A 55,000-nucleotide genomic window follows, 5' to 3' on the forward strand; every position below is an offset into this window, starting at 1 on the left:
CCGGCAGGTTTGAGCTGAGCCCATGGATGAGAGAGGCCTGCCTGGTGGTGCGGAGTCACCTGGGCCAGGGCAGAGGGGCCCCGAAGAGCAAAGAGCTGGTGAGTAGCCGCAGGAGGGGCCTCGGGGTTGGGGGGAGAAAGGGGGGGCGGAAGTGCTGGCAGGCAAAAGCTCTCGACTCTCTGCCTGGCGGAAGCTGCACTGCGCCCGGCGGGACATCACATCCTTCAGTGGTGAAATTCATTTTTTTTACTACCGGTTCGGTGGGCGGGGCTTGGTGGGCGTTGCATGGCATGGTGGGGAGAGCTTGGTGGGCATGGCAGGGGAAGGATACTGCAAAATCCCCTTTCCCTCCCGATCAGCTGGGACTCGGGAGGCAGAGAATAGATGGGGGCGAGGCCAGCCAGAAGTGGCATTTGCCGGTTCTCCGAACTATTCAAAATTTCCACTACCGGTTCTCCAGAACCTGTTGGATTTCACCCGATATCCTTCCACAATTGACCCGGATTCATTAATTTTCCTGCTTTTGGGGGGGGGGGCAATTTGGCCATCCCAGGACAGCTTTGGCCCCCAAACTGGCCGACACGGGCTTAGCAGGAGTCACGAGGTTTCCTCCCAGTCTCTGGGTGCAAAGGGAGCCCCAGGAAAGCTCCTGCGAGTTGGGGCAGCCGAGGGCCATGCTTTGACCTCTGCTCCACTTGGTCCCCAGATGTCCAGCAGCAGCCTGGTCCTGCAGGAATGGTTCCGGGTGTCCAGCCAGAAGAGCTCCCGGGCCAGCAAGGTGGGCAAGTACCTGGAGGCCTTGGGCGAGCTCTCCCCGGCACTCCTGGAGCACGTCATCAACCTCTCTGATGGCAACGGGAACATGGCGCTCCATTACAGCGTCTCCCACTCCAACTTCGACATCGTCCGGCTCCTCCTGGACACAGGTGACCACCCCCTCTCCCGGCAGGTTCCCCCCCTTTCTCAAATCTGCCCTATAAGTGAGGGCAGTGTAGAGGATCAGCCCCACACTTCCGACTGGCCCCTGGAATAGAAGAGGTGGAAGGGACCGCCGGAGGTCTTCTAGTCCAGCCCCTTGCTCAGGCAGATCTTATTTCAGACAAATGATTGTCCAGTCTCATCTTCTTAAAAGCCTCCAGGGATGGAACATCCGCACCTTCTGGTGGCAGGCTGTTCCGCCGGTTAATTATCCCCGCTGTTAGGAAGTTTCTCCTCAATTCCAGGTTGCTTCTGTCCATGGTTAGTTTCCCTCTGTTACTTCTTGTCCTGCCTTCAGGAGCTCTGGATAATAATTTCACCCCCCTCTTCTTTGGGGGAGCCCCTCAAATACTGGAAGGCTGCTATCCTGTCCCCCCTGGTCCTTCTTTTCTCTAGATTGGCAAACGCAAATCCTGCAGCTGTTCTTCATATGATTTAGTCTCCAGGCCTTTGATCCTCTTCGTTGCTCTTCTCTGGACTTTTCTCAAAGTCTCAACCTCTTTTTTTTGTAGTAGGGTGACCAAAACTGGATTCTGTACTCCAGGTGTGGCCTTACTAAGGCTTTACAAAACAGTCCTAAGGCTTCTTGCGGTTTTGAGTCTCTGCCTGTGTTTATACAACCCAGGATCGTATTGGCCTTTTTTGGCTGCTGCTGCAATTTAAGGGATCGTCCGCTCGGGCTCCCAGGTCCCTCTCACAGCGACTGTTTTTGAGCCGGTCCCTAAACAGACTGGACCTGGTGAAGCCTCTCTCTCCCCCCCTCCCCTCCCCTCAGAAGAAGCCCCTTCCCACCAGTCTCACCTGAAGGATTCCCAGTTTCTTTGGGAGCATCTCTCGCCTTCCCCGAATGTGGTGTCCGTGGGCCACCGGAGGCCAGGAAGGACACTCGAGGTTGATGGGGGCTCCTCTCCCCTCATGTCCTCACCCCCAATTTCTCTCCCCCCCCAATAAGGTGTTTGCAATATCAACCACCAGAATAAAGCAGGTTACACAGCCCTCATGTTGGCTGCGCTGGCAACCATGGAGCGGCAGGACGATATGGCCACAGTCCGGCGCCTCTTTGACCTGGGCAACGTCAACGCCAAGGCCAGTCAAGTAGGTATTTCAGCGGGGGACAAGGCAACCCCCCTCCTCTCCCTCTCCGGGACGGGACAGAGTTCAATGGGAAGCAGGGCGGTCTGGCTATGCGCAGAAGCACTCTCCCCCAAAACTAAGCCCTCGTACCCGTTTCCGTTGCGGTTGCAGGCAGGCCAGACGGCGCTGATGTTGGCGGTCAGCCACGGGAGGCAAGAGATGGTGGAGGCCCTCCTGGCGTGCGGGGCAGACGTCAACCTGCGGGACGAGGAGGGCTCCACTGCGCTCATGTGCGCCTGCGAGCACGGCCGGGCGGAAACCGTGCAGCTGCTTCTGGCTCAGCCGGCCTGTGACGCCTCCATCGCCGACAATGTAAGTCGCTGCCCCCGGCTGGGCCCTTGTCCCAAGCGGCTAGTCCTCAGCACGGCAACGTTCCCAAAGGCGGCTCTCGCCCAAAACCTAAGAAACTCTTCATTCTTTGTTGAGACCAATTTGGAACGTAACTTGCCCTCCAGCCGCCACTTTTCTTAACTCTCTCTTCTTACAGGACGGCAACGATGCTGCAGCCATCGCCCGGGAGGCCGGACACGACAACCTCGCAGCTCTGATATCTGCGCACCTCACACCGTCCGCAGACAGGTGAGGGGATCCCCTTCGCAGAGCTCCAGGGCCCCCCACCGGCCAGCCGTCCTCCCTCCCTTTCTCTGAAGACTTGCCAGCTGTTAGATCCCAAAGGGGCTTTTTCAGGAGGAAACTGGACTTTCCATTTTTCTTTGAAGACGTTTCACTTCTCATCCAAGGAGCCTCTTCAGCTCTGACTGGAGGGTGGGGAGTGGAAGGACTGGTGGCCATTTGCATCCTTTGAGAGTCACCCGAGTGGTGCTCCCTGGACTGAGAATCTCCTGGCCTTTCGGCTCAGATGGATGCAAACTCTTCCAAGGTGGGATTGTGTCTGTTTCTGGCCCAGCTCTCAAAATTGTGGCACGACAAAACTGCGCTCGACTAAAGCGTGCCCGATTAAACCGCGTCGCTGACGTCCTCAGCAGGGCAACAACAGCGAGCGCGGAGAAAGAAAAGCGCTTTAAATAGCGCTTTGAAAGCAAGCCGATTCAAGTTAAGGTAAGGGTTAGGTTTAGGGTTAGGTTTAGGATTAGGTTTAGCGTTAGGTTAAGCGTTAGGATTAGATTAAGGGTTAGGATTAGGTTTAGCGTTAAGGGTTAGGTTTAGGGTTAGGATTAGGGGGGTTAGGTTTAGGGGGTTAAGGGGTTTAGGGGGTTTAGGGGTTAATTTTAGGTTTAGCGTTTACAGTGTGCTTTTTTCTCCACGCTGTTGTCGCGCTGTGATGACGTCAGCTATGCGGTTTCGTCAAGCGCCCTTTAGTCGAACGTGGTTTTGTGGTGGAACCCTCAAAATGACGGATTGGAGGGTTTCTCTTTTGAGGACCAAGCTCATCCCTGCAACACACACACACACACACACACACACACATCTTCCCAAAGGTGCTTTTTCAAAAGGCAACTGGACATTGTTTTTCCTTGAAGACATTTCGCTTCTCATCCAAGGAGCTTCTTCAGCTCTGACCAAACGGTGGAGGATTTGTTTTTTGCAATTTTTTTAGTCTGCAGGGTCTTTCAAAGGAAAAAAAAAATGAGAAAGTTCCAGTTGCCTCCTGAAAAAAAGCACCTTTGGGACAACCATGACCTGGATGACGGAGAATGACACACACACACACACACACACACACACACACACACACACACACCATTTTAGGCCTGGAAAGCCTCCTACACCAACCTGGAAGCCAAAACGGGTGTCTGCGTTCCAAGTACCATGTAGAATTAAATCAGCGTCCAAGGCAAGACGATCCTTAAAGTTCCAATTTAATAAATCAGACATCTTAGCACATCTGTGTTAATCCCAATTCTGGAAATTACATCAGAATCCCACCCAGTTAAAAGTTCACGATCTTGTCCCCACACCCACAAATCCATCACATAGTCCTATCTTCTTCTTCCACGCTGGCGTCTCCACCCAGCTGCTTCCGGTCAGGTGTAAAAGTGCGGAGAGAAAAGATGACCTTGAGCTTCTAGTAAAGAATGAAAACAACACATTCCACAATCCTACTCCTGTCTATTCCCCCTCCCATCAACTATACTAATGAAACAGCATAATGAAATTAAGAGAAAGTGTGGCAGGCCAAAGATCCTAACAGGAATATAATTGCAGGGCTGACAACGGGGTGTTGTCAGCCCTGCAATTAGTAGAGCCAAGGTGGCGCAGTGGTTAAATGCAGCACTGCAGGCTACTGCTAGATCAGCAGGTCAGCGGTTCAAATCTCACCGGCTCAGGGTTGACTCAGCCTTCCATCCTTCCGAGGTGGGTAAAATGAGGACCCGGATTGTTGGGGGCAATATGCTGACTCTCTGTAAACCGCTTAGAGAGGCCTGAAAGCCCTATGAAGCGGTATATAAGTCTACTGCTATTGTTGGGGGTGGGGGGGCTCGCATCGTCCCGTATTGGCTTCCATGTTCATGCAGGCTTTCCAGGCCCTAAACGCCCCACACCCCACGCCTGCATGGCAAAGTCTTCCGAGAGTGGGCGGCATACAAAACTAATAAATAATAATAGAGAACCGAAGACCAGATGACTGGCGGGTGGCACGTGGCTTGGGGCAACGGCTGCTGTGCCCACAGAGAAGGCTCTGCGTGCCACAGGTTTCGCCATCACAGTATTAGGTGTTAGTGTGTTGATTGCAACCTACACAGGGAAGCCAAGCCCAATCGCAGAGGCCGGGCCCAAAGTTTTAGAGAACGCCAAGTGTTTGGTTCACCTGACTGAAGAGAGAACCTGCATCAAGAGTCTGCAGACAAAATCAGGGTTCGGGGGACGCCAGGAAAATAAGATGTAGGAGAGGGAGGGGCTTCTTCAGACGTCTCTTTGGTCTCTGTTCACAGGACGGGACCGTGACAGAATCCGGCTTCGACCCTGGGCAGCCTCAGTCCTTGAACCATCCTGCCTGCAGCTGTACAGTGTCCTTAATCCCACCAACAGGGAAATGTCATCAGCACAAAAACTGTTTTATCGCACAAAGATTTGCCGCGTGCAACTTTCTTATTCCGCGCACATGGAAAGAAGTTGGAGAGCAGAGACTGGGGACCAAGGCCTCTTCCCAAGGGGGGGGGAGATATCCGCCAAGCAAATCTCTCAAAGCGTAATGAAAACGGGGGCGGAGTGCCCCACAAGGACTAGAAACCACCCATCCCGATTTTTTTATCTCGCTAGAATAAAATCCCGTTAACACTTTTATTCCCGTCTCGCGCGCGATTCCGGCAGATGGTCGAGTCGAACTTGGGAGAGAGATTGAGGGGATTGCTAGACAGCTGAGGTGGCGCAGTGGTTAAATGCAGCACTGCAGGCTACTTCAGCTGACTGTTATCTGCAGTTCGGCTGTTCAAATCTCACCGGCTCAGGGTTGACTCAGCCTTCCATCCTTCCGAGGTGGGTGAAATGAGGACCCGGATTGTTGTTGGGGGCAATATGCTGACTCTGTAAACCACTTAGAGAGGGCTGAAAGCCCTATGAAGCGGTATATAAGTCTAACTGCTATTGCTTTTGCTATTTTGGGCAATTCGTTCACAGGCCGTTTGGGGTAAAATAGCCGTCTTCTTTTTAAAGATGGTTCCGGCCTCGTTGAGCCCAGCAAAGACACAGGAAGGAGACGGGTGGACACTGGAACGATTTCCAAATGAACTTAGTTGGAGGGCCTGAAAGGTTAACTTTTAACAAGCAGACTTGCAATCTGTCAAAAGTTACGACACACACACACACTTATGAGACACCGTTCCAAAGATCTGACGGCCATGGTGCCACCGACATTTTGCAGCCACATGACCACATTTTGGGGGGCTCAGCAACCACATGACGTCAAATTATGACATTTTTTTTGCTGAAAACAGGCATCTTCTGAAATACAGCAGAGGAAACAACGGCTTAATTAACAACTCATACCTCTGCGTCACTGCAGTCTCCTTTTAATCGCAATTCGCTTAAGGACCACCACGTAAAATTGGGTCGCATGCAAGGCTCATGAACATCATGACTTATCCTAAGGCAGTGTTTCTCAACCTTGGCCACTTGAAGATGTCCGGACTTCAACTCCCAGAATTCCCCAGCCAGCGAATGCTGGCTGGGGGATTCTGGGAGTTGAAGTCCGGACATCTTCAAGTGGCCAAGGTTGAGAAACACTGTCCTAACCACTGCTGGGGAATTCTGGGAGTTGAAGTCCGGACATCTTCAAGTTGCCAAGGTTGAGAAACACTGTCCTAACCACTGCTGGGGAATTCTGGGAGTTGAAGTCCGGACATCTTCAAGTTGCCAAGGTTGAGAAACACTGTTCTAGTGCTTTCCCTGTCAGTGTTGGTGGGGAAACAACCCCACTCAGAGATCACCAAGGACCTCTCAGGTCTTCCCTTCCCCTTTATCCTCCTCCTCCTCCTCTCTGCAAATCCCCCCCCCCTTTCAGCACTGATGACAATCCAGCCTCCGTGCCATTTCGAATGGGGGCCCTTGCTGGAGGTCAGATTCGCCCTATAGCTCCCCCCACAAGGTGATCAGCAAGGAGTGTGCCCCCCACCACCACCACGGCTTTTCCGAGAGAGATCTGCTGAGCAGGAAATTTTGGCGTCAACACAAGTATGTGACGCGGCTACAAAGAATGGCCCCTTCCCTCCCCCAATGGTGTCCTTTCACAGGTGCCAAAAGCCCAGAATTTCTGGGGAATGTTGAAGTCGGCACCAAGTGAATCTGCTGAAAATTTTGGTTCAAACGAGCAACTTCCTTTGTGCCCAACAAATTAGTCATTAAAAGGCAGAAACATGTTTGTGAGTTAATAAAATGTTAGAAAAGGCACCACGCAAAATGTGCTCTCTTAAGCTTGGTTTCTAGTAGTTCCTGGCCCAAAACTAGGTAACATCATCCAGTTTATCCCCAAGGCCCTGGGCCACTTCAGCCATCCTTGGGAGGTGGAGATGAAGAACCCACAAACCCCTCAAGGGAGGCAGTTTTTTAAAAAAAATTGGTTTTTCTCCGTGGTCTTCCTTCCCAAAGCAGCCCAGAACCTTTCCGTAAAGCTGCAAACTCAGAGGGAGACCCAGGCCCGCAGATGGGCCCAAGCGGCAGCAAGCAGCCCCCACACCTGGGGAGACCCCTGAAGCGACAGATCCATCCTCTCCAGCCGAGGGGCTGCCGGCACCCTCCAATCCCTGCTCCAATCAGGAGCCCCAGGGTGGCCTTCCGACCTGCCAGCAATTTCAATTCAATTTCAATGGATTTGTATGCTGCCCAATCCCGAAGGACTCCGGGCGGCTTACATAAAAACAATTTAAAACATATTAAAAGTTTAAAATACTACAATCTCCTTACCTTTATATTCTAATTTTCTATCTCTCAATTTCTGTAAGATTTGTGATTTAATTGTTTTCTTAGTAAATCTTACATGCACTTCCCTTGGAAGAGCATTTCTCATTGCATATCATGTGTATACTCTAAAAGTCTCATCAATTGTTTCTTTAATTTGGTCCTGGGACATCCCCAGAACATCTATCAAAATATTTGAAATTATCTGAACTAAGTCCTCTCCTTTTTCTTCTTCTATGTTTTGAAATCTTAAGAAAAATTCAGACCTGTCCATCTCCCATCTTAATATTCCACTGCTCTCTCTTTCTACATCACTTAGTCTGACCAAAACAAGGCGAGTTAAAAAGGACACAACATGCACTCAATTTTAATGGGGCTGGAACTCAATCAAGGATCAACAGCCGCAGGCCTGGCGGAACAGCCAGGTCTTAACAGACTTTCGGAAGGCCGAGAGAGTGGGGAGGGTCCGGATCGCAGGGGGTAGATCGCTCCAGAGGGCCGGAGCAGCTACAGAGAAGGCCCTCCCCCAAGGAGCCGCCAGACGACATTGTGTAGTCGACGGCACCCGGAAAAGGCCCGCCCTGTGCGATCTTATCGGGCGCTGGGAGGTATGTGGCAGGAGGTGGTCACAGAGATATCCGGGTCCTAGGCCATGTAGGGCTTTAAAGGTGATGACTAGCACCTTGAAGCGCGTTCGGAGACCGATAGAGAACCAGTGCAGCTCGCGGAGGATAGGTATAACATGGGTGTATCTAGGTACACCCAAAATCGCTCGCGCGGCTGCATTCTGGACCAATTGTAGTCTCCAAACACTTTTCAGGGGCAGCCCCAGCAGACTCTCTCTTTGCCAAATCTGGCGAAGGGGCACCCTTCCTCCCCCCCTTGCATGCCCACGACCCATTCCCACTCTTGGAAGCCTTTCTCTGCCCCCTTCCAAGCCTCCCCACCTCACTCCACACCCTGGCTCTGTGGAGGATGGGATGGGGTGTCCCCTGAATATTCCCCACCCACCTCCCCCTCTTCCTCCAAAGCCTCTCCTGCAGAAGCCAGGTGGACTCCCGGAATCCTTCAGCCAGCCACCACGACTGAGGTCCCCTGGGAGACCCCCACCCATTCAAGCATGGAGACAAAAAACCCACCTGAGGCCAAGTGAGAAACCTCCAGTCCCTGCTCCAGTCAGGAGCCCAGAAAGGCCTTCTCTCCTGCCAAGCTGTCCTTGCCACATCCAGGGATGGGGTGGACTAGAAGACCTCCAAGGTCCCTTTCGACAATGTTATTCTATGTTCCAAATGGGGCTGAATTAAAGGACTGAATATGAATCAGAATGAAAGCCGTAGAGGACCAGTTCGAAAGTTGCAATTAAAGGCCCTGGATTAGGAATTGGGAGGAGGAGGAGGAGAGTTCCAGTCCTGTCCTGGGCACAAAGTTGGGTGACTCCAAATTGCAAACCGTTTCCAAAAAGATTGAGGCTAAAACCTTGAAGGAATTTACCAGAACTATGCAATTGGATCTTCCGATTGGCAGGAAAAGGGGGGAAGTGGGGCCCTGAAATAGTGACAGCCCTGAATCTCCTTTTCCTGGGGGCTCCATTCATGGAGGCTTTTAAGGTGAAGCTGGACAGGCTCTGGGGGTGGTTCAGGGTCTCCTGCTTGAGCGGGGGGCTGGACTAGTAGACCTCCAGGGTCCCTTCCTTTATTCTGCTATTCCCTTTCCCCACCTCTTCCCCACTGAAAGACAAAGGGAGGCGGATTCCAAGCCCCAGAATTCCCCCACCCACCACTGAGGCCCCCAGGAACAGAAGCGAAGGGAGGCTGAGACCCCCCCCCCCCTTCAAGCCGGGAGAAAAAACTCCGTCAGAGGCCGAGTCAAAACCCAGATTCTCTTTTATTTCCACACATTTGGCAGCTTGTTGCTGGTCGGCCTGGCAGGGGGAAAGAAGCAGCAGACATCAGCCCATCCACCTGCAGGGAAAGAGGAGGGGGCAGTCAGACTTGGCCCGGCTGACCCCCCTTGGGGGCCATACAGCCGAAGACCCCCCTCCCCTCCTGAGCCCCCCTTTCCCCCTCCCTGGAATCCCTCTCTGGAGCCCATCCTGTTACTCCTCCCCCTCCGACCCTTCCCCTCTTACCCCCAACTCTTTCCCTTACCCCTCCCCCCTTGAGCCCCCTCCCCTCTGGAGCCCTTCATGGTACACCCCCCCTTTTACTCCCCCTCGCCCCCTCCCAACACCCTCCCCTTAGCCCGCTCCAGCCCCCCCTTGAGCCTCCTCCCTCTTACCCCTCCCCATATAGCCCCCTCCCCTCTTACCCCCTCTCCGCCTTACCCCTCAACTCCTACACCTCCCCACTTAGCCCCCTCCCCTATGGAGCCCCGTTACCCCCTTTACTCCCCCTCGCCCCCTCCCAACCACCCTCCCCCTTAGCCCGCTCCAGCCCCCCCTTGAGCCTCCTCCCCTCTTACCCCTCCCATATAGCCCCCTCCCCTCTTACCCCCCCTCCGCCTTACCCCTCAACTCCTACACCTCCCCACTTAGCCCCCTCCCCTATGGAGCCCCTGTTACCCCCTTTACTCCCCCTCGCCCCCTCCCAACCACCCTCCCCCTTAGCCCGCTCCAGCCCCCCCTTGAGCCTCCTCCCCTTACCCCTCCCCATATAGCCCCCTCCCCTTTACCCCCTCTCCCGCCTTACCCCTCAACTCCTACACCTCCCCACTTAGCGCCCTCCCCTCTGGAGCCTCTCATGTTACCCCCCACCTTTTACTCCCCCTTGCCCCCCTCCCCCTCTCAACCACCCTTACCCCACTCCAGCCCCTCCTTGGGCCCCCTCCCCGCTTACCCCCTCCCATTGAGCCCCTCATGTTGCCTCCTCCCCCTCTTACCCCTTAACACTTTCCCCTCCCCATATAGCCCCCTCTTCCTCTTACCCCCCTCCGCCTTACCCCTCAATTCTTACACCTCCCCACTTAGCCCCCTCCCCTCTGGAGCCCCTCATGTTACCCCTCCCCTCTTACTCCCCCTCCCAACCACCACCCTCCTCCTTACCCCACTCCAGCACCCCCCTTGAGCCCCCTCCCCTCTTACCCCCTCCCCTCTGGAGACCCTCATGTTGCCCCCTCCCCTCTTACTCCCCATCGCCCCCTCCCCCTCCCCACCACCCTCCTCCTTACCCAGCTCCAGCCCCCCCTTGAGCCCTCTCCCCTCTGGAGACCCTCATGTTGCCCCCTCCCCCTCCCTCCTTACCCTCCTCCCCCCGCGGGCCTCAGCGCAGCCTCCGGGCCTCTCTTTCGGACTCGAGGAGCGTCAGGACGTCCCCCTCGCGACGGGGCCCTTGACGTTGCGGATGATGGAGCGGCTGGTGTCGTCCATGAACTCCACGCGCACCTGAGGGAGGCAGAGAGGGAGGGTCAGGTAGACTGCCGCAGCCGCTGGAGGCTCCGCCGCCCCTCGGGGGCCTCCCCCCCGCGCACCCACCTGCGTGCACTGCCCCTGGGAGCCGGTGCGGCCGAGCACTTTGGTGACGCGGGCCAGCTTGATGGGCTGCACGCGGCTGGTGTCCATGACGGCGGCGGAAGCGGAAGGTCCCGGCGTTCGGGCCGCGCCCTTATATACCCTCGGCGGGAAGTCTCGCGAGAGGTCCGCTCTCCGCGCGAGAGACTCTTTCCCGGCAGGCCCCGCGCGGGGGGGAGCTTCTCTTTAATTTTTTGGCTTTCTTCGCAGGGGCGGAGCTGCTCGCTTGGCCCCGCCCCGCTCCTCCCCCCCCCCACCGCTCAGGGATACGGACTGCCCTTCCGCACACGGCCGCAGGGGGCAGCAGAGAGAGAAAGAGGAGGCCCTGCTGGGAATTCCCACGCCTGGAATTTCTAAAATACTATTGTTGTTTTTTTATTTCATTTTTACAGCCACTCGGAGGCTTTTATTCAGTTATTCACAGTTTAAAAATTCACAGGTGGTCCTCGACCTAAGACCACAACTGAGCCCGGGGGTTCATGGTGCAAAGTGAGGCAATTGTCATTTGCTCCGTTTTACGACTTTCCCCACCGCATTTGTTAAAGTGAATCACTGCAGTTAACTTGGTAACAACGCGCCTGTGAAATAAATCCGGCTTCCCCAGTGGTTTTTGCTTGTCATAAGGTTGCAAAAGGGGGTCACGTGACCCCTGGGGACATTAGCCACCCATCATAAGTTAGTTGCCAAGCGTCCAACTTTTTATCCTGCAACGGCCATAAGTGTGAAAAATAGTCATAAGCCGCTTTCTTTGTGTGCTGTTGAAACTTCAAACTGTCATTAAGTGGAGGACTATTTCTTTATTCATTTATTCATTCATTTGTCCAGTTGTTAGTGGCGCTGAGCCAGCTTCCTTGAAACGAACGCAAATGAAGGAATGCAAAATGAAAAACCGATAGGAAGGCAATGTAGAATAGAGAACTTCAAAGTAAAACATGTATGCTGCTGCCGAAGACTGTAAAACTATATATATATATTGTTACGTTTGTCTTGTTTTTTCTGTATGTTGTTTTTTTTCTGTTTTTAAAGGTTAAAATGTTTAATAAAAACTATTTTTTTAAAAGAAAGAAAATGCAAAATGAGCACCGGCATTGCCTCTATTTATTTGCATCGATCGCAGTGAACTCTGGGCGGCTTCCTTGCCAACAATTTGCATCAGAGCAAATGGGGAATTCTGGGAAGGGGAGTCCCACCTATCTCAACATTGTGCAGCCTGGGATGAGTTTGGGAATTTTTTTTAAAAAAAAAATTTTTAAGAGAAAGAAAAACACCGGTATAAATAAAAAGCAGTTTTTGTGCATTTTGCTTTATTCTCTTTTAATTGTTCCCTTTCCACTCCTCCCAGCATGCACCGCGCGAGGCTCTTCCGCCCTTCTCCCCGGCGTGCCACCTAGCCCCGCCCATCGGGGGGCGGGGCCCGGCGTCTCCTGCGTGCTCCGCGCAGCGCGCAACCTTGAAGCCAAGATGGCGTCGGCCACCCGCATCATCCGCCTTATCCGCAACTTTCTGGCCGGGGTAAGGGCGAGCGGGCGCGCCGGCCGGATCTCCCAATTGCGCCTCCTCGGAAGGTCCGACGAGCGCTCGCCTGGCCTTGCCGGGCGTATTCCCCAACGACCCTGACCGCGGGGCGGGGCCTCGCGCCTTAGCCACGCCCCTTCCCCGCGCGAGGGCTTCTGGGGTCTGTAGTTTCCGGGCGTCAAAGGCATTCTGGCTGGTCCAATATAAGCCTTTTAGACTTCAACTCCCAGAATTCCTCAAGACAGCTTTGGCCATTCTCGGAGAGTGGCTTAGATGAGGGGTTCTGGGAGTTGAAGTCCACCGACCTTAAAAATGGCTGCCTTTGAAGAAACACTTATGGGGGTTGGGCTAGATGACCCCAGGGTCCCTTCCAACTCTGTTGTTCTGTTATAATCAAAAATGTTCGAAATTTGGGGTTTGGGATATTTATTTGCAAGATTTGCATCCTGACCGCTTCCACAAACTCCCGGGGCTTGCTGGCTGGGGGGATTCTGGGAGTTGAAGTCCACAGTCTTAAAAGTTGGAGGAACTCAGGTGTCGAAGGCCAGGTGTGACTCTTAATTCCATTTAAATGTTTCTAAATGGTCCCAAAGGGCCTTTTTTTCTTTTTTCTTCTTTTTTTCAAGAAAAGGCAACTGGACTTTCTGTTTTTTTCTTTCGAAGACGTTTCCCTTCTCCTCCAAGAAGCTTCTTCAGTTCCGGCAGACATTTCTAAATGCTGGGATGCGTGATGAGAAGTAGGCCTTTGGAAGAAAGGTGCCAGGAGCCGCTTTATATGCCTTTCAAGGCCTATTCCAGAAGGAAGGATTAGCTCCCTCCTCTGCCTCCTCTTTGTGAGCTTTCTACCCCCAATTTCAGTGGTTTTACTGATTTTCCTGGACCGGGAGCAGGATTATTAACTCTCAGATTTATATGCCTCTTCCATCTCTCTGTCCAGAGCGACTCTGAACGACAGGGGATTAATCACGCTGTGCACCAAACTTCAGGAGGTCCTCGATAGACGACCGCAATTGAGGCCCATTTTACGTCCTTTCTTGCCTCCGTCGTTAAGTGGATAAATTAGCCACACGGCTCTTAAATGCACCTGGCTTCCCAATTGGCTTTGCCCATCAGAAGGTCGCAAAAGTGGGTCACGTCACTCTGGGACCCTGTGGCCATCGTAAATGTGAAGCAGCTGCCAAGCCGGCTGAATTGTGACCATAACTGTGGATCATAACTGTGAAAAACGGTCATAAGTCACTTCCCCCCCCCCCCCAATGCCGTTGTAATTTTGAATGATCACTCAGCTCTTCTTTCTCTATTTTTTTTTTTTTTTTTTTATCCTTTAGAAATGTGTTTCTATAAGCCGCCCAGAGTCCTTCGGGATTGGGCAGCATATAAATTCATTAAATTTGAATTTTTGAACTGTTGTAATTCAAGGATTCAACCGCTCTCAGTTGAGAAGGGTGCGTGTGTTTATTCTGGCACTTGAATAGACTTTGTGCCTCTTAATTGTTACCAGGAGTCCAGTGGCTCAGATGTAGAATAGAACAGGACATTCTTCAATGGCCAAGTGGGACTGGACGCATGAGGAATTTCTCTCGGGTGCAGAACAGAGGTCGGGTAAACCAGTAGTAGCGGCCGCAGGAGGCTCCTCCCACCCGCCCGGATGTTTTTGCACATGCGCGCAAAAACCGGTAGTAGAGAAATTGGCAGCCCACCTCTGGTGCAGAAGCTCACTGCACATAGAAGCAACGAAGTGGTAGAGCCTAGAACAGTGTTTCTCAACCTTGGCCACTTGAAGAGGTCCGGACTTCAACTCCCAGAATTCCCCAGCCAGCAAATTCCCCGGCCCTTTGGAACGAGAGCCAGAGATGAAGGACATCCCTCCATCCTGGTCCTCCTTGACCTCTCAGCGGCTTTCGATACCGTCGACCACGGTATCCTTCTGCGACGACTGCGGGAGGTGGGAGTGGGAGGCACCGTGTTACGGTGGTTCTCCTACCTCTCGGACAGGTCGCAGTCAGTGTTAGTGGGGGGGCAGAGATCGTCCCCTAGGCCCCTAAATTATGGGGTACCTCAGGGGTCGGTCTTATCCCCCCTACTATTCAACATCTACATGAAACCGCTGGGAGAGATCATCCGCAGGCACGGGATTAGATACCATCAATATGCGGACGATACTCAAATGTATCTGTCCGCCCCGTGCCAACTCAATGAAGCGGTGGATGTGGTGAGCCGGGGTCTTGAGGCCGTTATGGACTGGATGAGGGTTAACAAGCTTGTGCTCAACCCGGAAAAGACCGAGTGGCTGTTGTGTTTTCCTCCCAAAGACTTGACCAGTATTCCATCACTCAGGCTGGGGGGTCAAATTCTATACCCCTCAGAGAGGGTTCGCAACTTGGGAGTCCTCCTGGATCCGCAGCTGTCATTTGACCATCATTTAACGGCTGTGACCAGGGGGGCATTCGCCCAGGTTCGCCTGGTGCGCCAGTTGCGACCCTACCTGAATCGGGAGGCTCTCACAACAGTCACTCGGGCCCTTGTGATCTCTAGGCTGGAATACTGCAATGTGCTCTACATGGGGCTGCCCTTGAAGAGCATCCGGCGACTTCAGCTAGTGCAGAATGCAGCCGCGCGAGTGATCGCGGGTGCATCTCGGTTCGCCCGCATAACACCCATCCTCCGCGAGCTGCACTGGCTACCTGTCGATCTCCGGATGCGCTTCAAGGTGCTACTAATCACCCATAAAGCCCTACATGGCAGTGGATCTGGATACTTGAGAGACCGCCTTCTGCCCATTACATCCCTGCGACCCATAAGATCTCATAGATTAGGCCTCCTCCGTATCCCATCGGCCAGCCAATGTCGGCTGGCAACTACAAGGAGGAGGGCCTTCTCAGCGGTGGCCCCGGCCCTTTGGAACGAGCTCCCTGTGGAGATCCGTACCCTCTCCACCGTCCAAGCCTTCCGCACAGCCCTGAAGAACTGGCTCGCCCGCCAGGCCTGGGGATAAGGATAGTTACCCCTCCCGAATGATGTATGTATGTTGCTTACTATTTTAGTATATGTCTCTATTTTGTTGTCTGTATTCCCCCCCTTCCCAGTTTTATGTGAGCCGCCCTGAGTCCCCTCAGGGAAAAGGGCGGCCTACAAATTCTAATAAAACCATAAAACCATAAAACCAACCATCTTCAAGTGGCCAAGGTTGAGAAACACTTGTCCTAGACCTTAGATCATAGTTACCACCGTTAATCGTAAGATACTGTGGGAAGAAATCTCCCATCTGGTTCTGTTCCAAGCTGGGAGAAAGACGCCGGAAACGTGGTTTGCTGGTGAAGGAGAACCGCCTGGGTGGAGTTGAGAAGGGGGAAGTTATGCCTTCTTTTTGGCTTTTGCACTTGAGCTTCCTGTTCCTGTACAAGGACGTGTCTTCTATTGGCTGTTGTCAGGGGTCATAGCTGGCTCTATAGGCAAAAGAGGAAATGAAATGTTTGTCTGAATTCCCAGGTTTGGTTGAAATTTGGACTGCTGTGCCAAACCAGACAATTACAGAGGTGTATCAGCAGATTGTTTTTTTCCACTTGAGATATTGCATTTAAGACGAATGGCTTCTCTCACTCATTCATTCTCTCTTTCTCTCTCTCTCTCTCTCTTTCTCAAAACAGCGAGACGTCCAGGCGACGCTGCAGCTGCGCTACACAGAGATCTCCAAGAGGTAATTCTGGGCAGGGGGGTTAGAAAAAGCTCCGGACTTCAGCCATGGCTCAAGCCTCCTCCACAAGGGAGAGTTTGAAAGCATCTGCTAAGTCTGCGGGTTGCTTACGGTGCTACTGGAGAAAGAATGTCCCGGTTTAAACCATTTGTACTTCTGGCGCCTGTTGCCCAAAACCATTTACACAATTTGAACCTTAGATAACCTTGGACTCCAGAAAAAGTGCAGAGAATAGAATAGAGTAGAGTAGAAAAAGGAATAGAATAGAATAGAAAAAGGAATAAAATAGAATAGAAAAAGGAATAGAATAGAAAAAGGAATAGAATAGAAAAAGGAATAGATAAAGGAATAGAATAGAGTAGAATACGGAATGGAATAGAATAAAGAATAGAATAGAAAAAGGAATAGATAAAGGAATAGAATACAAATAGAATAGAGTAGAATGCGGAATGGAATAGAATAGAATAGAATAGAATAGAATAAGGAATAGAATAGTAAAAGGAATAGAATAGAATAAAGAATAGAATAGAATAGAAAAAGGACTAGATAAAGGAATAGAATAGAAATAGAATAGAGTTTAGAGTTTTTAGAGTTTTATTAATATTTATAGGCCGCCCTTTTCCCTGAGGGGACTCAGGGCGGCTTACAAAATATAGGGAAGGGGGTACAAAACAGTAAACATGAAACAATACATGAGTAAAAATAGCGCTCAACATTCATTCATCATTCGGGTGGGGACAGGTTATGATCTTTATCCCCAGGCCTGCCGGGGATAAAGTAGAATAGAGTAGAATAAGGAATGGAATAGAATATAACAAGGAATAGAAAAAGGAATAGAATAGAAATAGAGTAGAAGAGAAGAGAATAAGGAATAGAATAGATGGAAGGGACCTTGGAGGTCTTCTAGTCCAACCCTCTCTGCCTAGGCAGGAAACCCTATACCGTTTCAGACAAATGGCTATCCAACATCTTCTTAAAGGCTTCCAGTGTTGGGGCGTTCACAACTTCTGGAGGCAACTTCTGTTCCACTGATTATTTGTTCTAGTAACTGTTCAGGAAATTTCTCCGTAGTTCCAGCTTGCCTCTCTCCTTGATCTTGGAAAAACACCTTTAGGAGAACCGTGACCTTCATGGTTGGGAATCTCCATCGATGCCCAGTTAGGACGGCCGGCATCTCCTGATAGCAATAGAATAGAATTCAGAATGTAGAGTGCAGGGGAATTTAATGGAATAAGGAATAGAATAGAATAATAACTTTATGGTCACTTTGAATGTGCACTCATACCTTAAAATGAAATTTCATTCTTCCTTTTAACTGGGGAGCTCCCTGCCTGCTTCAAACACTTTAGTCGGTGCGGGATCTGAGTCCGTCCAAGACCCCTCCCCACCTTGGAAGTCCCTTTTGTGACCCCTGGAAACGCACCCCCAACCCAACCCCCCCTTTGAAGAGAGGATGCGGCTTCTCGCTTCTGGCCCCGGTCAAGCCAGGGCGTCCCTTCAAGTGCCTCTTGTTTTGGTGGATTTTCCACGCTGACCTTCCACACTTTTGATCGTCTCCTTCCGATTCCCGCCTGGTGTAGGACTCAGCCGCCCCCCAGCCTCCCCGTGGGACCCAGCCACAAGCTAGCCAACAACTACTACTGCACGAGAGACGGACGCAGGGAGGCCTTTCCGCCCATTGTCCTCATGTCAGCTCAGAAGAAGCTGGCTCCCGGAAGGTAGGAACCCTTCGGCGACACCTGCGGAGACCCCAGCAGCCTTCAAGAGCGCGGAAGAGCCTCCCTTCTGGAAAGTTCCTTCCTTAGGGAAGCGTCGGGTGGAGACGCCCAGCTAAACGGATCCCTTGTTTGTCGTGGCCATTTCTGGCTTCTGAACAATGACCCGACCGGCTGAACCTCCAAAGCTCTTTTAAGGCTATTTTAGTGTTCTTATACAGGATGCTCGAAGCCGACACCCCTTGCGATGGAAACGTGCTTGTGGGTGGGGGGTGTTTAAAGACCTCCTCCCCCCCTGATTTTCCCCAGCTTGTTTCCCAAAAGCTGTGAAGTTTCCTCTCCTCCCGAGGAGGCCTTGAAAGAGTCCAGGTGGAAAAAGTGCTGGCTTCCTCCTCCTCCCGGCGAGTTTCTTTTCTAGGAAGCTGGGGGAGAGAGGGGGGGGGGCTTTTATTTATTTTATTTATCGCGGTTGGGAACCGCCGCCCTTCTTCCTTATGGCGTGCCATAAAACGATTAAAAGATAACGTATATAAAAGTTAAAAGTGTAAGAAGAAGAGGAGGCGAGGGTGATTTTAAGAACATGGTTGAAAATTAGCTGAAAGGTGAAGGGAAGGCTTTTGGGGGTGGGCCTCTACTGGAGGCCAGGAGAGTTGGGGAGGGGGCATCTGGAGACAGGGGGGGAATATTCCCCAGGGCAACTGGGGCAGAGAAGCCTCCTTTCCTGGACCCCACCAGTCTTTAATAACGGGGGGGGGGGGTCTGCAATGTGCCTTCCCTGCCTTTTTCTCGCCCTGCTGAGCTACTGGGAGATGGGAAAGGTGGGGGGGGGGGCAACAGATCCCTCCCTCGGAGGTGTGAACAGGAGGCAATCCTGCTTATACTTTATTTCAGTGGCTGGAGAATTCTGGGAGTTGTCCACAAGTCTTAAAGTTGCCAAGTTTGGGAACCACTGCTTTATTTCATACGCCCCCCCCCCCAATTTATTATTTTTATAAATAACTCAAGGTGACAAGGCATCTCTAATACTCCTTCCTTCCTTCCCCCGTTTTCCCCACAACCCCCACCTCGTGAGATGGCTTGGGCTGAGGGTGAAGGATTGGCCCAACCACTCTGATTTATTCTATTACATTTATTAAATTTCTGCACTGCTCATCTCCCCTACATAGTAATTTTGGTCAGCTTTTCATGCCTAAGGCAGGACTAGAACTCAAGAGTTTCCTGGTGATTGGCCACATCATAGTTCAGCTATCATACTTAATAGCAATAGCAATTAGACTTATATACCGCTTCATAGGGCTTTCAGCCCTCTCTAAGCGGTTTACAGAGTCAGCATATCGCCCCCAACAATCCATAGATAGATAGATAGATAGATAGATAGATAGATAGATAGATAGATAGATAGATAGATAGATAGATAGATAGATAGCAATAGCAATAGCAGTTAGACTTATATACCGCTTCATAGGGCTTTCAGCCCTCTCTAAGCGGTTTACAGAGTCAGCATATCGCCCCCAACAATCCATAGATAGATAGATAGATAGATAGATAGATAGATAGATAGATAGATAGATAGATAGATAGATAGATAGATAGATAGATAGCAATAGCAATAGCAATAGCAATAGCAGTTAGACTTATATACCGCTTCATAGGGCTTTCAGCCCTCTCTAAGCGGTTTACAGAGTCAGCATATCGCCCCCAACAATCCATAGATAGATGATAGATAGATAGATAGATAGATAGATAGATAGATAGATAGATAGATAGATAGCAATAGCAATAGCAGTTAGACTTATATACCGCTTCATAGGGCTTTCAGCCCTCTCTAAGCGGTTTACAGAGTCAGCATATTGCCCCCAACAACAATCCGGGTCCTCATTTCACCCACCTCGGAAGGATGGAAGGCTGAGTCAACCTTGAGTCGGTGAGATTTGAACAGCCGAACTGCAGAACTGCAGTCAGCTGAAGTAGCCTGCAGTGCTGCATTTAACCACGGCACCACCTCAACTCTAAGGCGGGACTAGAACTCACTGTCACCTGGTGATTGGCCACATCACAGTTCAGCTATCATGCCTAAGGCGGGACCAGAACTCACTGTCACCTGGTGATTGGCCACATCACACAGAAAGCTATCATGCTTAAGGCGGGACTAGAACTCACTGTCACCTGGCAGTCGGTTAAAAGTCACCCGGCTGGCTTTCATGCCTAAGGCGGGACTAGAACTCACAGTCTCCTAGTGATTGGCCACATCACACAGCCAGCTACTATACTTAAGGCGGGACCAGAACTCACTGTCGCCTGGTGTTGGCCCAGCCGCCTTTCATTCCTACAGCGGGACTAGAACTCACCTGGTTTCTCGCCCAGTGCCCGAACCACTTAAAGTCCAGTGGTTCCCAAACTTGGCCACTTTAAGACTTGTGGACTTCAACTCCCAGAATTCTCCAGCCAGCAGAGCTGGCTGGAGAATTCTGGGAGTTGAAGTCCACAAGTCTTAAAGTGGCCAAGTTTGGGAACCACTGGACTAGACCGAACCGCCTCTTTTTAATCCGGGTTTACCGCTTGGGGAAGGTGTCCACGCGGCCTCTAACTCTCCCTCTTCTGACCCACAGCTCGGACCCTTCCGTCACCAGGACGGAGAAGCTTCCTGTGACCCCCGGCACGCCCCCTCGGAAGTGGGAACTGTCCAAGGACGAGCCCTATTTGTGAGATCGCCCACCAGGCTCCCAAGGCAGGGTTGCTGAAGAGCGGCCGGTCTGGTGTCTCGGGACTTTCCAGGAGGACATTTTCCTCTCCTCCCCCCTCCTCCCGGTCTCATTTAACGCTGCCGTTGTACGTGGTTTTACGGGGCTTGTTGGGCTGGGAAAATGGAATTGGAGGAAGAGATGCTGTTAACTCGGAATAAATGAAGGCAGGAGATTTTGGCTAAGAGTGGATTTATTTACTAAATTCCTACCCCACCCCACCTCGCCTGACTCCCCATCCCCACGAATGCAAGCACAAAACAGAATGGAAACAGGTTACCGGGAGTCCTTGTCTTATGACCACAATTGGCCCAGGATCTATCTCGCTCAGTGAGATATTTGCCCAAGGGAGCTTTTCCCCCATTTTACAACCTTGCTTGCCACCGTTGTTAAGTGAATCAGTGTAGTTGTTGAGTTAGTAACGCGTTAAGTGAATCCGGCTTCCCCGTCAACTGCTTGTCAGAAGGTCGCAAAAGGGGATCGCGTGACCCCCGGGACACTACGACGGTCATAAACCCAACCCAAACTCGTGCCCTTGTGACCTCAAGACTGGACTACTGCAACGCGCTCTACATGGAGCAGCCCTTGAAGAGCATTCGGAGACTTCAGCTTGTCCAGAATGCAGCCGCGCGAGCGATCGCGGGCGCACCTCGGTTCACCCACGTAACACCTATCCTCCGCGAGCTGCACTGGCTGCCTATTGGTCTTCGGATACGCTTCAAGGCGCTAGTCGTCACTTATAAAGCCCTTCATGGTATTGGACCTGGGTACTTGAGAGACCGCCTGCTGCCAATTACCTCCACTAGACCGATTAGATCCCACAGATTAGGCTTCCTCCGAATTCCATCCGCCGGCCAGTGTCGACTGGCGACTACCCGGAGGAGGGCCTTCTCTGTGGCTGCTCCGGCCCTTTGGAACGAGCTCCCCATGGAGATACGAACCCTCACCACCCTCCAGGCCTTCCGCAAGGCCCTTAAAACCTGGCTGTTCCGACAGGCCTGGGGCTGATGAGTTTTTGCCCCCCCCCCTCGAATGGTATGGTTTGGTATTGTTTTTGTTCGTGTTCTTTTTTTCTTATTTGTAAACCCCACCCCACCCCCTGACTTGGTTGTGAGCCGCCCTGAGTCCCTCCGGGGAATAGGGCAGCATAGAAATAAAATCAACTCAACTCAAGCCAGTCGCCAAGCCTCTGAATTTTGATCACGTGACCACAGGGATGCTGCCATGGCTGTGAAAAACAGCTACCGGTCACTTTTCACTGCCGCTGTAACTTTGAATGGTCACTAAATGAACTTTTGTAAATTGAGGACTACCTGGACAACTTTCAAGAGAGAGAGAGATACAAGATAGGTAGGTAGATAATAGAGAAACAAAGAAACAAAGATAGATAGATGATAGATAGATAGATAGATAGATAGATAGATAGATAGATAGATAGATAGATAGATAATGGAGAGATGGATGGATAGATAGATAGATAGATAGATAGATAGATAGATAGATAGATAGATAGATAATGGAGAGATGGATAGACAGGCGTATATAGATGGATGGAGAGAGATGATGGATAGAAGATAGATATGGAGGGAGATGGATGGATGGGGAGATAGGTATGGAGATAAATATGGAGGTAGATGATGGATAGATAGATATGGAGATGATGGATGGATAGATTAGATATGGAGATGGATAGATAGATAGGTATGGAGATAAATATGGAGATGATGGATAGATAGACAGACACAGATATGGAGATGATGATGATAGATAGATAGATAGATAGATAGATAGATAGATAGATAGATAGATAGATAGATATGGAGAGAGAGAAAAGAGAGGAAGGATATAAATAGTAGACAGACAGATAGATAAGGTAGAGATCATAGTTTTAATAGAGATGCTGGATGGATCATAGTTAATAGATTCTCCCAAAATGTCTTTCTCAAAACTATTCAGCAGATGCACCAAAATATGAGGGAGCTGGAGCTGGCTGGAGAATTCTGGGAGTTGAAGCCCACAAGTCTTAAAGTTTGAAGGCCTCTGCACTATGCTTGCACGTGCTGTGGATTTTCCCCCGGGGAAACTGCGCATGCGCCTTCTGGCTGGCTGCCCGCTTCGTCTGGCCGAGCCGAGCCTTCTATTCCCACGCATGCGCGACTCGGAGGCGTGGCTCCTCCGCCCCCCCAGCGCTTTCTTCGCCTTTGCGCAGGCGTGCTCCTTCTTCGGCGGGTTTCATGTTCGCCGGGCGTTCAGTCGGGCAGGCGGCGTCCGCGGAGCCATGACGCGCCTTCTTCTCCTCTTGCTGCTGAATTGGGAGGCCGGTAAGCGGAGGGAGGGAGGGAGGGGGAGCAGGAGGAGAGGACACTCTCCACGCGGCGAGTTCATTCATGCCCCCAAACACGTCCCGCGGCCGCCGATTGGTCGAGCGCCACGTCGGGCCCCGCCCAGCAGGCGGCTATTGGCTGTCCTGCCGCCCCGCCTCGCCACACCTCCTCTGGGCTCGCTTTCCACGCCCCCCGGCCCGCACGTGCGCCGATATCCCCCCTCACTCGCCCCCTCCCGCCCTTTTTCCAAGGTCAGAGGTGAGGCCGTTGCTAAGGCGACCAGGCCTACCTGCCCAAGGGGGAAAGGCGAGCCTTCCTCGAGTTAAAAGACCCCCCCCAAAAAATCTCGGAAATGCAAACTTTTTGCAGCAGCCTGAAAGGCGTAAATGAAATTCTAAAGTTGGGGGGGGGGGAGTGGAGGTGAAGAGATGTAGAATTATCCGCCCCCCCCCCAACCCCAGCTTCTCTTTCCAGGTGCATTTATGCAATATTTGCCTGTCTCGCTCCTGGCCTGGTGCTGGTTATGCCCTCTTTTCATGCAAAGACTCCTTGGTTTGGCTCCTCAGGCTCTTTTCATTGGTCTATTTCAGTGCCTTCAGCCTCTCTCAGGAAGGTTGGACTCCCAGACCCATAAGCCACAGCCAGGGCCCTCCCAATCCAGCCTTCCCCATGGAGGCTTAGGACTCCCCCTGCACCCCACCCCCCAATCCTTTGCATTTCAGACATTTGCCCGGAATGGTCTAGGGGTCTCTTGAGCAGCGGAGGTTGGACTAGGTGACCTCTAAGGTCCTCTCCAGCTCTGTTATTCTGTAAAATTTAATACTTCTGCATCTCCTTCTGCAGATGAGGATGGACTCTTGGCTTGGATTGGGAGGGGGTCTCCTTTGGGCCTTGCCTTATAGCTCCCCCCCCCCCAATTGGCCAAAGGGGGCTAGGACTGCCCCCCAGTTCTTTTAAGCCCCCCCCCTCTTGCTTAGACCCACCCAGGATGCTTTTCCCTCCCCAAAGCATCAGTGGGGAGCAATTAAGCCATTGCAAGATAATTAGCAGCTGAACCTAGTTAGAGATTAAAATGGCGCAGCAAAAGCTTTGCAAGCATTTATTATGTCGTTTCCCCCCCCCCCAAAAAAAGATTGTCTCCAAGGAGGGGGCCTTCACCCCTTCCCCACTGATGCTGGTCCATTCCACCTTTCCCAGTCTGAGGGGCTTCTCAGAGAAGTTGGGGTTTTGCATTTATTGATTGCCATCAAGTTTCCTCTTAGCAACCAAGCCAAGTGGATCCTTCCCAGGGGGATCTCCCTGTGTGCCAATGATGTTTCCAGGGGGGATCTGGGATCCAGCCCAGGACTTTCTTTTAGGAAAAAACCCACATTAGCACAGTAGGAAGACTTGTCCTTGTGAGTTGGCCCAGGATCCCCATGGGAGAAGGCAGCCTGGAAGTTCCCTTAATAAACACCGCTCCACGGCCTCTTGGAGACTCACAACCTCTGGCCGTGATTCCACAAAACATTGTTTTATTTCACACACACCCCAAAAAAACAAACAGTGGTTAGTTAATGATTACTTCCACCGGTAAGGCTCCAAGGTCAGAGTCTCAGGAGATGCTTTCCTTAAGGCAGTGTTTCTCAACCTTGGCAACTTGAAGATGTCCGGACTTCAACTCCCAGAATTCCCCAGCCAGCAAATGCTGGCTGGGGAATTCTGGGAGTTGAAGTCCGGACATCTTCAAGTTGCCAAGGTTGAGAAACACTGCCTTAAGGAACTCATGTCATGTTTCTTCCCAAGCACTTGTAGAGGCTCCTGTTTGAGCAGGGGGCTGGACTAGAAGACCTCCGAGGTCCCTTCCAACTCTCTTATTCTGTGAAGAGCGCTGAAAGAGGGAGGAAGGGAGGCAGATAATATAACGGAATTTGCTCCATCTCTCCATTCCTTCATTTTCTCCCTTCCTTTCTGCCTACAGGCTTCTCCTCCTGCCCTCCTGAGAGCTTCCAGTGCCAAGAGGGGGGCCAGGTGCCGCTGTGCCTCCGCCAAGAGAGGCAGCCCGGATGCCAAGACCACACAAACGGCTGCGCAAGCGTCTGCAGGAATCACACTTGTCGTTGCGGCCACAGCACCGGGCCCTGCCTGCCCTTTGAGCAGTTTTGTGACCAGCGCCAGGATTGCCCCGATGGCTCGGACGAGGCCGTGTCCCTTTGCGCATCCCGGGGGGCCCCGTCCGAGGAGGACGGCTGCGAAAGCGACGAGTTCCGATGCCGCCCGGGGGCCGAGTGCTTCCCGCTGTCTTTCAAGTGCGACGGCCACTCGGACTGTGAAGACGGAGCCGACGAAGAGAGCTGCGGCACGGATTCGCCCGAGACTCCAAGGACCACGCAGATAACCCCAAAAGGTGGGCTGAGCTGTGGTCCGATTTTGGGGTGCCAAACGGTGCTTCTGCTGGCTGGTCTTTCTTTGAATTGCAAGTTCGTTTTATAGGCAATCCGGGAAAAGCTACCTTTTGTGACACCTGCTTGCTAAAGCTGCACTTGGCTTGCTGTTAGTTATATCCTGTATTTCGCTTGTGATTGTCTGCTGTTTATAACTCTCAATCCACCTGGGCAAAGAAATCTCTCAATTAGAAATATACTTTGTACAGCTGGCTGGGAACAAGAGGGGCTCAGGTGTAGCTCCTGGCAATATTTGCAACTCTTATTTTTTTTATTCTGCATTCTGCATTACTTTTAACCGGAAGGAAATTCGCAGGATGGGACTCTGTTGTTTTCCCTGCTGTTTCCTGCATATATTTCCACCCTGGAGAGATTTAAGGAAGTTTCGAAGGTCCCGTGAGAATCCCCACCACCCCCTGCGGGGTGCTTTTCCCCCTTTTCAACTTAAGAGCCGTGCAGAGTTGTGTCCTTGGCACTTGGAAGGGCACGATGCCGTCTCCAGCATTTCCTGGAGGAAGCTGGACAAGGATCCAGAACTGTCAAACAGGTCACACCAAGGTAGATTTAGAATTACTCTGAGATTTCTAGGCATTGTGGGGGAGTTTGCAGAGGTTACCAAATCCCTTTTTTTTTTTTTAAAGAGTTAACAGCACAAAAAACGATGCGTGCCCACTCTTTCTCCAGTTATATTGCTGAAATAAAGAGGAAAAAACAACAGAGCATTTGGGCATGTGGGTTCTGTTCATTCTTGTCTTCCGTGCTGCTGATTTAGGATCAGTTCTTCCGTTCTGTAAATCTGTTACCTTTTGCATCGGGTTGATTTTGAGAATGCTAAGGGGGGGGAAATAATTAAATTTCATCGCTCAGACCGAAAGCTTGCTGTGTTTTGCTGGGGGGGGGGGGGTGTCCTGAATTTTCAGCAGTTCTGCCTGGGCCAGAGTCACCCCAGGGATCCTCTGAGCCCCAGAGGCGTCAATCAACTCAGCCCACTCCCCTTTATGTTCTGACCCTGGCTCTCCCCCCACCCTCCCCCTTTCTTTGGGGTGACTTCTGTTGTCTTCTGCTGCTTCTAATTAATTGGGAAGTTTAATCCAGTATCTCTCTAATCTTAAATGCCTTTAACTCCTAATCCACGCCTGTCATCTCTTAAAGTCGCTGTGGGTGTAAATTGGACTTGACAGCATTCCCTTTCCCAATACCTTTCATTTTTTGGTCTCACTCCCTACCCCGCCCCCCCCTTGCTGTGCCAAATGCCACTTGCCCCACATATGTGCAGACGGGCAAGCATGTTCTGTTTCTCACATGTCCGCTTCAGTGCGTCTTTAAACGTGCCCTGCTCACAGCCTTCCCAAATGCCGCCTTTACCCTAAAACATACCGGAATGTTTTCAGGACACCCCGAGACGTTGACAAAATCATTTCGTTACGAGATGGGCAGCCGAGGAATTTAAGAAACAAGAGAAGTCTGGCAGCATCTGTTCTGACTCCTTTTTTTAAAAAAATTATTTAAAAAGGAACTGCAGCTCCAGGAAGTTCTGCCTTTTCATAAACGTTGGAAAATTAAACTAAATCCTAATTAAATTAAACTAAATGCTATTAAATCCCTTTGGAGGTTTTCCCCACCCTGGACTTAATCTAGCTCTCTGTCTTCCCTTGAGATGCTTAAAATACAGGGGCTGCCTCCCCTCAGGCGTGGGTCTCTTGGCTAAAACGTTCTGATGAATCAGAACTAATATTTAAGGTATCCGATCTTGGCCACTTTTAAGACCAGTGGACTGAAACTCCCAGCATGGCTGGCTGGGGGATTCTGGGAGTTGCAGTCCACAGGTCTTAAAGCGGCCAAGGTTGGACACCCCTAATCTAAAGGTTGCATCTCCAGATCTGGGTAACCCCACAAGTAGCCAGTCCTCATAACCCACCGGTGGGACACTCCGGGACCTTCCGAGGGAGAGGGCAGCTGCTTGTCCTGTCTGCCTGAGACAAAGAATCCAGGGGGAAGGGGCTTCCCACGGAGAATCTGACTTATTTATCGCCTCCCCAAGTTGCGTAACCATTCCGGTTTGGGAAAACTGTCCCAGGCTGTTCCTACTCCCACAAACGTTCCCATAAATAAACTCTTTTCAACAACCTTGAGTTCCTCCCAGGATGTCTGTTTTCCCAGATACCTCAATGAAGCAAAGCGTGGGGGGGGGGGGGGTTGTGTGTGTTTTTGCATCCTGATGCTCTGTTTTGTTTTGTTTCCTGCGTTATGTTTTCCGCCGGGACTCTGCCCTCTGCAAAAGGCTTTCTGAGTTTGATCATGTCTTCATTTCTCAGTGTTTCAACCCCTCCGTACTGCCCCGTCCTTCTCTCCAAATTTCTCTGCAAAGCTGTTTGTGTCTCTTTCATTATTTCTTCAGAAAAATTGTAGTACCCACTGCTTCACTTTTTTTGCCAGTTAAAGGCTGTAGGAATAAAAGTTTTATAGAGATGATGATAGATAGATAGATAGATAGATAGATAGATAGATAGATAGATAGATAGATAGATAGATAGATAATAGAGAGATAGAGAGAGAGAGAGATAGAGAGATAGAGGGAGAGATAGAGGGAGAGATAGATATAGAGAGAGGGAGGGAGGGAGGGAGAGATAGATATAGATAGAATAGATAGATAGATAGAGAGAGAGAGAGATGATAGATAGATAGATAATAGATAGATAGATAGATAGATAGATAGATAGATAGATAGATAGATAGATGATAGATGGATGGATGGATGATAGGTAGGTAGGTAAGTGGATGCATGGATGCATGGATAGGATAGGATAGATAAGAGATGGTAGGTAGGTAGGTAGGTAGGTAGGTAGATAGATAGATAGATAGATAGATAGATAGATAGATAGATAGATAGATAGATAGATAGATAGATAGATAGATAGATGGAAGATAGATAGATAGGATAGATAGATAGATAGATAGATAGATAGATAGATAGATAGATAGATAGATAGATAGATAGATGATGGATGGATGATAGGTATGTATGTATGTATGTAGGTAGGTAGGTAGGTAGATAGGTAGATAGATAGATAGATAGATAGATAGATAGATAGATAGATAGATAGATAGATAGATAATAGATAGATGGTAGGTAGGTGGGTAGGTAGACAGACAGATAGATAGATAGGTAGGTAATTGATTGATTGATTGATAGATAGATGATAGGTAGTTAGGTAGGTAGATAGATAGATAATAGATGATAGATAGACAGACAGACAGACAGAAGGAATGAGAAAAAAGGAAGGAAAGAAAAAAAGGAAGGAAGGCAGGAAAAAGAAAAGAGTCCTGAACTCAGAACACTTAAATGTGTCTCTGTTCCAGTCTCTCCAGCTTTTTCAATGATTCATCCTTACGCCCATCCTACGGAATAACATTCTGTTTTCACAATCTAGTACCAAAGGAAGATGAGGTGATAAGAAAAATCCTAGAATGCGCGAAGGCGGACAAATTGACGAAAGAAATAGAAGGAAAGGAGGAATCCGAATACTATCTTAACTTGGAACAAATGGGACATACAAATTAGTATGGAATCGTATATATAAATAAGTAAAGAATAAGGGGACCACGAACATGAGAGATGAATATACAGACCGATATGGAACTGCTGTTTGATGGGACGTTTTCTTCCTTTGTTGTTTTAATGTGTTTTTGTTTTGTATATGTATTTAAACCAGTGTTTCTCAACCTTGGCAACTTGAAGATGTCCTGACTTCAACTCCCAGAATTCCCCAGCCAGCGAATGCTGGCTGGGGGATTCTGGGAGTTGAAGTCCGGACATCTTCAAGTTGCCAAGGTTGAGAAACACTGTCCTAACCACTGCTGGGGAATTCTGGGAGTTGAAGTCCGGACATCTTCAAGTTGCCAAGGTTGAGAAACACTGGTTTAAAATAAAAATTCTGTTTTCATTTCTTTTTTCCCCCCAGGTGTGTTATATTAACTTCTGTTTTTCCTCCCCCAGAAACTGCAGCCTTGGAGCCGTTGACCATCACTGCCATTGTCGGTGAGTGAGACCAAGCGATTTTCCCCCCAGCAGAATTGGGGAAATTAGCAGGGGAAATCAGCCGGTTCCACTTTTCCGGTTTAGCAAGGCCGAAACGGCCTCACGGAATCCATGGGTACAGTTAGTCCTCGACCTACGACCAGAGTTGAGCCTAAAATCGCCGCTGCTAAGCAAGACAATTAGGAGGCCGGTTTCTGCCCCATTTAGCAACCTTTGTTGCCCCCGTTGTTAAGTGAATGGTTCAGTCCGTAACACGATTGTTCAATGGCTTCCCCGTTGATTTCACTCGTCTGAAGTGAAATCACATAACCTCGGGACAGTGCCACCGTCATAAATACGAGTCAGTTGCTTCAGAAGCTTCTGAATTTTGTTCACATGACCACGGGGATGTTGCAATGGTGGTAAGTGTGAAAAACGATCCCCTTTTTTTAGTGCCGTCGTATCTTTGAATGGTCACTAAGTGAATATTCAGTCAAGGACCACCCGGTCGATTTCCATCAACGTGGCATCAAACACAGGACAGTAAAAGCCACTTGTGGTTCGGTTACGTGCTAGAATACTGTGGAAATTCCTGCTTTTGGGGGGGGTCTCTATGAAAATGACCAACGTTGGTGGGCATCTCCCTCCCGCGGCTATTCCAGGAATGAGGCCAGGGTCAGGGTCCCAAAATAGCACCCAAAAGTAAATCAGAGTTTGAGGCAAAGGATTCCTCAAAGTCCCAATTGATGAATTGGATTGGATTTAGATTGGATTTATTACATTTATATGCCGCCCTTTTCCCCGAAGGGGACTCAGGGCGGCTCACAATTCAAATCAGGGAAGGGGGTACAGACAGGGGAAGAGAGCCATGTTGGCACATCTGGGAAAACCCGAATCTGAAAGCTTCCTGGTTTCCCCCACCCAGTTGAAAGTTCAAGATTTTCCCCCCTCCCACCCACAAGCCCACCTCATGGGCCAATATCCCACTGCCACACTGGCAGGTTCCCCCCATCCAGTTCCGGTCAGGTGCAGAGACGCAGAGCCAAAGGATAATGACCTTGTCTTTCTAGAAAGAATGTTGTTATGGCTACACAGCGCCTAACTCCGTACAATCCCCCCCTCCCATTTCCCCACCATAGAAAAAGGCATAGTAGAGTAATAGAAAGTGTGGCAGGCCAAAGAGCCAAAAGGAAAGATGGCTGACAGCCAGATTCTGACGTTCACTTGTTTTCTCTCCCTCTTCTCTGCCTTTCTTCCAGCACTCCTGATGACCATCGTGGCTGCAGCAGCCGTCAGCCTGTGGGCCTCTAGGAAAGCCAAGCCCCTCCTTGCCCGGCTGCCCCCCAAAGCAGCCTTTAAGCAGCTAATCCTAGTCGAGCGCCCTTGAGATTGGCTGGCCAGCCAGGTAAGCCCCGAATCTGATTGGATGGACGTAGCTGGACTCCTGTCCCTGGGAAGCTTCAACACAGAACCCATGAAGAGCTTACGATTCCTGACCAATGTATCTTGTCTTTTTATGCGCACAGAGAGAATTTGCACTAAAGTCAAATTCCTTGTGTGTCCAATCACACTTGGCCAATAAAGAATTCTATTCTATTCCTCTGTTCTGTTCTATTCCCATATTCTATTCCATTCCATTCCATTATTCTATTTTTATTTCTATTCTATTCCATTCCATTATTCTATTCTATTTCTATTTCTATACCATTCCATTATTCTATTCTATTCTATTCCATTATTCAATTCTATTTCTATACCATTCTATTATTCTATTCTAGTCCAGTCCATTATTCTATTCTATTTCTATTCTATTCCATTATTCTATTTTTATTTCTATTCTATTTCTATTTCTATACCATTCCATTATTCTATTCTATTCCATTCCATTTTTCAATTCTATTTCTATTCCATTCTATTATTCTATTCCAGTCCAGTCCATTATTCTATTCTATTTCTGTTCTATTCCATTATTCTATTTTTATTTCTATTCCAGTCCATTCCATTATTCTATTCTATTTCATTCCATTATTCTATTCTATTTCATTCCATTATTCTATTCTATTTCATTCCATTATTCTATTCTATTTCTGTTCTATTCCATTATTCTATTTTTATTTCTATTCTATTCCATTCCATTCCATTCCATTATTCTATTCTATTTCTATTCCATTCTATTATTCTATTCCAGTCCAGTCCATTATTCTATTCTATTTCTATTCTATTCCATTCCATTATTCTATTTTTATTTCTATTCTATTCTATTCCATTCCATTATTCTATTCTATTTCTATTCCTCTATTCTATTCCCATATTCTATTCTCCCACAGACCCGTTAGATCACACAGGGTCGGCCTCCTCCAGGTTCCGTCCACCAGCCAATGCCATCTGGCTACTACCCGGGGGAGGGCCTTCTCTGTTGCAGCTCCGGCCCTTTGGAATGAACTCCCCGCGGAGATCCGGACCCTCACCGCTCTCCAGGCCTTCCGGAAAGCCGTCAAAACCTGGCTGTGCCGGCCGGCCTGGGGTTGATGAGTTCCCCTCCCCTCTCGACTGGTATGGCCGTATGACTCTTGTGTATTTTAATTATATGTATTGTGTTTGTATCCCCTTTCCCCTTTTGAGTTGTTCGCCGCCCTGAGTCCCTCCCGGAGAAGGGCGGTATACAAATAAATTAAATCTGAAATCTGAATCTATTCTATTCTATATTCCAATACTTATTCCATTCTATTCTATTCTCTCTCTGCCTTCTGTACCTGCTTCCCCCCCCTCCCCTCCTCCCCCCCCCTCCCTGTGTAAATTGCGAGTTTTGCATTGCTTGGGGTCGAACAACTTTTCTTTACGTCCTCTTTTGCGACGCTGTTACTTAATATATGTTCAGCTCGCCCCTCGTGATCTCACAGGCAAGCAGAGATTGACATTAAACACAGTATTTTCTGGAGGTGGGCATTGGGAGAACCTGGCAGTGTTCCAGCTCTGCCCTAACCAGCTTTGCTGCCTGAGGAATTCTGTTGAGTTCAAGTCCACAAGTCTTAAAAGTTGCCCAGGTTGGAGACCCTTTGCCCTAGGCTTCCTCAGCCCAGCTGTTCCAGAAAACCCAGGTGGTTTAATGAGTTTTGCTCTTTCCTTTTGTAGGGAGGCAGAAGGGGGGGAAAATATGGCTCCCCTCTCCATAGTTCTGCTTTGGGGGCACGATGGAGATCCTCAATTATTGCAGGCCAGGCATGTGGCTTCTCATCCAGGAAGCTTCTTGAGTTCTGCAACTGAAGGAGCTCCTTGGAGGCAAGATGTTCATGGAGATTCTCCACCATCTTAAGTCACGATTGTCTCCGTCATCCGGGTCCCGGTTGTCCCAAGGGGGTTTGTTTTTCAAGGGGCAGCTGGTTTTCCTTGAAGACATTTCTCTTCTCATCCAAGGAATAGAATTAGAAGAGAATAGAATTTTATTATTTGTATGCCGCCCTTCTCCGGGAGGACTCAGGGCGGCGAACAATTCAAGGGGGGAAAAGGGGAACATAAAAAAACAAAATACAAATAATAAAAGTAAGCAACAGTCGCACAACCATACATGTCGAGAGGGGAGGGAACTCATCACCCCCAGGTTTTGACGGCTTTTCGGAAGGCCTGGAGAGAGGTGAGGGTCCGAATCCCTGCGGGGAGTTCGTTCCAGAGGGCTGGAAGCTTCTTCTGCTCTGACCATGGTGGAGGGGAAACCCCAAATCCCTTCCCTCTTCCACCATCCGCTCATAACTGAAGGAGCTTCTTGGAGGAGAAGGAAAAACGCCTTCGAGGAAAACCAAAGCTTGGATGGGAAGGGAGACTTTTCAGGGGAAACAACCGGGAAAGTCCAGCTGCCTTTTGCAAAGGCCCCTTTGGGGATTCAGAGCCCAGTCCCCCCACTCTGCCGGCTTCCTCCTCCTCTTCCTCCTCCTCCTCCTCCTCCTCCTCCGGGTGTTCTCTTCGAGCCAGAAAAGCAAAATCCCTCTAAGGAGCCTAAACTCTCGTCTCTTACCTTCCTTTCTTGCAGGAAGTTGCCCCCCTTGCTCCCTTCAAGCGAGGGGACTCCGTCACCCGACCCTCCCAGGAACCCCGGGCAAAAATCCACGGACCTGGAAAATTCTGGCGACCCAGCTGGGACTCCTAGCAGGAACAGAGACACAAAAGCCACATGGCTTGCAAGGCTGTCAACAGACATCCGTCTGCTCTGGAGGAGGAATTAAAAGACGTTGAATATTTAAAATATTATATCCAGCTGCCTCTGGCGGCCTGCTTGAGCCTGTCCTTCCACAGCCGCGTTGCCCCGTGTCTCTCTCCACCAGGAGTCCCTGAGCCCAGGAGCATCTCAGACCAGACCCTGAGCTGGGCTTCTTCCAGCACGTGGAAGCAGTGGGATCCCAGCTCCCTTTCCGGGGGTCCTGGGGTGATGGTGGTGGTGGTTACATTCTCCTGTTGGTGCTCCCCCCGTCCGGTGCCTCCAGGTGCCTTGGACAAGAGGCTCCCCAGAGGTCCCGGGTGCTCTGTCCCTGGAGGTTTTCAAGAAAGGGGCTGGAGAGGCAGACCTCTGTCTGAAATGGTGTAGGGTTGGGGTGTCCAAACTTGGGGACTTGAAGGCTTGTGGACTTCAGCTCCCAGAATTCCCCAGCCAGCTTGGCTGGCTGGGGAATTCTGGGAGTTGAAGTCCACAAGCCTTCAAGTCCCCAAGTTTGGACACCCCTTATGTAGGGTTGGGCTGGGGGTTGGACTAGAAGACCTCCAGGGTCCCTTTCAGGCTCTGCTATTTGGGACGGCTGCCGGGACCCTACTTGTGCAGCACTGGGATTGACCTCTCCTCGTCTGAGCGGGGACATTAAAGATCATTTCCCAACCTTTATGGGGGTCCTGGCTTCTTTTGGAATCTCCGCCCGCTCATTAAAGTGCTCCCCACCCCTTTCTTCAGGCCCCACGTCAGGGTTCCAAATAGCATCCAAAATTAAATCAAGAGTCCGGGGCAAAATATTGCTCAGAGTCCCAATAGATGAAGAGAGCCACGTTGGCCCATCTGGGAAAACCTGAAAGCTTCCCGGTTTCCCCCTCCCCCCCCCAGTTGGAAGTTCAAGATCTTGCCCCCACCCCACCCACTAGTCCACCCCATGGTCCCATCTCCCACTGCCACGCTGGCAGTTCCCCCTCCATCCAGTTCTGGCCAAGTGCAGAGACAAAGGATGACCTTGGCTTTCTAGAAAGAATGTTGTTATGGCTGCAAAGCATCCAACTCCATACAATCCCTCCCTCCCGTTTTCCCGCAATGGAAAGTAGGCAGTAGAAAGTGTGGCAGAGCTGAAGTCCATAAGAGAAGATGGCGTGCAGGCATGGCCCTCCTTCTCCTCCCACCTTTACTCCCAGCCTTCCGTTCAGGCCCGTCTTCCCCACCTGCTCCCATCGTCACACAAGACCTTGAGAAGGACCCCAGCCAGAAAGGCTGCTGTCCTCTGGGACCTCTTCGAAAGCCCGAGGGTCTGCAGCCGTGGAATATCCTGCTAGCCCCAAACCACCCCCACCCCTGAAGGCGTAGTCGTGATCCAGCACCCACCCATCAGTTTTCCAGTCCAGGCCAAAGGGCCACCTTCTTCGAGCATCTAAAGCAGGGATGGGCAACCATGTCCACGTTACGACCTGTGGACTTCAGCTCCCAGAATCCCCGAGCCAGCATGGTTCACACGTTTGGACACACCCAGGTCGTAAGGTTAGCGTGGGTGCCCGCCCCTGTTTCTCGAAGCACCTTAAGCCCCACATCTTTAAAAAGAAAAACTAATTTGGGATAAGACCGGCCCAACCCAACCGCCCAGATTAGCTTCCTGGGTTGACATGTTAAGAGCACAATCGGATTAATGCTGTAAGGAGCTCAGGAGCAGCTGCTTCCACTTCCATCCAGTCCCGTAACTGGGATTCAGTGGCTTTGCGGAGCTCAGCTGGCGGGTGGCACATGAGCTCTAGCAGAGCTGCTAAGAGCCTCCCGGATGGTCCTCGGTGGTTAGTGGAAACCCTGGTCCCCCTCAAGGCTCCAGCCGCGGATGGTGGCTGCAAGAGGAGCCCTCGGCCACTACCATGAGGCCAGCCGCGCCCAGGAGGGCCAGCTTCTCAGCCAACATGAAGTTCCGGGCCTGTCAGAAGTGCTGCCGGACCCCCAACGACGTGGACCTCTTCATCCCCTTCTCTCAGGAGAAGCTTGTCAAGCGGTGGAGTTCCATGGACAATTTGGCCGACCTGTCCCAGGATGGCGGCCGTGACCTGTCCCACCCGTGGGATCCGTGTTTCTTGTCCCTCAATGTTGGAGGCCAGCACTTCTACATCGCCGTCCGAGCGGCAGCCAGGTACCCCACCACCAGGATCGGGCAACTGGCCACCTGCGTGGATCCCGTGAAGAAGCTGGACCTGTGCGATGACTACTCGGTGTTGAGGAACGAGTACTTCTTCGACCGGGACCCTTCCGTCTTCAACTACGTCTTCCAGTTCTACCGGAGCGGCGTCATGTGGGTGCTGACCGAGTTCTGCTCGGCCAATTTCCTGCAGGAGATCGAGTACTGGGGGATCCACATGAAGTACACCCAGCGGTGCTGCCGGATCCTCTTTGAGGAGAAGCACGACGAGCTGGTGGAGTACCTGAAGATCCAGCGGGAGCTGGAGGCCGAGCTGGAGACGGTGGAGAAGGAGGAGCACTTCGAGGGGAAGTTCCTGGGCCGGTTCCGGAAGGCCATCTGGAACCTGATCGAGAACCCCTACTCTTCGACCCTGGCTAAAGTCACGGCCATCTTGTCCAGCCTCTGTGTCCTCTTCTCGGTGGTGGGGATGACCCTCAGCACGGTGAAGGAGATGCAGAGCCATACTGCCAAGCAGGCCATGGAGCACATGGAGACCGCCTGCGCCATCTTCTTCACCCTGGAGTACCTCATGCGGGTGGTCTCCACCTCCAGCGTGCAGCAGTTCTTCCGGGCGGCCTTCAGCGCCATCGACCTGGTGTCCATCCTGCCCTTCTACATCCAGGTCGTCTTCGAGTACCTGGGCAAGGAGGACGCCGAGGACACGGAGGAGCTGCACCAGATGCGCAACGTGGGGAAGCTGGGCAAGGTCCTGAAGCTCATCAAGCTGATGCGGATCTTCCGGATCCTCAAGCTGGCTCGGCACTCCACGGGGCTGAGGGCCTTCGGCTTCACCCTCCGGCAGTGCTGCCAGCCGGTCTGCTGCCTCCTCCTCTTCATCGCCATGGGCATCTTCACCTTCTCCGCCCTCATGCACTCCGTCGAGCACGACGTCCCGGGCACCAACTTCACCAGTATCCCCAACACCTGGTGGTGGGCGGCCGTAAGTCAACCCTCCTCCCCCCCCACAAACACACACCCCTCTTCCCACTCCCTCCCCCCACGCAATCGGCTCATAATAATCGGGATAGCAGAGCTGGAAGGGACCTTGGAGGTCTTCTAGCCCAACCCTCCTGCACAGGGACCCTGGCCTATACCATTCCTGACAAGTAGCTGTCCAGCCTCTTCTTGAAAGCCTCCCGTGATGGAGCCCCCCACCACAACGTCTGAGGGCTTCCTTGTCCCACTGATTGGCATTGTTCCAGCTCTGCCCTAGAACAGGGGTCTCCAACCTCGGCAACTTTAAGGCTTGTGGACTTCGACTCCCAGAATTCCCTTGTCCCACTGATTATTGTCCCCATTGTTAGGAAATTGCTCCTCCCCTTGGTTAGTTTCTATCCTTTGCTTCTCCTGCTGCCCTGGGGAGTAGTCTGACCCCTTCTTCTTTGGGTCCTGGAAGGTTGGTCCCATAGCTTCCCGAGTCTCCTTCCTTGTTCGGCTAGACCAGTGGTTCCCAAACTTGAAACACTGTCCTAATCACTAATGGCCGATTAATGGCTCTGCTGGCTGGGGGAATTCTGGGAGTTGAAGTCCACAAGTCTTAAAGTTGCCAAGTTTGGAAACCACTGGACTAGACATCCCGTCAATGGTTCATCATGCGATTTAGCCCCCAGACCCTTTTTATCTTCTTTGGGGGTTAAGGCTTGGCTCCATCTTGCAGGAGAGTTTGCTTCAGCTCAGGAGGATGTCTTGCTCTTCTCCTCTCCTCCTCCTCCTCCTCCTCCTCCTCCAGGTGAGCCTCTCCACGGTGGGCTACGGGGACACGGTGCCGGAAACCTTCCTGGGCAGGGTGGTGGCCTTCGGCTGCATCGCCTTCGGCATCATCCTGAACGGGATGCCCATCTCCATCCTCTACAACAAGTTCTCCGACTACTACGCCAAGCTCAAGTCCCAGGAGCACAAGACCACCGTGGCCCTCAAGACCCCCCGCAAGCAGAGCCTCAAGGAGAGGCTGTGGAACAAGATGAACCAATGCTACTGAACCCACCACCACCACGGGCAGCCCTGACCCCCGGCTCAGCCCAAGGGAGGTGTCCTCACCACCCTGTGAGGCTCCCCCCCCCCTCAGCTACACCTCCGCCCCATCAGAGAAGTCCCGCCTCCATACCAGGCTGGCCTGCTGGGCCAACGATGCCATCTTGGCTCGCTCGCACGCGGGGCAGCCAGCCGGCCGGCCTCCTCAACCCCTCAACCTGGCCTTCCTTTCCCTGCAGGTGCCTGAAGGGCAGAGATGGGGGGTCAGAGGAGGCTGGTACCCCCTCCCCCACCCGTCTATCCAGGGCTGAGCCACCCGGGCTAAAACTGCAGCTAGTCCTTGACGTGCAACAATTCACTTAATGACCTAGAATGGGTCATCAGCCCTCGCCACGTCCCCGTGATCAGGACGCCTGGCGGCTGACTCTTATTTACGACGGTTGCAGTGCGTCGTGGGGAGAAGCTGGATTCACTGAGCCACGGGGTCCCTGGCTTAACGAATGCAACGATTCACTTAATAACCACGGCAAGGAAATGGGCCGAAGCTCACTTAAAAGTCTCACTTAGCAACCTGCATTTTGGGCTTGGTGGTGGTCGTAAGTCGTAAGGCCCACCTGCACCTGTAACCCCCAACATCTGTTTAACCCTGGACGGTTCAGCTTCCGAAGAGACAGCTGGGAGGCCGTGGCTGGAGTTCTCTGGCAAGGCCCTGATGCCCGAGGGAGCCTCAGAGAGCCCCTGCCCTGGGTTTTCCCTGCCTTTCCCAAAGCAGGCGGAAGGCCTTCAGCTGGCTTTAGCTTTTATCCCGCCTTTGTTATTTTTCATAAACCACTCGGGGCAACAAACCCATCTCCTCCTCCTCTTCCTCCTCCTCTTTTCCCCACCACAACAACCCTGTGAGGTAGACTGGGCCAAAAAAACAGGAGGATTGGCCCAAGGTCTCCCGGCCGGCTTTCACACCAGCTCAGGTGGGGCTAGAACTCCCCATCTCCTGGCTTCTGGCCTGGCACAAACTAGGGCAGGGGGAGGGAGTGGGCAGGTAGAGCCCATCCTGAGCTGGGCTTTGTCTGCCCGGGGATGCCGGTCGGAGTCCCAAGGTCTGCAGCAGAATCGCCCTTCTAAAAAATGGGATTTAGGGATGGTGGCTGGCGAGAGTCAGCCCTGAAGGCTCTTTCAGCCGGCTGTTGGCTCTGCCCCAGCGTTTTTCACCCTGGGGGGCTTTGGGCAGGGGGTTGGACTAGATGACCTACAAGGTCCCTCCCAAGTCCTATTCTGCTCTACTCAATTCCTTATTCAATTGTATTCTGCTCTACTCTATTCCTTATTCTATTCTACTCTACTAGCCTTCTACTCTATTCTACTATTCTACTACTTTACTGTCTTCTTCTAGTCTTCTACTCTATTATTCTACTATATTATATTCTACTCTATGCTACTGCTCTATTAGGCTACTATTCTACTATATTCTATACTTCTACACTACTACTCTTCTACTCTATTCTACTCTATTATACTCTTCTACTACTTTACTCTCTTCTACTATTCTTCTACTATACTCTATTATTCTACTATATTATATTCTACTCTATACTACTGCTCTATTAGGCTATTCTATACTTCTACTCTACTACTCTTCTACTCTATTCTACTCTTCTACTACTTTACTCTCTTCTACTACTCTTCTACTATATTCTATTATTCTACTATATTATATTCTACTCTATACTACTGCTCTATTAGGCTACTATTCTACTATATTCTATTCTATACTTCTACTCTTCTACTACTTTACTCTCTTCTACTACTCTTCTACTCTACTCTATTATTCTACTATATTATATTCTACTCTATACTACTGCTCTATTAGGCTATTCTATACTTCTACCCTATTAAGATGGGTGGAATTCCCCAGCCAGCCTCGCCGTTAAAAGATTTGCCAAATCGTCCCAGGGAGCCTCCAGGAAGGGCCTCTTTCCCCGTCTTTCCAAAAAACCCTCCTCCTCTTTCCATCCCCTCTCCACCAAACCTCCCCGATTTTGCTTACTGGGAAAATGCCAGGTGGTGGTGCCAGCTGAGACATAGATAACGTCTATTCTCCTTTCCGTGCCCAGATGAAATCTTCAGCATAAGGCAGTGTTTCTCAACCTTGGCAACTTGAAGATGTCCGGACTTCAACTCCCAGAATTCCCCAGCCAGCGAATGCTGGCTGGGGGATTCTGGGAGTTGAAGTCCGGACATCTTCAAGTTGCCAAGGTTGAGAAACACTGTCCTAACCACTGCTGGGGAATTCTGGGAGTTGAAGTCCGGGCATCTTCAAGTTGCCAAGGTTGAGAAACACTGGCATAAGGGCTGCTGGACAGGGAACACACACACACACACACACACACACACACAGAGGGGGGGGAGTTTCAGGGCTCCACCTGTTACCTGGCCAATTCCAGGGCCGGTGGGAAGAAACGGAGATCCGGGCGCAAGGCGAAACACAGCCACAAACCTTTCTGCAACCAGCTGGAAAGAATTTTGCAACCCCACCTGGCCTGTTGGGGGAGACGGAGCTGCGCCTCTCGCTGCCCCGGCCTCTCCTCAGCCCCCCCCCCTCACTGGCACCCCCGCTTGGCACTCAAATGATCCACGCCACCAGATACTTGGAAGCCGTTTGTGTTTAATGCGGAGACGACAAGGAGACACTTGGCAAAATCATCACAAGTATAAAAGACAAAATATTTACAAGTCTCGGTGCCCGGACAGTTTCTCATTTATATACATACATACATACACACACATATTTATAGACATTTTATATAAATTAAAAGAGTTTGGCTATCTACAGTATAGTACATTCCACAGGGCGCAGTTCCAAGTTGGGGGCAATTCGAACACGCAACTTTTCTCCCCAGGATCACGGCATCCACCGCTGCACCCCGAATCTGGAGGAGCCCAGGTGGAAGTTGGAGGCTTCCCTGTTTGGTCCCAGCAGCCGTTTGCTCTTCGGAGGTAGACTGCTGCGGAACAAGGAGGCTCGGCTTGTTTCCCGTGGACGCTTAGCTGCAGCGAACCCCAAATATATTTTCTCCTTTTTTTTTAATAGCAATAGCAATAGCAGTTAGACTTATATACCGCTTCATAGGGCTTTCAGACCTCTCTAAGCGGTTTACAGAGTCAGCATATTGCCCCCACAGTCCGGGTCCTCATTTAACATAGATAGATAGATAGATAGATAGATAGATAGATAGATAGATAGATAGATAGATAGATAGATAGATAGATAGATAGATAGACAGACAGACAGACAGACAGACAGACAGACAGACAGACAGATATATAGAGAGAGGCAGAGATAGATATAGAGGGAGGGAGGGTGGGAGAGATAGAGATAGAGATAGATAGATAGATAGATAGATAGATAGATAGATAGATAGATAGATAGATAGCAATAGCAGTTAGACTTATATACCGCTTCCCAGGGCTTTCAGCCCTCTCTAAGTGGTTTACAGAGTCAGCATATCGCCCCCAAAAACAATCCGGGTCCTCATTTTACCCACCTCGGAAGGATGGAAGGCTGAGTCAACCTTGAGCCAGTGAGATTTGAACCGCTGAACTGCAGATAACAAGTCAGCTGAAGTGGCCTGCAGTGCTGCATTTAACCGCTGCGCCACCTCGGCACTTAATCAGTGCTGGGACTAGCTAACATCACGAATAAGTCGGGCGCCACCTTTTAAATCAATTTCAAAGCCGGGCAGGATGGTTTTCTTGTGGCAGTCAGTTCCACGGATTCAGTGAGCTTCGTCTTGGCTCTCCTCGGTGGCTAGTCTCTTCTTCCAGCAGCGGGTGGGCAGCAGAGAGAGTCCAGGCTGCCTGCCTTTGCATGCATCAGGTGGGATGATCAAAGCAAGACCCCCACCCACCCACCCCCGCACCCCCACCCCAACTCCTCAATCCACGTTTCTAGAAATCCGGGGGGGGGAAAGAAATTGGACTTGCGCCACAGAAACGGTTTCATTTGTGTCCTCCAAAATTCACCCAAAAAAATTTATTACAGGATTGTCCATTTAGGGGGGGGGGGGCTCCAACTTTGCAACATTAAGACCGTCGGACTTCAACTCCCAGAATTCCCCAGCCAGCAAAGCTGGCTGGGGAATTCTGGGAGTTGAAGTCCGACGGTCTTAATGTTGGAAAGTTGAATACTTTGGGTTCGCGGAGCAAAGTTCCCAGCTGTTGTTCCCCCTTACAAAGCAAGGTTTGGGTGTGGTGGGAGGGGCCATCCCTGCGCCAGCCTCCCCCTCTCCCCTGCCTCCTCCCCTCCTCCCGTGCTCGGGGGCAGGGGGCGGGTGTGGCGGCTTCAGTGGCATCCGCAGCTGTCGGCCACCATCCCGTCGTACTGTTTCAACACCACCGTCTCGTCGTCGTCGAAGTAGAGCAGGTTGATGGAGAAGAGTTTATCCGGCACGCAGCAGGGCGTGTGGACCTCCGGGTTGAGCTTCAGGGCGTGCATGATGGACTGGACGGTGGCGTGGTTGGTGGGCCGCATGCTCTGGCCCAGCGGGAATCGGCAGGTGCCCTTGCAGTAGTAGGCGTTGTAACCATGCGGCGAGATGATCCAGCCCGTCCAGCCGATCTCGTCGAACTCCACCGGGAGCGGGTAGCGCCGGCAGGGCAGGGAGCTCTCGGCGGAGCGGGGGCCGCGGGTCCGGTTGGAAGGGGCCTCGGGGAGAGAGGGCAGACCTGAGGAGGGGAAGTGGGGGGACGAAGAGAATTGGCTCAGCTTCCCCCACTCAGCATCAGCCTATTGTGGAGGGTCCCAAGGGAGTGTCCGGTGTCCCCCACTCCATCCCCAAAACGCCTGGCCGCGGGTGACTCACTGGGGAAGCCGCTGGGCAAGGCAGCTGCCCGCCGCCCGTCATCCGTGAACAAGACCAGCATGGGCTTCTTGCTGGTGTGGTGGTCCCTGCCCGAGGCGAACTGTACCACGTGGGGGTCCAGGGGGGCCCCTCCCAGGCCCTGTACCGTCACAAGGAGACCCTGGTTGCTGCTCTCTTCGGCCACCCAGTCGCGAACCTGGAAGGAAGGGAGGATAGGTTGGCATCCCGCTGGGCTCAAACGAGTGAGCCAAGCCCCAGTCCAAAGCCCCCCCCCCTTGTTCTCAGCCCCCCCCCCAATGCACATATAGGTGGGGGCATCAGTTGGCATCCTGCTGGGCTCGAGTGAGCGAGCCAAGCCACAGACAAAAGCCCCCCCACCTTGTTCCCAGCTGGCCGAACGCAGGGGCACCCAAGCCGCCTCCGGAATGACCCCTCGGAGGGAGGCACTCACCGCCTGTGTGATGGAGAAGACCTCCCAGCCGAAGCCCTGCAGGGCCAGCAGCCGGGCGGAGAGCAGCTTCCTCCCCTGGGGGGCTTCCGGGTGGTCCTTGTCCAGCACCTGATAAACGCTGACCTGGGGAGGAGATTGAGAAACCGGGGGACGGGGGGTGGGGAGGAGGAGATTAGACGAAGCCCTATGTGGGGGGGGAGGATAACCCCAACCCCCTCCCCAGCAGCCGTTTCCCCCTGTGGACTCAGGGCACTCTGCACATGCTCGCCTAATCTGGTCTCCTCTCCTGAAAAAGGGAGGGAGGGGGAAGGGAGAGGGGGAGGAGGAAAGGAGGGAGGAGAGGAAGGGGGGAGGGAGGAGGAGGATGGGAGTAAGGGTTGAAGAGGAGGTTAGAACGGAGGGGGAGGAAGAGGAGGATGGGAGCGGGAGGGGGAGATATCCCTCAATAGACAATAGGAGCAAAGAGAGCCTCCATTGCCAGGGGCAGTCTATCTCGGAGGGCCAGGAGAGTGTAGATGGGAAGCCATGACTGAGATCAAGATGCCCTCAAGATGCAGCTGGCACCAGATGTGGGGAGAAGGGGCAGCTCTCTGGGGAAGCTCCGGGCCCACTGATTCCGGCATTAGAGTTCGGGGAACGGGTGGGGTGGGGTGGAAGGACCCACAGAGGCCTGGCAGGACCAGCGGGCAGTCGGGAGCCTCTCCGCTGGGCGTCGTCAAGAGTGCCTCTGGGCATACCTGGCAGTAGTGCTGCCTCTGGAGGGCGGCCCCTTCGGCCCCCCTGGCCCGCAGCTTGAAGAGGTGCAGCTCGGCCGACAGCACCACCTCGTTCTTGGCCACGCTGGAGAGCAGGAAGAGCAGCTGCATCCGGTCGCCGTGAGCTGAAAGGGAAGGGCAAGTTGGCACTGGGCACCCCCACACAACAACCCTGCCCGGTAGACCAGGAGGAGGAATTGGGCGGGTGCTGCAAAGTTGAGGAAGGGGGCAATTTTAATGCAGAAAGGGATCGAATCTGAAGCGTCTCAGCTGGAGGGGGAATTTGCTGCCCAGTCACACACACACACACACACACACACACACACACACACACACACACACACACACTCGGAGGGAGAAAGAGAGAGAATTAGAAAGACAGACTGAGGGAAAGAGAAAAAGAGAGGGGGGAGAAAGAGAGAGAAAGACAAAAAGACAGAGAGAGGGAGAGGGAGAGAGACAGAGAAAGAGAGAAAAACAGAGAGAAAGAGACAGAGAAAGAGGGAGAGACAGAGAGAAAGAGATAGAGAAAGAGAGAAAGAGGGAGAGAAAGAAATAGGGAGAGGGAGAAAGAGAGAGAAGCAGAATGAAAGAGACAGAGAGAAACAGAGGGAGAGACAGAGAGAAAGAGATAGAGAAAGAGAGAAAGAGGGAGAGAAAGAAAGAGGGAGAGAGAAAAAGAGAGAAGCAGAATGAAAGAGACAGAGAGAAACAGAGGGAGAGACAGAGAGAAAGAGATAGAGAAAGAGAGAAAGAGGGAGAGAAAGAAAGAGGGAGAGAGAAAAAGAGAGAAGCAGAATGAAAGAGACAGAGAGAAACAGAGAAAGAGACAGAGAGAGAAGGGGGGGCTCCAGGATTTTGAGATGCTTTGTCAGTTGCCAACTCCGGGAGTGAAGTAGCCCCCCACCCAACAAAAGACCCCCCCTCCCTGGCCTGGGCATAGAGGCAGCTAGTCGGAAGGGACTCCAATTCCCATCTGAGGCCCTCCAGGGAGAGCCCAGCTCGGTTTGGTTTAAAGAGAGAATCGGCTAGCTGGGAAGGGGGGAGGGCAGCTTAGAAGACCTTCTAGATGGCCTTAGGCATCCCCACCCCCCAAGCCTCTCAGACTCCCCGCAGCTGTGGTGGGGAATCACGGAATAACAGAGCTGGAAGGGACCTTGGAGGTTTTCTAGTCCAGCCCTCTGCTCAAGCAGGAATAGCGACACCCTTTCAGACAAAGGGTCCCCCCCCTCAAAAGGAGCACCCCCAACTTCTGCAGGGAAGCCCTTCCCAAAGAGGGAGTGGGGAGAAAGAGAGGGTCAGGGGCTTCTCCAATGCCTGCCCCACTGCTCCCTCTTTCTATTCTGGGTTTCCCAGTGGCAGCCCTTGGAATTAACCCCCCAGGCCTTCCCTCCTGTCACCCCCCCTCTTCAAGCAGCAAAGCCCCCTCCCCTCCCCAGGGACTCACTCCTCTCCAGGAAGCTGCGGACGGTGTTCCCTTCCAGCAGGTGGGGGTCCTTGGTGACCCCGTCAGCGTCGGCCACGGTGTTGTAGAGGTCGACCATGTACTGGGGGGGCTCCTTGAAGTAGAGGGGGGGCTGCGGGGGTCCTTCGATGCCAAAGACCTCCAGCAGCTGCTTCAGGGCCTGGTCCCGGGTGTCTTCGGAGTCTTCTTCGGAGCCCCAGGTGGGCTTAGCAAGGCAGGCAGGTGCCCAGGTGAGCAGCAACAGCAAAGACAGGAGCTTCCTCATCATCTCGGCTTCTGGGATTCCTCAAGAGGACTAGCTCCTCTGGGCTGGCCCAGGCCCCCTTTATACCCCCCCAGCAGAAGGGGCAGGGGCTGATGGGCCATCAAGGAAGGGCAGGGGATTAATGGGCCCCGCTAACAAGGTGCAAAGCATCCCATCAGCTGGGTCCACACCTGGCAGGGCTGTGGATTCCTCAGGAGGGACACCCCCCCTCTTCCAATTGGGGTGGGGGGTGGGCTGTGTGTTTGTGGTTGGGGCTCAGCCGGCAGGAAGGAGTGGGGAGAATTCGCCCCCCCCCAAACACACAGGCCTCCCCAAAGAAGTTTATTGAGGATGGGAGGCTGTCAGCCAGATGAGTTGGCTCTCCGCAGGGGGCTAACGGGCATCTAATGGGGAGCAGTGGGGGGCCATTTGCAGACAGGAATTAGAGGCTTCTGGGAGGGGGGGAGAGGGGGAGATGCCCTCCATGGAGCAGCGCCCTTCAATGCTGACCCTCCTGGCTGGGAAGAAAGCTCTCCCCCCCCCTCTCTCTTTCTAGGCACCAGATGTGAGCAGCCCCGATGATGCAATTTCAGCCCTGCACCCCCAGCCCAAGAGGGGGTGGTGGCTGGGGGCACGGGAGAAATGGGGGGGCTGCAACTGAGCCCCCTTGGAGGCCACACAATGCCCAGCCCCTGTGCCAAGGGCCTTTTGAAAAAGCACAACATGACATGGAATTTCAAGAGTTCCTGGCCCCCCTTGGAGCCCCATGTTTTATGGGAACTGGGGCAGCTCAGAGGGCCCCTGCTTCCCTCCACAACCTGCCCCCAATCGCTTCTCCCCCTTTTCCTGGTCTTTTTCAGCAAAGGCGGAGGCCGGATAGATGACCTCTGGTTACTCAGGGGTGCAAGCAGCTTTGACACCCCTTGGTTTGCACCGAGCTGAGCTGCAGCCTTCATGTCTGAAAAGTTCTTAGAACTTTTTCCCTTCCTCATCGGATCCTCAGCAGCACCCAATCAGGACAGAGCTAGAAGGAACCTTGGAGGTCTTCTAGTCTGACCCCGCACCACCCCCCTCAAGCAGGAGACCCTTTGCCACTTCAGACAGGTGGCTGTCCAAGTCTCTTCTTGAAAACCTGCAGTGTCGGAGCACCCACAACTTCTGGTGGCCAGCAGTTCCACTGGTTAATTGTCCTCACTGTCTGGAAATTTCTCCTAAGTTCTAGGTTGCTTCTCTCCTCGATTAGTTTCCACCCGTTGCTTCTTTTTCCCTGCCTTCAGGGGCTTTGGAGAATAATTTGACCCCCCCCCCCTCCTCTTTATGGCAGCTCCTCAAATATTGAAACCCTGCAGTCTTCCCCCCCTCCCCCAATTCTTATTTTCTTTAAGCTGCTAGTCGAACTCAAATCCTGCAGCCGTCCTTCTTCTTCGCCTGTTTCCGCCTCCGGGCCTTTGAGAATCTCCGTTCTTCTTCTCTGCACTTTTCCCAAAGTCTCAACATCTACATTTGTAACGTGGTGACGAAGCCTGGGTGCCGTATATATTCCAGCTGTGGCCTTACTAAAGATTTACAAAGCGGTGCTAAGACGTCACCTGATTTTGGTTCTGTTCCTCTGTTTATACAACCCAGGAATGTATTCGCTTTTTTGGCTGCTGTCACACACAGCTGGCTCCAGTTGTGGGTCTGGACCGAGTTCTCCTGTCTCCATTACTTTCTACAGGGGTTCTTTTTAAAAATATGTTCTTAGCACCGTCTCCGGCCCCAGGAGGCTTCGGAAACGGGCAGCCTTATAAGTGTAATACGTTGCAATCCGTTTTCCTGCAATTTCTTTGTCCATCCTTCCTTCCTGCCCCCCGTCCTCTCTACCCAAACCGTGCCCTGCTCTCCAGAGCATATTTCAACCCAGGGTTGCTGCCCCCCCCTTCCCCCCCCCCACATCTGCAGGGCTTCTCCAAGGCCAGGTCTCAGGTTCTCAGATGAGACCCCCCACCCACCCAGAAGACATCCCTTCGCCCTGCATCCAAGGGCTGGTTTTTATTCCTCTTGGCCAACACCATCTGAGGAGCGGGGTGGATTAGATGACCTACAGAGTCCCTTTCCAGGTCTGTTATTGTATTCCATTCTATTCTAATTAAATTCTCTATTCTCTATTCTGTTCTATTATTTTATTCCATTCTATTATTTTATTCTCTATTCTATTCTATTCTATTCTAATTACATTCTCTATTCTCTATTCTGTTCTATTATTTTATTCCATTTTATTATTTTATTCCATTCTATTATTTTATTCTCAATACTATTCTATTCTAATTAAATTTTCTATTCTCAATTCTATTCTATTTAAATTCTCTATTCTATTCTTTTATTTTATTCCATTCTATTATTTTATTCTCTGTTCTATTCTATTTTATTCTATTCTGTATTTTCTTTTCTTTTCTGTTCCTTATTCTATTCCTGTTCTATTCATTATTTAATTTCATTTCATTATTTCTTTTCAAATTTCTGGGTGCTGGATCTGCCAACCGATCAAGAAGGGAGATTGTACTTTTAGGAAAATTGTTCTCCCCATTCTAAGCTCTTGGCAGCTAGGAAAGACTGCCAAGGAAAAAACCCCCACATCCCCCCCCAAAAAAGGGGGGGACAGGAAAGAGCCAGCTGTGCCCAGTGACTAGACTGGGTCTCTCTCTCTCTCTCTCTCTCTCTCACACACACACACACACCCGATGAAGACCCTCTTCTGTAAGACTACCTACCCCAGGAGGGGTGGTCTGGGTGATGGACGGAGAAGGCCTTCCAAAGGGTGGGTGCTTTCGAAGGCCTTCTCCTATGTTGGAGAACCCTTTGTCTGAAGGTGGTGTAGGGTTTCCTGCCTAGGCAGGGGGTTGGACTGGAAGACCTCCAAGGTCCCTTCCAACTCTGCCATTCTGTCCTATTCGCCTTGGCTTTCGCTTGCTTTCATCCTGATTCAGTGGATTTACTCATGGTTTTTAGCCCTGTTGTAGAACCTGCAAGTGAGAGTTGCTTCAATGGGAGACTGGCGCCTGCTGTATCAATGGGTTTAATAAGAAATGAGGGGGGGTTGGGAGGGAGGGAGGGATGTATATTAGGCTAAAATCTAACACGAGGGGTGTTAGATTTTAAAGTAATACGATTGCACATGTATACTGTCTTCTCTTATTATTATTTTTTAAACTAAGATATGTTAAGTATATTGATATGGAAGCATAAATACCATCCACATAGAATGGAGTTTGCTCAGAAGCGGAAATACACCAATGAGAGGAAGAGTGGGAAACAGAAGGGAGATGGGAAGAGAGGAGAGAGGGGAAGAGGGGAAGATGAGGAGAATAAGGAGGAGTGGAATGAAGAGAGAAAGATGGGAAGAGAGGAATAGGAGAGAGGGTGAAGGGGGAAGATGAGGAGGATAAGGAGGAGTGGAATGAAGAGAGAGGAGAAGGAGAAAGGAAGGGGAAGTAGAGTAGGAAAGGATGATGGAGGGAAGAAAGGAGGTAGGAGAGAGGTAGAAGAAAGAGGTGTATGGAGAGCAGAAGAGCCAATAATGGGTTTTTATCTTTCTGGGCGTTGATGACAAGAGGAACCGATGTAATTACTACTTAATACAATAGGATACTGGCTATGGAATAGTATGCATGTGATTGTATGTTATGAAAATGGAAAATAAAAAAAGTATATTTTGAAAAAAAAAATGATCAATAAGACTTGGGGAGGAAGGGAGGGTCTTGAGGCTGCAGGCGCCCCCCCCCCCCGCCCAGCCTGACCTTCGGCCCAAAGGTTTTTCTCATCTCAGGCTCACTGAAGAAACCCCAAAGCGGGTGGTGGCCCCTGTGGGGCAGGGGGTGGGGGGCCCTCGGTGGCGCATTCTGGGCTGCAAACTCAGCCATCAGCCCCGGATTAAACCTGGAGAAAGAGCCGGTGTGGATGGAGAGCTGGACGTGGGTGACCCCCCCGTGAAGGACGGGGGCACTTTGGGAGGGGGCGAGAAGAGCCTCCCTGCCCCGTCCTCCGTCTTTGCAGCCCCCCAAGGAGGAAACGCAGCCCGGCTGGAGTTGCAAGAGCAAAACCCCTTTTTCGCTCCGTGATATGATTGTGTCTGGGACGCCAAACAGGCCAGCTGGAGAAATTTTATTCTTGACCCATTTTATTTCTTTATTTGTCCTCTTTCCAGGGTGGTGGAGGGGCTCTTGGGAGGGGAGGGGGAGGCCGCGGCTGTTGCCTTCATTTCTTTTCGCTCCAGAGGTGGGGCAGCCTGGCGTCTCCCGAACGTTTGGCTCCACATCTGCACATCTGGATGACAAAGAGGCTGCGCATCTCCCCAGTCCGGCTTTGGAAAGTCTTTGTTTCGTAACCATCAGGGATGCAGTGGCTGGCAGCGGCTCTCGGCCCCCCTGGGCCCCTGGGGGAGGAAGAGACACACAGGGGCAGTGAGGCAAGGGAAGGGCAAGGAAGGAAGGAGGGAAGGAAGGAGAGGGAGGAAGAGGGGGGAGGGAGGGAAGGAAGGAGAGGGAAGAAGGAAGGAACAAGAAGGAGGGAGGGAGGAAAGAAGGAGGGAAGAATGAGAAGGAGAGGGAGGAAGGAAGGAGAGAGGGGGAAAGGAAAGGAGGAAGGAAGGAAAAAGAGAAGGAAGGAGGGAAGGAAGGAGAGGGAAGAAGGAAGGAACAAGAAGGAGGGAGGGAGGAAAGAAGGAGGGAAGAATGAGAAGGAGATGGAGGAAGGAAGGAGGGGGGGAGGAAAAGGAAAGAAGGAAGGAAGGAAAAAGGGAAGGAAAGGGAGGGAAGGAAGGAGAGGGAAGAAGGAAGGAACAAGAAGGAGGGAGGGAGGAAAGAAGGAGGGAAGAATAAGAAGGAGAGGGAGGAAGGAAGGAGAGAGGGGGGAGGAAAAGGAAAGGAGGAAGGAAGGAAAAAGAGAAGGAAAGGGGGGAAGGAAGAAAGGAAGGAGAGGGAAGAAGGGAGGAACAAGAAGGAGGGAGGGAGGAAAGAAGGAGGGAAGAATGAGAAGGAGAGGGAGGAAGGAAGGAGGGGGGAGGAAAAGGAAAGAAGGAAGGAAGGAAAAAGAGAAGGAAGGAGGGAAGGAAGGAGAGGGAAGAAGGAAGGAACAAGAAGGAGGGAGGGAGGAAAGAAGGAGGGAAGAATGAGAAGGAGAGGGAGGGAGGAAGGAGAGAGGGGGGGAGGAAAAGGAAAGGAGGAAGGAAGGAAAAAGAGAAGGAAAGGGGGGAAGGAAGGAAGGAAGGAAGGAAGGAAGGAAGGAAGGAAGGAAGGAAGGAAGGAGAAAGGGAAGGAAGCAAGAAGGGAAGAGAAGGGGAGGAAGGGAAAGGGGGAGGGGAGGAAAGGAAAAGGGCTCTGGGAAGGCAGATGAGACTAAGAAAAAGTGATGAATGTGAAAAGCAGCAACGCCCCTCTCCCCCACCACAAAAAGAGAGAGGGGGGTGATAGGTAGAGAGAGAAAAAGGGAGAGAGAGAAATCTAGGACAGAGGGAGATATCAGGACCAATCCAAAGGCATCTAGGGAGGATCTTGCTGAATTCCCTTCCTCCATCCTTTCTCTTCCTCCCCCCCCCTGCACTCTCGGGTGGGAGGGGGGGTTTCCTCCAGGCCAGGAGCAAATGGAGCAGCCTCCCTGGCCTCTGTCCCCCACCTCTAATCCCGGGACCCCCAATACACACCCAGGAGGAAATGAAAGGGAGGGGGGTCTGGCTGGCTCTGTGTTTGTGAGAGTGTGTGTGTGTGTCCCCCTCCCTGCCCCCCCTCTGCATCTGAGCTGTCTTACCTTGAACATTGTCCTAAGCACCTTCCCAGGTCAATTTCCTGAAAGATTTGCAAGACAAAAGAGGGGAGAAAAGGGCTGGTTTCCTTTCACTTGGCTCTGGGGGGGTGGGGGGGCCTCTCTTTACAAGAAGCTGCCCTCCTCCCCCCCTCAATAATGGGTCTCATCCCATGCTGCAAATTCCCCTTGCAGCGTCTCCCACCGGCCCTTTGGGCACCCATGGCTGGTGGGGGGGGGGACGGGTGAGGCTGGCACCCCCTTCGACCTCACCCCTCCTCTTAAGGGCTTTGCCAGCCTGCCAGGCTTAAAAGGCTACCAGGCTTTCTTTGGAGGTTGGCACCAAGCTCTGCCCAGGTGCCCGGGGTCAGGGTGCTGTGCCCACAGCCTTCTCTCAGCCCCCCACCCACCCACCCACTCGGGATCTCAAAACCTGCCAACCGAGCATTGGAATTTGGGGGATTATTTCAGACGTTGTTTTCGTATCTTCCCTTTAATTATTTTTAAATAAATAAGTCAAGTTGGCGAAGAGACCTCGTCCTCCTCTCTCCTCCTTCCCACCACAACAACCCTCCGAGGTGGGCCCGTCTGAGAGAGAGAGAGAGAAGGGGGGATTGTCCCAAGGGCACCCACTTCCAGGCATCTGCCCCCTTTCCCCTCCTGGCATTCATGCCAAGAGATCCAGGGGCAGCCAGGGCAGCCTAAACAGATGAACAGAGCGGGAAGGGGCCTTGTAGGTCATCTAGTCCAACCCGCCCAAGCAGGAGACCCTCCCCCATTTCTGACAAATGGCAGTCCTGCCTCTTCTTGGAAGCCTCCAGGGATGAAGCCCCCCACAACTTCTGAAGGCAACTTCTCTTCCGTGAGCTTTGGGCCTCTTTGACGTTAGACCAGGCCGGAATAAGGGGGATCAAACCCATCCGTGGTCCACATCACCAGTTTGTCTAAAATTACTCCAGGCACTTAGAGCAGAGATTCCCAAACTTGGCAACTTTAAGACTTGTGGACTTCAATTCCCAGAATTCTCCAGCCAGCAGAACTCTGCTGGCTGGAGAATTCTGGGAGTTGAAGTCCACAAGTCTTAAAGTTGCCAAGTTTGGGAACCACTGGCTTAGAGTAACCCCAAATTGCCCTAAGGAGCAGCCAGATCTGGTGTAGGAATTCCAGTTTTCCACCAAATTATGCGGCCGGGTTTTCTTAGGAAAAGCAGCCGTGGGAGAGATGCCGCTTGGATCCCATCTGGATCGGTGCCCCCTAATTCTTGCTTCTCCCCCCCCTCCCCCCCGAGACCCTTCGCTCTGGGATACGTCATGCCCTTGGGGAGGGGGAGGGAGAGGGGCGCACCCGGGCAGACCTTCTGTTGCTCTGTCTTCCTCCCTTCCGCGTCCAGCACCACCTCCGAGTAGTGTTCCCAGTGGGGCGCCCGGTAGCAAGAGGCCCCTTGGTCCTCCTGGCAGCCCCCCAGAGTCCGGACCAGGTGCTTCCCGTTGGGGCCCTGCAGGAGGACCCAGTCGAACCCTGTTGGCACACAGAAGGGCCCACCTGGCAGAGGGAGAGGGAGAGGGAGAGGGAGAGGGAGAGGGAGAGGGAGAGAGAGAGAGAGAGAGAGAGAGAGAGAGAGAGAGAGAGAGAGAGAGAGAGAGAGAGAGAGTGAGTCACCCACTGGGCACCAGCTGCCCACACCCCTGGGTCTGTGGCAAGGACACATTTTGCACAAATAAACACGTGAGCCTTTTGTGTGTTGCTTCTGGTGGACTTCCTTGGTTAGTTGGTTAGTTAATTAGTTAGTTGGTTGGTTGGTTGGTTAGTTAGTTGGTTAGTTGGTTGGTTGGTTAATTAATTAGTTGGTTAGTTGGTTGGTTGGTTGGTTAGTTTGTTAGTTGGTTAGTTATTCAGTTACTCAGTTAGTTAGTTGGTTGGTTGGTTGGTTGGTTAGTTGGTTAGTTGGTTAGTTGGTTAGTTGGTTAGTTGGTTAGTTGGTTAGTTGGTTAGTTGGTTAGTTGGTTAGTTGGTTGGTTGGTTGGTTGGTAGGTTAGTTGGTTGATTAGTTTGTTTGTTAGTTAGTTAGTTTGTTTGTTTGTTTGTTGGTTGGTTGGTTGGTTGGTTGGTTAGTTGGTTAGTTGGTTGGTTGGTTGGTTGGTTGGTTAGTTGGTTAGTTGGTTAGTTGGTTGGTTGGTTGGTAGGTTGGTTGGTTAGTTGGTTGATTAGTTTGTTAGTTTGTTTGTTTGTTTGTTGGTTGGTTGGTTGGTTGGTTGGTTAGTTGGTTAGTTGGTTAGTTGGTTGGTTGGTTGGTTAGTTGGTTAGTTGGTTAATTAGTTAGATGGTTAGTTAGTTAGTTAATGTGGATGTGCCCACACTAAAAATGACAATAAAGGTTATCTTATCTCATCTCATCTTCTTATACCTTATCTTATATCTTATCTTATCTGGTCATCTTATCTTATCGTCTTATATCTTAAAAGATAAGATCTGCTCTGATCTTATCCTATCTTGTCTATTATCCTATCTTATATCTTATACTGTATCTTACATCTTATTTCATATCTTACAACATACCTTATCTCTTATCTTCTTATCTAATCTATCGTCTTATCTCTTATCTTATCCGATATCTTTTATCTTATCTTAATTGGGTTGCCATGGAGAGATGAGCCTGGGGTAGGAAGTTGAGCCAGCCTTTCGTGTCCAGAGCTCTGCCTGGTTTTATGGGGAGGGGGGAACGGCCTCCCCCCATTCCAAGCAGCCCCTCTGCCCCTTGCAGGCCAGCCCTCCCCACCCTGGGACGCCAAGCAACTCTCCTGCTCCCCATCCCTGCCAGGGCCCCGCTTGGCAAGGCTGAACTCCACCCGGCTGGCGGCCCCAGCTGGCTCACCTTGGGAGGGCGGGGGGCCGGCACACCTGCCCACGTCCAGGGTCTGCTCCAGAGGGGAGTCGGGGAAGAAGGTCTTCAGGGCGGGTGACCGGAGGCACTCCTCCTCTGGGCTGGCGTTGCATTGGCAGCCTTCCACCACTTCCACCTGCCGAGGGCCGTCCCGAAGCTGCCATTCCTGCACCAGGAGGCGGGTGGGCTCACAGCAGGAGCCGGCTGGGCAGCAGCCGTCGGAGTGGGGGTCTCCCCTGGGCCTGGCTGGCCACTGCAAGGGCCTCTCCTGCAAGCACAAGGGGAGGGGGGAGGCTAGGTTAATGCCTGGGCATCAGGGAGAAGCCAACTGATGCCAGGGGAATGACGAGGTCAGGATGTCCCAGGCAGGAATGCCCCAAAAGCCCTTTCTGGAGAAGGAGAGAGAACTGGGGGCCATGCGACCCTCATTCCTGCCTTTGGAGGAGCCCCAAGGATCACCCACTCCTTCCTTCCTTCCTTCCTTCCTTCCTTCCTTCCTTCCTTCCTTCCTTCCTTCCTTCCTTCCTTCCTTCTTTCCTTCCTTCTTTCCTTCCTTCCTTCCTTCCTTCTTTCCTCCCAAGCTACCTACCTATCTCCTTTCTCCCTCTTTCCCTCCCTTCCTTCCATCCTCTCTCTCTCTCCCTCCTTTCTCCCTCTTTCCTTTCCTTCCCTCCTTCCTCCCTTTCTCTCCCTCCTTTCTCCCTCTTTCCTTCCCTTCCTTCCTCTCCCTCTCTCTCTCTCCCTCCTTTTTCCCTCTTTCCTTTCCTTCCTTCCTTCCTTCCTTCCTCTCTCCCTCCCTCCC

General features: G+C 51.6%; 6 protein-coding genes across 6 annotated transcripts; 4 read left to right on the forward strand and 2 right to left on the reverse strand.

Moving 5' to 3' along the window:
* Positions 1–11: 11 nt before the first annotated feature.
* Positions 12–5,358, forward strand: LOC106552122 (KN motif and ankyrin repeat domain-containing protein 3). The gene is made up of 6 exons (XM_087703434.1): positions 12–98; positions 707–926; positions 1,931–2,073; positions 2,224–2,424; positions 2,600–2,691; positions 5,007–5,358. The coding sequence occupies exons 1-6, from the start codon at positions 27–29 to the stop codon at positions 5,017–5,019; spliced, it is 741 nt and encodes a 246-aa protein (XP_087559560.1). The 5' UTR covers positions 12–26; the 3' UTR covers positions 5,020–5,358.
* Positions 5,359–10,702: 5,344 nt separating this feature from the next.
* Positions 10,703–11,057, reverse strand: RPS28 (ribosomal protein S28). Its single transcript, XM_087703435.1, is given in 3 exon segments — positions 10,703–10,786; positions 10,789–10,846; positions 10,937–11,057. Coding segments are annotated over 3 exon segments (207 nt in total). The 5' UTR covers positions 11,024–11,057; the 3' UTR covers positions 10,703–10,724.
* Positions 11,058–12,364: 1,307 nt separating this feature from the next.
* Positions 12,365–20,812, forward strand: NDUFA7 (NADH:ubiquinone oxidoreductase subunit A7). The gene is made up of 4 exons (XM_087703416.1): positions 12,365–12,484; positions 16,135–16,184; positions 17,762–17,899; positions 20,506–20,812. The coding sequence occupies exons 1-4, from the start codon at positions 12,434–12,436 to the stop codon at positions 20,600–20,602; spliced, it is 336 nt and encodes a 111-aa protein (XP_087559542.1). The 5' UTR covers positions 12,365–12,433; the 3' UTR covers positions 20,603–20,812.
* A 2,002-nt stretch (positions 20,813–22,814) lies between these two features.
* CD320 (CD320 molecule) lies at positions 22,815–33,644 on the forward strand. Its single transcript, XM_087703417.1, has 5 exons — positions 22,815–22,958; positions 24,922–25,347; positions 29,382–29,423; positions 30,662–30,807; positions 33,427–33,644. Exons 1-4 carry the CDS (start codon positions 22,916–22,918, stop codon positions 30,787–30,789), a joined length of 639 nt encoding a protein of 212 aa, XP_087559543.1. The 5' UTR covers positions 22,815–22,915; the 3' UTR covers positions 30,790–30,807; positions 33,427–33,644.
* A 1,519-nt stretch (positions 33,645–35,163) lies between these two features.
* Positions 35,164–38,985, forward strand: LOC106553981 (potassium voltage-gated channel subfamily V member 2). The gene is made up of 2 exons (XM_014072577.2): positions 35,164–36,737; positions 37,527–38,985. The coding sequence occupies exons 1-2, from the start codon at positions 35,484–35,486 to the stop codon at positions 37,773–37,775; spliced, it is 1,503 nt and encodes a 500-aa protein (XP_013928052.2). The 5' UTR covers positions 35,164–35,483; the 3' UTR covers positions 37,776–38,985.
* Positions 38,986–42,107: 3,122 nt separating this feature from the next.
* LOC106553980 (bone morphogenetic protein 2-like) lies at positions 42,108–45,566 on the reverse strand. Its single transcript, XM_087706059.1, has 5 exons — positions 45,281–45,566; positions 43,816–43,958; positions 43,079–43,201; positions 42,614–42,823; positions 42,108–42,470 (listed from the first exon to the last, which is right to left on the reverse strand). The coding sequence occupies exons 1-5, from the start codon at positions 45,564–45,566 to the stop codon at positions 42,108–42,110; spliced, it is 1,125 nt and encodes a 374-aa protein (XP_087562185.1).
* Positions 45,567–55,000: the final 9,434 nt, after the last annotated feature.

This window comes from Thamnophis sirtalis, unplaced genomic scaffold (assembly GCF_051295495.1).
Source record: "Thamnophis sirtalis isolate CommonGarterSnake01/CBP01778 unplaced genomic scaffold, rThaSir2_p1.2 scaffold_1, whole genome shotgun sequence".
Taxonomy (NCBI): Eukaryota; Metazoa; Chordata; class Lepidosauria; order Squamata; family Natricidae; genus Thamnophis; species Thamnophis sirtalis.

Excerpts from the sequence above, each read along its gene's own strand:
- LOC106552122 (XM_087703434.1), top strand. The coding sequence starts at position 27 with ATGAGAGAGGCCTGCCTGGTGGTGCGGAGTCACCTGGGCCAGGGCAGA. Across the intron at positions 927-1,930 it reads CCGGCTCCTCCTGGACACAG|GTGTTTGCAATATCAACCAC; the intron begins GTGACCACCCCC and ends CCCCCCAATAAG. Across the intron at positions 2,074-2,223 it reads TCAACGCCAAGGCCAGTCAA|GCAGGCCAGACGGCGCTGAT; the intron begins GTAGGTATTTCA and ends TTGCGGTTGCAG.
- NDUFA7 (XM_087703416.1), top strand. The coding sequence starts at position 12,434 with ATGGCGTCGGCCACCCGCATCATCCGCCTTATCCGCAACTTTCTGGCC. Across the intron at positions 16,185-17,761 it reads TACACAGAGATCTCCAAGAG|GACTCAGCCGCCCCCCAGCC; the intron begins GTAATTCTGGGC and ends CGCCTGGTGTAG. Across the intron at positions 17,900-20,505 it reads AAGAAGCTGGCTCCCGGAAG|CTCGGACCCTTCCGTCACCA; the intron begins GTAGGAACCCTT and ends TCTGACCCACAG.
- CD320 (XM_087703417.1), top strand. The coding sequence starts at position 22,916 with ATGACGCGCCTTCTTCTCCTCTTGCTGCTGAATTGGGAGGCCG. Across the intron at positions 22,959-24,921 it reads GCTGCTGAATTGGGAGGCCG|GCTTCTCCTCCTGCCCTCCT; the intron begins GTAAGCGGAGGG and ends TTCTGCCTACAG. Across the intron at positions 25,348-29,381 it reads CACGCAGATAACCCCAAAAG|AAACTGCAGCCTTGGAGCCG; the intron begins GTGGGCTGAGCT and ends TTCCTCCCCCAG.
- LOC106553981 (XM_014072577.2), top strand. The coding sequence starts at position 35,484 with ATGAGGCCAGCCGCGCCCAGGAGGGCCAGCTTCTCAGCCAACATGAAG. Across the intron at positions 36,738-37,526 it reads ACACCTGGTGGTGGGCGGCC|GTGAGCCTCTCCACGGTGGG; the intron begins GTAAGTCAACCC and ends CTCCTCCTCCAG.
- LOC106553980 (XM_087706059.1), bottom strand. The coding sequence starts at position 45,566 with ATGATGAGGAAGCTCCTGTCTTTGCTGTTGCTGCTCACCTGGGCACCT. Across the intron at positions 43,959-45,280 it reads CCGCAGCTTCCTGGAGAGGA|CTCACGGCGACCGGATGCAG; the intron begins GTGAGTCCCTGG and ends CTTCCCTTTCAG. Across the intron at positions 42,824-43,078 it reads TCTTCTCCATCACACAGGCG|GTTCGCGACTGGGTGGCCGA; the intron begins GTGAGTGCCTCC and ends CCTTCCTTCCAG.